The sequence below is a fragment of the Rhinichthys klamathensis genome, unplaced genomic scaffold (assembly GCF_029890125.1).
Source record: "Rhinichthys klamathensis goyatoka isolate OS25496 unplaced genomic scaffold, OSU_Roscu_1.1 h1tg000280l_1, whole genome shotgun sequence".
NCBI classification, from domain to species: domain Eukaryota; kingdom Metazoa; phylum Chordata; class Actinopteri; order Cypriniformes; family Leuciscidae; genus Rhinichthys; species Rhinichthys klamathensis.
In genome coordinates this window covers 1-71902 of record NW_026606799.1, presented here as the reverse complement: position 1 = coordinate 71902, position 71902 = coordinate 1, and the positions used below count along the sequence as shown (strand labels likewise).

At 38.4% G+C, this 71902-nt stretch overlaps 1 protein-coding gene across 3 annotated transcripts; it reads right to left on the bottom strand.

Annotated features, from left to right (window-relative positions):
- Window positions 1–45393: 45393 nt before the first annotated feature.
- fgfr3 (fibroblast growth factor receptor 3) lies at window positions 45394–71516 on the bottom strand. Of its 3 annotated transcripts, none has more exons than XM_056269033.1 (16): window positions 71275–71516; window positions 68642–68709; window positions 65601–65770; window positions 59092–59215; window positions 58819–59009; window positions 55933–56077; window positions 54253–54434; window positions 53000–53145; window positions 52775–52899; window positions 51961–52071; window positions 51682–51872; window positions 51403–51525; window positions 50263–50333; window positions 48006–48143; window positions 46774–46879; window positions 45394–46672 (listed from the first exon to the last, which is right to left on the bottom strand). In XM_056269033.1, the coding sequence occupies exons 2-16, from the start codon at window positions 68673–68675 to the stop codon at window positions 46505–46507; spliced, it is 2025 nt and encodes a 674-aa protein (XP_056125008.1). In that variant the 5' UTR covers window positions 68676–68709; window positions 71275–71516; the 3' UTR covers window positions 45394–46504. The 3 variants fall into 3 exon arrangements, with proteins under 3 accessions (XP_056125008.1, XP_056125009.1, XP_056125010.1); XM_056269034.1 differs by having other exon boundaries at window positions 52775–52896; XM_056269035.1 differs by having other exon boundaries at window positions 52775–52896; window positions 53000–53148; window positions 54259–54434.
- Between the last annotated feature and the right edge of the window lie 386 nt (window positions 71517–71902).

Sequence of the window (71902 nt, the reverse complement as noted above, 5' to 3'; positions counted from 1 at the left end):
GAATGTTTGTTCATTTGTTCTCGAAAAGGCCCCCTCTTAAAGGTGGAGTGAGTCATTTCTGCGCCACTATTGGCACAAAACAAACTGTGTTTGAGCGGACTTGTTGGGCTGGACATAATGCTATCAGCTCAACCAATAGCGTGAGTTTGGGGAGGAATTATCAGTCATTACTTTTGTGGCACAGAAATTGCACGCTTCAGCTATAAGATGCAAAAAAAAAATTTTTGCTTTAAGAGTACCATAAATTTACACCCAGTGATGTCATTTCCTGAGATCTGAGGTCATTTCCTCTCTTTTGCACAATACATCACCTGCCACCATCATTCCACTGCTCATTCAGTTTGATTTAATTGCATTATTATTTCTTTTCAGTTCACAATCTTTTTTCATGAGCTTGTTGAATGTTGCTCAGAAGACATTGATATCTCACTCATGTTTATTCAGTAACCAAAGAAGGTTTGTTGCAGATTTTATGCTTCATTTATACTTGTACATACACATTCAAGCCACCAAGCACTGCAGCTTTATGTCACACACCAAAGGTATGACATAGTATTGGGATGTATATCTTCAGCACTGGAGATTTATTCAGGGCAGAAGTTTTTAGACTGACTTGAAGACGGTAGCTGAGTTAGATTCATAGTTTTTGATGTGCGTTGTTTATTCAGCTTTTATCTTGGGGTGATTTCAGCATCACATTTACATTGTGGCCTTAGCATTCAAAAATTCCTCAAAATCAAATCAAGGGAATAAATTGAGATAATAATATTTAACAGTTCAACATTGCTAGTATTTGCATTGTATGCTAACAGTAAATATCTGTGCATTGGGCGTCTCTGTTAGCTGGCTTGGATTAATGATAGATGAAGAGTGTTTGTAAGTGTGAAAGAGTACCTTGGAACCTGAAAGGCAAAAGATGGAGGTCAGTACAGAGAGAATCAGGGTACAGCTCAGCCATCCAGTCAGTATGTGGCCTGGATGATCGCTTATTCCTTACATGGAGAGAGCGGCAGCAGTTGTTCTCATTGCAGAGCACCTACACTAACTGGAATGTGTCGATCAGCATGAGACTCACACGCTTACTAGTGGCGTGAGTCTGGAAGCATAGTTTCACAGGGCACATACGGCCGGGAATACATCATCTTAACCCTAAACATGTCATGGCGAGGGACCAGCATGTCTAACCTCAAAGCACAGTTCCTGTGCTGTGTCTCAGACAGAGTGTCTAGGTGCCTATTTCACATTGTGTCCCTTAAAGGGATAGTTCACCCAGAAATGAAAATGTGGGTGAGTTTTTTTATTCTGTAGAACACAAAATGAGATATTAAAAAAAATTCTCGCTACTCTTTTCCATAAGACAAAAAAGCTCATAAATGATGACAATTTTCATTTTTGGGTGAACTATCCCTAACTTACCCGGGGGACCCTCAATTATAGTAACGGCATTTAGGCCTTTAACTATATTTATGAATTAGTATTATACCGTACCCTAGAAAAAGTCCCATGTTTTTTGTTTTTATTGAGCGAGTATTTTATGCTAATGTATAATTGCACTATATTCAGAACTTTAATTTTCCTATTTGGCGTGCCGATCTAGACTCAGGAAGATGCACGTAATGTCTGTTTGCACATTGAGAGATATTTTGGGGAAACTTGCACACTTGAATTTTTAAAGTGGTAGATATATGATGAATTTTGTAGAAAGGTATAAAGATACCTTGCAGATTGTGTTTTGTTTTGCGATTTTTAAATTTAAGTTCTCAGATTAATTTATAAAAGATGGTGCATGTGCACATAAGTGACCACAGACTGAATGGATTAAAGATATGATGTAATTATCCGTGGAAACTAATTTACTGCTTAAGCTAATTTAAATGGATTGAATATATTATTTATTTTCCCCTTATAAGGCCTGTACTTTGTGTCTTAGTATTTTTTTTTTTTTTTTGACTATTCTGTATTTGTTAGAAGGTTCAAACCCTAAATACTGTTACGCTAGTTAATTTGAAGACTGAACAATGGGTGGAAATGAGTGATGTGCAAAAAGGTTTTTGAAAATCAGTATGACTCAAAATAAGAAATTTATTTTATTGTAAATATACTAATTACATACAAGTGGTTCCAAAGTCAAATAAAATCAAACTGATCTCTAAATTGAATGCTATTTTCCCCTTTTATTTTTGACTCATGCATTTCATGTTTCATATATTTTGTGTTATTTTTTTATTATTTAATGCTTTGCTTTGATATGCTTTGATGTGCTTTTCCCTCCCCTGCTGCATTATTCACTCGTTATCTTCTCTGCAGTAATAAAATATTAAATTTGACTTGTAAATTCAAGTATGTATATATATATATATATATATATACTCACCGGCCACTTTATTAGGTACCCCATGCTAGTAACGGGTTGGACCCCCTTTTGCCTTCAGAACTGCCTCAATTCTTCGTGGCATAGATTCAACAAGGTGCTGGAAGCATTCCTCAGGGAGTTTGGTCCAGATTGACATGATGGCATCACACAGTTGCCGCAGATTTGTCGGCTGCACATCCATGATGCGAATCTCCCGTTCCACCACATCCCAAAGATGCTCTATTGGGTTGAGATCTGGTGACTGTGGAGGCCATTTTAGTACAGTGAACTCATTGTCATGTTCAAGAAACAAATTTGAAATGATTAGAGCTTTGTGACATGGTGGAAGTAGCCATCAGAGGATGGGTACATGGTGGCCATAAAGGGATGGACATGGTCAGAAACAATGCTCAGGTAGGCCGTGGCATTTAAACGATGCCCAATTGGCACTAAGGGGCCTAAAGTGTGCCAGGAAAACATCCCCCACACCATTACACCACCACCACCAGCCTGCACAGTGGTAACAAGGCATGATGGTTCCATGTTCTCATTCTGTTTACGCCAAATTCTGACTCTAACATCTGAATGTCTCAACAGAAATCGAGACTCATCAGACCAGGCAACATTTTTCCAGTCTTCAACTGTTCAATTTTGGTGAGCTCTTGCAAATTGTAGCCTCTTTTTCCTATTTGTAGTGGAGATGAGTGGTACCCGGTGGAGTCTTCTGCTGTTGTAGCCCATCCGCCTCAAGGTTGTGCGTGTTGTGGCTTCACAAATGCTTTGCTGCATACCTCGGTTGTAACGAGTGGTTATTTCAGTCACTGTTGCCCTTCTATCAGCTCGAACCAGTCTGGCCATTCTCCTCTGACCTCTGGCATCAACAAGGCATTTCCGCCCACAGAACTGCCGCTCACTGGATGTTTTTTCTTTTTCGGACCATTCTCTGTAAACCCTAGAGATGGTTGTGCGTGAAAATCCCAGTAGATTAGCAGTTTCTGAAATACTCAGACCAGCCCTTCTGGCACCAACAATCATGCCACGTTCAAAGTCACTCAAATCAACTTTCTTCCCCATACTGATGCTCGGTTTGAACTGCAGGAGATTGTCTTGACCATGTCTACATGCCTAAATGCACTGAGTTGCCGCCATGTGATTGGCTGCTTAGAAATTAAGTGTTAACGAGCAGTTGGACAGGTGTACCTAATAAAGTGGCCGGTGAGTGTATATATATAAGCTGTCAGAAACATCTACTTGAACAACTTCTGTTAAAGTTCAAAGTTAAGCTCCCGCTTATGTGAAAATGGGATACAGGACTGTAGAGATTCACACTTAAATTGAGCTAGAATAATATCTGAGATGAAATGGCAGACTGCCCTGTGCTTTGTTAATAGCTAGTTTCCAGGAAATATTTTTATAAGAAAGGATATGTTTAAAGATAACATTTAAAATTGAATTGAATTGAATTCTAATAATTCTGCACGGTCCCTGTCTTTCTGATAAAGAAATTGAGATGCCTTTTTCCGTTTGAGGCTGCAGAAAATTATTTGGAGCACTTTACAAATTTTAATTAGATCCTGATTACAATTTAAAGCATGACTTTATCCTGATTTATTTAGCCTTGAAATGTGTCATTTTGGTCTACAATAGAAATTATTATTATGATTTTTTTATGATTATAATTATTTTTGAAAATGCTCACTCTTGACCTTCTCTTATAATGCAACAGTACTTTTGAGTTTACTTCATAACTGGACTGTCATTTATAAGATGAACCTGGTCTAAGGTTTTAATTCCACATTTTTAGATGCATATCTTGGGGTATGATAAAGCATTGGGGTGTTTAAAGTATGTTAAGACCTTTCTTATTCATATTTATTTTATGTTTGAAGAATAGCGATATTTGCTAGACCACATGGTGGTGCTATAGTCTTAAACAATGAAGGTAATCACAGCCATGTCAACATGTTCCTGTTTGCAATGTATGACATATTATTCATAAAGTCAACCCCAAATGAATGCAAATGTTATACTTGTTCTTGCACCAGTTCAGAATATTATGTGCATTCATATGAGTAGTAGATCATAGGACAACTGACAAGAGATGATCACAACTGTAACAATTAGTGTTGGACAGTAACAGTCAGCGTATCATAAGTGTCTTTAACTCAAACAGTCCGACATCCAGACTAAAAAATGACGTGAAATTATGCCTATGTCTACAATAATAACTGTGAGGACTTGAAGTGGGCTGAATAACTGAGGGAGAGTCACAGTAAATCATGTGGGCTGGTAAGAGGACATTGCTCTGTAAGAGGGCTTCTTAGTTGTAATGACACCTAAAGTTAAACAGCTCTTTTCTGGCCGGCCAAGTTTATATTTGAGGTGTTGCGGGGTGAAAGATTACATTTAATGTATATATTGTATGTTGCTTGGAGTCACTTAATAGACATAAGTGCTGAGAACAATCTAAAAACATTAAATGGTGCATGCTTTATGTCAAGTTCAATAGGCAAGGGACTCTATCTCCCTATTTTTGTACATATAAAACATGTGAGCAGACATGGAAAACATGCTTAAATTCTCTAAAGACCCTCATCTACAACACACTATTGGCTTATGTAATTATTTATTCTCAGTATAATAATCTCTGTGTTAAGCAGATTCTTATATTGTAGCACGTGTAGCTTTTTGTTGATCACATTTCGCAAAAATAAATAACAGTAATGTACTTAATTTAATGCTGCTGTAAGTGATGTCTTTTTTTAAAAACCAATGTCAACTACCTGACAGAAATCACATTTTTAAATAAGGTCTTATAAACAAAAACAATCGGACCAATCAGAACCGTTAGGAGGCGGGGTTACCATTTGAGACCCTCGGAAAAGGAAAACCTTTTTGGGTTTAGTCATTAATTTTGTCAACTCCATAAACCTTTGTCAGGTTAGACACTATATTGAATTTAACCAGTATAAAAATAAGGCTTTGAGGGATAGACTTGCAGTCTTTATGATAGCAAGCACTGTATAAAGGTCATAGATTACATAACTGGAGTTTTTGTCTATTGAAAGTGTTTGTTTTTTCTTTTCTGGAAAGATGTGTCGTCAGCTGAACAATTGGCATGTTGTTTAACAACAGTATAATTCATTGAACGCACTGTACTTCTATCCTGCACGGCCTATCAAAAATGAAATCTGGTGCTACCCTGGTTAAGGTCTGTTAGATGCCATAGTGATGCAGGGATTTCTTTAAATTGGACCTGTCTCCAGAAATTTCTCCAGAAAAATGTAGCTTGAATGCTTTTCTTTTGTTCATATATTTAGACCACAGAATGTTTGAGAGTATGTATGAAGAGTTTACATCAGTCAGAGGTCTCTCATCATGCTGTATCACTGTAGCAGCTCTGTATTACTCATATTGCACTGTATTAAATGGCAGTATAGCACTTTCACAATGCTTTCCTGATTGATGACTGATGAATGTACTTTGGGGCAATGAAATTTTGTTGAAAAGTTCTTGGGATGGGGTACAGATGAGTAGTTTTTTGCTAATAAATTGATCGATAATGAATTTTTATTGTGCGCATACATAAATGTACATGCTTCTATTATTGGAAGCCTATTTCCACGTCAGAGTAAAAAAAAAATAAAGTGTAATTGTGGCTATATCTCGAAATGTTACTTATTCACAATAACCTTTTTTATAACTCTGAGGTAGAAATGGCTTCCATATTCATTATTTTTTTTCATGTTTGTCAACTGCTTTAGAATTGTGCAAAAAGACATGGCGCGTCAATGCAAAAAACCAGTGTGTGTACGTTTAGTGTGCACTTGTGTCGACTTGAGATGGAATTACATTGAATAAATACACATTGAAATTTTGTCTTTGGAGAGACGTGTTTTGGTGGGAAAAAGTCCTGTCTTTTCGAGAATGCGGTGGAAAGAGTGCATGGAGGCTGGAGAATGCTCACGGAGCAAACATTTACACTAGACTTACGACACTGAGATGTTGCTGACGTCAGGAAAGAACACTCCACTTCATTCTCTCCAGCTCGCTTGGCTCACACTATACTATGGGGCAATGAGACTTCAGCTGGGTATGACGAGTGGAGCCGTGTTGTGTTGCGCTTCCGTTTAAACAGAATTTGACATGAGACGCTTAAGAAGCTTTCGTGTCAGTTTGGTATTAAGGGTGGTGGGTGTGTATCAAAGGCTCAAGGTTTGACTGGTTAACATGGCCCTGTTAGCACCTGCTGATAAATACCTTAACTATACACTCTGTGGGGAAAATAAAAATGAAAATCATTGATGGCCTTTTAGAAATAGCCATATTTTGTGAGTAAATAAACTAAAACATATCGTTTAGGTATTATAGACCAATGTGTAAGGTAAGATGGGGTCTATTTTATTCTCCTGACCATCTCTCATCTTAACACATTTAATGAATGGCTTTGCTCTTCTTAATTTTGTCATTTGAGTTAATCTAAATATCAACATTTGTGAGATTTAGTCAGTCGAAACTGAAAGTTTTGAGGTTAGATGATCTAGAATTGGTGTCTATTGGATAAAGAGTTTTTTTTTAGATTTGGGGAGTAAAAAAAAATATTGTTTTTATTTTCAAGTGAAAAGACAGAACTATAAAATGCACTGAGTGGCATGTTATTACTATTAATTATTTTTGGTAACACTTTATTTTACAGTGTCCTTCTGTATGTTACATTACTGCAGTAATAACAGTAAATTATCCATAATTACATGCAATCTATACCTAAACTAAACCAAACCATATTCCTAATTTTAACCCTATAGTAAGTACATGTTGTCAATTAATATTATTCAGTATTTAAATATATAATTATTCTGGGACAAAGGCACCATAAAATAAAGTGTAAAGTGTAAGTCAATAAACTTAGCTTTCAAATTAATCTCTTTTACTGGGATTCTGCTTTGTCTGTCATCATAATTGCCCAGTTATTCAACCAAATGCCAAAAATGCCATTTTAAATATATATATATTGTTGATAGACAGTAGTTGATATAAATAGAATGATATCAAAGGATGATTTCAAATATCATTTATACATTTTGTAAAAACTTCCCCGGGGGTTTCTTGCCCCAGGTATGATGGCATCTTACCCCATTAGTGTGGTATGATGGCATCTTTGAATAACTTTGTGCTGTGATGACAACTAAATCAGCAAATGTTTCTTATTTCCATTAATAACACATTGGCTGATGCATCATCATCCTGCACATGCCAAACTAATATCTATATGAATGCGTATAAGTGTTTGACCACTAGGGAGCAGTGTATGACAAGCTCGACTGCCGTTTATAGCTCTTTATGAACATAATTTGCTCCACTGGGTAATTTTTGTTCTTTTATATATTTGTCTCGGTCATATTTGTCATTTTGCTGGGCTCATGCAAAGCATGGAAGTTAAATCTGTAAGGTGAAACCTGCAGAAATCAAACTGGTATGGCAGGGGTCGTTATCATCACACAGTATGTGAGCCAGTTTATGATGGGGTAAATGTCACCAGAAGTGTGTTGCAATAAAATCATTTCTTGTTCTCTCTCTCCTAAGCCTCTTCGTTGCGACTGATGAATGTTTTTCAACTGTAGCCGGGATATTATTGGATGGCACCGTGAATTACACACTGCACTCAAGCAAACTCTTCTCTCTCCATGAGTTCCCAGTCTGCCTGTAATAATATTGTTCCTCAAACTCCTCTACAAACACATCACCTCTTTACTCCCCGTTCCCCTCAGTTAGCCTGCGTCGCCATGGCGCCAGCAGTCACCAGAACCCTGGCACGAGGCCGGGAAACGTGGTTACCATGCCAAAGATTGTGGTCAGTAAGGGGAACTCTTATAGGCCAGTAAAGATGACCTCCACAATAGTCATAAGAATCCAGAAGAATTGAAGAAAAACAAATAGCGATGGTCTGCGTAGGAAAAAGACCACATGCAGTAGTTTCGATATTCTGAGGTTTGCCCTGGCGTGAGTTTGAAATGCTGCAATAGGATCGCTTACTCACTGCAAAATGTCTGTGGGATCCGCTGTGTATATGCCAGCCCAGGGGCCTCTGCCGGATCTGCTTTACACATGCAATCCATCAGGTGTGTGTGATGCAAACTCATGCGGGTTAAACATACTCCTCACAAACACATCCCGGATCATGTGCGAGTTGATGAGGAACCGTTGACAGCCGTGTATAATTCTCTAACTGCTGGCATGCAGCGTCACTTCTGTGGTGTAGCCTATACTGTAAACTGCCACGGTGCCCTGTACAGCCTGACTAAAGTACAAAAACATCAGGCCTGTATCGCTATATGGCTGGAATAGTAAATATTGACCTTTTTCTGTTCCCTCGCCCTGATCCCTTCTCTGCTTCATTGTGATTGTTTGGTCTAATGTGCAGCTTGAGCGTTCAGTGGGTTTGGGTTTGTGGAAGTGAAGGTGTTATGAGGAAATACCGCCCTTACAAAACAACTGTGGTGGTACTTTTAGCGAAAACTTCAGCCATAGCAAGGTTATGAAATGTTATGATATTAAGAAACAAATCAGCTTTAGCTAACTAAATTAGTCATGAGTAATTATTTCAGGCTAGTTTCCATGTGATACAGGCTTGAAGTTGACATGAAGCAAAAGTGGAGATAGACTTTTCTTGCCTATATGTCCAATCAAAACGTTTTCTCAAACAAGAAAAAATGTAGGGCGGGACTTGATTTTGTCCATCAGGAACTGATTGGATTGTTGTCGAATGGTATTGATGCTGCTGTCATGTGATTGACAGGTTGTCCCGCCCTTGCACCAGTAAACTCATCATCAGAGAAGAAAAGAGATGTCTGTATATGTGTGTGTGTGTGTGTGTGTGTATAAAATGTGTAAAGATAAATCATATATAGCAAATAATACAATATTTAGAAAATAGACAAGGTGAAATTTTAATTCACATTAGTAAAAATTTTGTTACTTATGGCTACAGTGTTTGGGTGTCCTCATACATTTGGTAATATTGTACTACATACTTGATAAAATACAGTGGTAATAAAGTCCAATAAACCAAAGCCTATTTTAAAAGTGAATAGACTGTATTTGGTTCTGGAGTGACTGGGTCAGTTCATAGTGAGTGTGCTGTCCTTCAGTGTGTAGTGCTGTTAAACAACGTGTGTGTGATTGAGTGTGTTTGTGTGTCAGGGCACTGTTGAGCAGGTGTTAGTGAAGCAGCTCTTTAAGAAAGCCGAACCATTGGCACAGCTCAGAGGGATGTGAAAAAGAGAGAGAAAACGAAAAGGAGGGAAGAGAGGAGTTAAGGAAGAGGAAAGTAACTGGTGTAAAGTGGATTTCCTGGCTGGAAGACAGCTGGTCATTCCCATGGGACTCATTACAGCTCTGACAATCCAGTGTTACGCACACAGCCACATGTACATGCAAAACTAGGTCTCTGTTTGCCATGAATGTAAAGCCATGCTAATAAATTTTCTGGCCAACAGCTCCCTTCCATTCTACATACTTCCATTTTTCTGTTTTTAAAAGGATAATTCATCCCACAATTAAAATGCTGTCACTGTTTACTGATCCTCAGGCCTGTATGACTTTCTTTCTTCTGTGGAACACAAAAATACATATTTTTGTCCACGCAATGAAAGTCATTTGGGTCCAGTGTTGTTTTGGACCCCATTGACTTTCATTGTATTGACAAAAACAGTTTAAATATCCTTTAAAGTATTTTCTTGGCTTGAGAGCGGGACAACCTGTCACTCACATGAGATCCCAGCAATAGCAAACAATAATGTTTATAAAATAGGAAAGAAAAGACTATCGCAACTTCTGTTTCATGCAGACTTTGAAGGATTTTGACCTGTTATCTGTCTTATTTGGCACTTTAATGACCAGATGTGACATTCTGATACATAGTGAAAATAGTAATGATACAATTAAAAACTATAATATGGCAACGACGCATAGATCTCCAGACAGCCTCACGGCTCACTCTCACAGTCGTTATTTAGGGAACTGTGATAGACTGAACTGACGTTATCAGGGTGATTTTGCCATCTTCAGAGATCACATTGTAATAAGCGATATAAGTTCAGAGCCCAGCTGAGACATGTCATCCATTTCTGATGTCAACGGCTCGGAGGCACACTCATACGCGTGCTGTCTTGCATGTTATGTGAGAGGGAGGCTGCTTTGTACCTATAGTTTGGTCGTGAGCATAGGGACGGGATATTTTTAGAGCTTTGATACAGTGATGTATCGCATGCTTTTTCTGTATGCAGTAATTTCTTTGTGTGAGACAGAACCTTGTTGGAGGGATAAATCATAGAAAAGCCAGCGGTGATTTTTAAGCCTCCCTCCTTTCATTTTTCTAATTAACAATATTTCGATTTTTTTTTTATTATCTGAGAATGATATGTGTTTGTTTAATACAATTCAGGATGGTTCCACTGATGGAAACAGAGCTTATTTAGCTCTCTCTTCTGTAGTTTTTCTTTATTTTTGCCTTCTGCTTTAACCTTTGTCTTAATGTACATGCTGCTTCAGATGTGGCTTACTTTGCAGTGTACAGTGGTAAATCTAACTAGAATTTAATTGTCTCATAACCTCCAGCACCACAGCTCCATTCTCCAGGCATCTGTACATTTTATGGGAATACAATTTAAGGCATTTTTTGACATTTTGATGCAAAATATAATAATAATATAAGTAATAAAACATTTAAACTACACCAATACATTCTCTCAACGTATAGAGTCTCCTGGTTTCTCCAAAGGTCTTTTCTTTATTTCAATGGAGCTCTTTTTGAATCATTGAGTATTTTCCTGTTTATCCCCGTAAAGCTGATTTGAAACAATTCTGTATTGTATCAAGCGCTACATAAATAAAGGTGACTTGACTTAACATTCAGTTTGAATAGTGAAACAAAAGAAATCCTGATTCTGTTTGAGCCTTTTGATGATATTCAATATGGTTTACATAGGGTGTTTTTTGTCAATTAGCATATAAACCATTAGGAAAAAATAGTCTATAGCTGTTTTAACATTAAAAGGCTGTGCAGAATCTGAATCTGCCCTAGTAAGAAAAAAAAAAAATATATATATATATATATATATACCAAAATGTATTTAAAATATACTATACTACAAATCCATTAACTTGTATTTCAAACGTTTGGGGGTGGCTTATTTAAAATAAATTGATACTTAATAATTAATAAACAATGCATTCAAATAATCAAAAGTGACAGGCATTTATAATGTTACACAAAATTTATATTTCAAATATATGCTATTATTTCAAACTTTCTATTCATCAAAGAGCAGCACAACTGTTTTCAACACTGAAATATTTCTCGAGCAGCAAATCAGCACATTAGAATGATTTCTGAAGAATCATGTGACACTGAAGACTGTTGTAATGATGCTGAAAGTTCAGCTTTGCCATCACATGAATAAATTACATTTTAAAAACCATTACAATAGAAAAAAGTTATTTTAAATTGTAATCATATTTTACAATAGTATAAGCTTAGCTTAAGCATAATAAGCATAATAGACTTTCAATAACATAAAAAAAACTTTACTTACCCCAAATATTGAACTTTATTGTATATACCATAAAATGCTGTATTTACATCAATAAATATAAGGCCTCCGTAAGCAATGTAAGGTGTTTTTTCTATGCTATTTGTGGCATTTTTATTTTGAATTTTTAACGCTGTTTAAGGTTCTGTGGACACCCGGAGTAATTGTGCCACTGTGTCAGAGCGCTGAAAGATCAATCTGAACAGGATCTGCAATCCTTTTTTCCTGTCTCATGTTTTTTTGGCAATGCAGACCAGGAGAGAGCAGCAGCTCACACCAGTTCATGGTGCCCTCAGAGTGCCACTCTAATGTGCAGATGTCCATCGCAGACCAGATGAGCTCAAAAATCAATAGCTGCCCTTTAAAACGGTGGGCCCCACCAAAGTCCCTGTGTACCTGGTGTAGTTTACCAGCTGCCGTCAGTGCTCCTAGCTAGTCCCCGGTCCAATCACTCCCTGATTGGGACAGATGGGCATGCTGGAGTAGAGAGACCAGACTGCATGTTCATTTATTCTCATTAGTCATGAGTCTGATTTTTTTCTTTTTTTAAACCCAGTGCAGTCTAGCCGCTCATTTATTTGAAAAGAGCCCTATAGGACACGGTTGTCTTCAGGTGCACAAAGTCATACAGATTTTGATTAAAGGGTTAGTTTACCCCAAAATTAATCATTTACTCACCCTCATGTACAATCTGTTCTTTTTTTATATAGGCCTACATACTCAAAACATATTTAGGCCTAAATTTAAGATTAAAGGCACAATATGTAGGGGTTTTTTGCCACAAGAGGGCGCAGTTTCCAACAATAACAAAGGCGTAGGTTTATGACGCAGTGATGAGCTGAATGATGGGACTTGCTGTCAAGCTGATGGATATGAAAGCGTAGCGTAAGTTCCGCCAGGAAGACTCAATTGTTACGTCATGTATTACCTTCTCATCTATCCAATCGCGTCTAATACTTGCGGTATAAAAGACCGGTACTTACACGTGTTTGAGTTCGCAGATGCTGACGCTTCCATTGACCTCCATCCTCCCCACCACCTCCAAGATGGTTCCTTCCCTTCCAACCTCCCCACCACCACCAGGATGGTCCCTTCCTATACCTCCCGGGGGGTCGGCTGCGCCCCTGCCTTCGTCTTCAGGCAGGAAATGCAGAGTCCGGACCCTCGGATTGCGAGCTATGGACCTACGCCAAAGAACTTTATTGCATATACTGTATGGCTTGCTGGGCTCTTAATAAAATGCATCATTGTACAGTATCTTATCTCCCGAGTCTTTCTGGTAGAACTAATATTATGTTTATGGATGAGTGCAAACATTCATGTTTTTTAACATTACAGTGGTATGAAGCAGGTCGCGATTGCTAAAGAGACAGATATCACACGCGAGTCCCGCGAATCTAAAGGAATAAGGACATTTAATTCTACTGAACTACCCGCAAGTGCTGACACAGGTCAGTTTATTAGATGAATTAAACTTGTGAGGTAACGCAGCGCTGCTTCACTTGGTCTAGCGTTACACTATCACACTAAACGGCATTTAAATGTGTGTTGAAAGTTATAATGTTATACTACGTGTTAGTTCGTTTGCTATACGAAACAGTAAGCTAGATCAACATTAGAATAACATACTGACCATATTCTAACATTTCATCATGTTGAGCTAACGTTATATAACATTGATTTGTTTTATGTACATTTGCTCACCTGTCTAATAAAGCTGTCAAGTCGTGACTCGTGAAGCTCTGTCAAGTCCAAGTTAGTCGCGGACTTGGAGCTCTCGGCATCTCAAAAACGCCACGCTGATATTGATCCTCATTTTAGTTCTTCTTGTTTGTCCCAAAGTCTGCTTGCCAAAATTGGAATTTCTCTGAAATAAAAAATCTTTGGATACTTTTGGGATATTGTAAGTACACAACTGCAGGAAATATATCACACTGTGCAAGTGATTTTTGGAAAATTTATTACAAAATTCTTACATATTGTACCTTTTAATGTATTTTAACTGTGTAAAATTTACATCCACTTTTAACATCAAGTAAAAAATAGGATGCATATTTGTCAGCCATACAGTTAGGTCCATATATATTTGGACACAGGCACAAACTTTTTTTTTCCAGATATTTACCAAAACATATTCAAGCTATAGTTATATAATGGATATGGGCTGAAAGTGCACACTCTCAGGTTTAATTTGAGAGTATTTAAATCCAAATTGGAGGAAGGGTTTAGGAATTACAGCTCTTGAGATTAGCCACCCCCCTTTTTCAAGGGACCAAAAGTAATTGGACAATTGAATCAAAAGTGGTTTCTTGGACAGGTGTGGGCTATTCCTTCGTTATTTCTTTATCAATTAAGCAGGTAACAGGTCTGAAGTTGATTCAAAGAGTGGTATTTGCATTTGGAATCTATTGCTGTGAACCTACATCATGCGTTCAAAGGAGCTCTCCATGCAAGTCAAACAGGCCATCATTAGGCTTCAAAAACAAAATAAATCCATCCGAGAGATAGCTGGAATATTAGGAGTGGCCAAATCAACAGTTTGGTACATTCTGAGAAAAAAAGAATGCACTGGTGAGCTCAGCAACATAAAAAGGCCTGGACGTCCACGGAAGACAACAGTGGTAGATGATCGCAGGATCCTCTCCATGGTAAAGAAAAACCCATTCCCAGCATCCAGCCAAGTGAAGGACACTCTCCAGGAGGTAGGCACGTCATTGTCAAAGTCTACAATCAAGCGAAGACTTCACGAGAGCAAATACAGAGGGTTCACCACAAGGTGCAAACCATTCATAAGCATCAAGAATAGAAAGGTCAGATTAGACTATGCCAAAAAACATCTAAAAAAGCCTGACCAGTTCTGGAAAAGCATTCTTTGGACGGATGAAACTAAGATCAACCAGTACCAAAATGACGGTAAGAAAAAAGTATGGAGAAGGCTTGGAACAGCTCATGATCCAAAGCATACAACGTCATCTGTAAAACATGGTGGAGGCAGTGTGATGGCATGGGCATGCATGGCTTCCAGTGGCACTGGATCACTGGTGTGTATTAATGATGTGACAGAAGACAGAAGCAGCCGGATGAATTCTGAAGTGTATAGGAATATACTGTCTGCCCAGATTCAGCCAAATGCAGCAAAGTTGATTGGAAGGCGCTTCATGGTACAGATGGACAATGATCCAAAACACACCGCAAAAGCAACCCAGGAGTTTAAGGAAAAGAAGTGGAAAATTTTGCAATGGCCGAGTCAATCACCTGATCTCAACCCGATCGAACATGCATTTCACTTGCTGAAGGTAAAACTAAAGGCAGAAAGACCCACAAACAAACAACAACTGAAGACAGCTGCAGTTTAGGCCTGGCAAAGCATCACAAAGCAGGAAACCCAGTCTTTGGTGATGTCCATGAGTTCCAGACTTAAGGCAGTCATTGCTTGCAAAGGATTCTCAACAAAATATTTAAAAAAAAAAAACATTTTATTAATGATTATATTAATTTGTCCAATTACATTTGAGCCCCTGAAAATGGGGGGACTGTGTATAAAAATGGTTGCAGTTTCTAAAATGTTTACTTGATATTTTTGTTCAACCTCTTGAATTAAAGCTGAAAGTCTGCACTTCAAATTCATCGTGATTGTTTCATTTTAATTGTATTCTGGTGGCATACAGAGCCAAAAGTGTGAAAATTGCGCCTGTGTCCAAATATATATGGACCTAACTGTATGTAAATAACGAATGTAACGTTAAATGTAACGAATGTAATTCCATTACATGATCCATTTTTTCACACGTGTGAATTGTAACCATGGCTCTCAAGTAAGATTCTCAAAGCAAAATTTTCAATGAATAATGACTACGTTTTCAGTCTGTTCCTTATATGAATCTATCACGTGTGCTATATTCAGTTTTCTAAAGCCGGAAGTCACATGAACTGTTTTTCTGATGCTTTATTGGAGTTCTTTTGTCCTGGTCACCATTCACTTTAAATGAACGGAAAAAAGAAACTTGCACATTCTGCTAAACATCTCCTGTTGTGTTCCACAGAAGAAAGAAACTCATAAAGTTATGGAATGACGTGAATGTTAATAAATGATGACAGAATTTTCATTTTTGGCTGAACTATCCCTTTAAGTGTGAAGGTGAGTTTGCAGGAGGTAACCAAACCAAAATATTGAGAGTGAGCTAAAGAATTATGATTTTGTGTTTTCATGTGTTTAGAGGTCACAGTGTCCCTCTCAAGCTGTGACTTTAATCTTTTGAGGTGTCAGCGTGATGAGAACGTGTGCGTGAGAGAGAGCGATAGACTAACACAGCCATGGCCTCCATGCCTGCCACCTTTCACCGAGCAGAAAACACATCCTGACGTTAAAGGAATATTAAGGCCAACAGCTTCTATACTTGGGTTCACTTGCTGTGGCAGGGGGACCACGATATGTGTGTGCTCGCTTGTGTGAGAATGTGTGTCATCTCAAGAGTGACAGCTCTTGTCGACGTCTCCATCACCTTCCTGAAGGGGCGTGTCCATTCTGTCAGAGTCTTGAATGACAGGTCACCGTGTGCCATGTACTTCAGACCGGCCGTACAAACGACCCTCTTCCCCTTTCCCTCACCCCTCTCTTCTGTCCATCCTTCCATTCTTCACATCGCTTTCATAAGCAACTCTATTGTGTTGCATATGTTCTAGCCTTCAGTGTTAAACGCGTGAAGAGCACCGGTATGCCCCTCCTCGTGGGTTGCACCCGCATATCCAGACCCTTCATCAAACGCTTGACTGCGAGCTAAATAAAATCTACCCACACACACTGGTATAAAGAGGCCTATTGTCTGCAGGCTGCTTTTGTGAGTGTGGAATTAGCGCAGGGGATCCTCTAACCATCTCAGAGCGACTGACAGCTTCATAGAGAGGGAGAGAGGGGTGGAGGGGAGCTGGAGATCTGAAGCGGAGACTCCTGGGGGAGTTTAAGAGCTGCTGGCTGCAGCGAGACGGGACGGGACGGGGGTACTTCCTGCTCATCGTTAGGGTCCGGCATCTGCGTCCAGTTCCAAAGCTCCTGCGTCCCGCTGATGCCTCAGCAGATCCATCGCAATCATCCGATTAAACAGGAGCTACTAAAGAGAAAGCAACCGTCCCTCAATCCTAGTAACTAATTGTATCAAATTGTCAATTGAATGACAGATTTAACTTCGTTTTGACATTCAACTCTTGTTTCTATGACAGACAGATCCCAGTCTAGAGTAGGCATCTAAATCCATGGAAATGGTTTCTGTACCACAAGTTCAGGAATATTAAAAAATATCATGACGATGTGATGGAAATAATTTATACTTTTCTCAACTCTCAAAGTACATTACCGTTCAAAAGTTTTTAAAAGAAATGAATTATTAATAAAGGATGCGATGAAATTATCAAAAGCGACAATCAATACATTTATAATTTTACAAAAGATGCTCTATTTTAAATAAATGCTGTATCACGGTTTCACCAAAAATTAATATTAGGCAGCACAACTGTATTCAACATTAACAACAATAATAAAGTTTCTTGATCATCAAATCAGCATATTAGAATGATTTCTGAAGGATCGAGTGACTCTGAAGACTGGCTGCTGAAAATTCAGCTTTGCCACCACTGGAATAAATTACTTATTTCAAAATATATAATAAAATAGAAAATAGTTAAATTGTAATAACATTTCACTATCACTTTTTACTGTATTTTCACAAGTTCCTTTGCCCATATAATCTTTAAGCTGTAAGGTTAAGCGTTTTTGGCTTGCTGTCCGCAGTGGAGGGGCTCGAGGAAGCAGCTTCAACTCGAGCTTAGATATACCCTCCAGTGGGACTACTAATGCTTAGATTATGAGTATGGTTGAAAATTATGTTGGTGGAGTTGGGGAGGTGGAGGAATGCCAAAACAACTGATGCCAGAGCAAGGTGAGCGGCGGTTAATTGAAAGATTAGATGGGTTCACTCCTCCCGATATTACGTTGTGAACTTCACTTTATTCAAATCATTGCAGTCTCAGTGAGCATGAGAGACTTCTTTCAAAAACATTAAATCTTTTGAATTGTAGTGTAACTAAAACTTTCTCAAACATATATTTTTCTTAACCATCGTTTTTGTCTTTTTTCCTCCCCCCGGTAAAGCATATTTAAACATTATAGAGAATCAAATGTATATATTTTATTATTAAAGTCCACCTGTGGTGAAAATCAAGTTTTTAATGTTGTTTATATGTCTATGTGGTGTTTTTAATATGCTTTAAGACAAGCTATGTGCAAATTCATAAGTCGACACCATTGCTGAGTATTTTCTCTTTTAAACTGCAGTGATCTAAAGAAAGTCTCAAAAACACGGTTTGAAATCGCTGGTGTTTCTGACGTCACAAACTACCTTGTAACCAATCACGTATGTGCCGGCGGGCTTTAGGATATCATTAACTATGACGCTCTGAAGCAGGGGAATTTCAAGAGAAGGCAGTTTATCCCGGTACATTTTTTCTCTTGATATGAAAAATCGGGAAGATTTAGCAATATAGCGGGTGTATGAAGAATATTATGATGTTATGATCAACTACCTTTCTCCATTGGCGTTCTGATTTCAAAGCGTTTCTGATGATTGTTAGAAGGGAGCTGTCTGACTCTGACATGGCGAATGGAAACCTGGTCTGTGTACCATTAGGAACACATAGCTGTTTTATAGCAAAAGGATAATCATATTAATTACCGTTATTTGTCTGACATTGTAAAGAGCGATATCATTGACATTGTGCAGCGTTTACCTCAGTAAGTTGGCGGAGTGAATCTCTGAGCTGGTGATTGAGTGGAGGCGGGGCTAATTAGCATATTCATGTTTCTCAAAGCAAGGGTGTAGAGTTACATTCAAGCTATTTACAGGTAGGCTATGTAGGCTATTAAATATGTCGTCTTGGTGATCATAGATGAGTTTTAAGAAGGAAAATGATTGACTACAGGGGGACTTTAAGACTTCAGGGGAATTTATGTTCAAGTTTATTGTTCTTTATCCAAATTAGCCTAGTGGAATAAAAAAATACTAACCTAATAAAAAACATAATTCAACATTATGTTCTTTGAAAATGGTTTTTGCAGTGATTTAGCTTTGCACTCTAAAAAATAGTTTAGCAAAAAAAAACAAAAAAAAACAAGGCAACATGATTTTTTTTGTTTGGTTTTTTTTTGTTCTCTCAACAGTCAACACTAATGCTCAGTTAGCAAAACATGAAACTTGTATTCATTCTTTTGTTTATCATTCTTGTTTTAAATGACGGATAACTTGCAGTATAAAGATGTTAAATTTTCGTTTTTTTAATAAGATATAAGACACAGACCAGCATAACAATATCTGTCATAGTGTAAAGCATGTTGGAAATTCACAGGCTTATTTTGTGCACATCTTAATGTTTGTCTAAATAAATGGCTTAATCAGCATGGGTCAAAGTACCTTAATGCAAGTATATAGGTGTAATTTTACCATGTCAATGAGTGATGTGTTTTGAGTCGAGTGCAGTGCGGATGGGCTGATAGATTTATTGGAGGGTCTTCATTCTCTGCATACTGTTGAGGAGGTCCCATGATATGCCATGAAATACCACTCCATGCTGCCACTGATACATCACGACACAGCCCCCCCCCCCCCCCCCGCCCCCCGCCCCCCGCCCCCCACCCTCACACGAATCCTGCGTTATATGCAATTAGTACCAACAGTCACAAACTGAACCGTGTTGATCCATGGGTTATGGGAACGAGCATGTGTTTGTGTGTGTGTATGTGTATTTAGAGCAGCGACAGCTGATACCGGTCAGCTGTCTCATTAGTTTTATCATTAGGCTAACAGCTGAGTACAGAAGCTCTCTTTTCTCTTTCTCACTCCTTTCCCTCCTATTTGTCTTTCTACTCTGTGTCTCTCGTGGGAAATACTTGGAGCAGTGCCCCATTTCCATCTACCTCCTACCTTATTCAGATATGCCTTATATGAAATGTAAACAAAGGCCAAACCGTTCAACCCTTTCATCATGTTCTACGGTTTCAGACTCATCTCATATCCACCGTGCCCTTTCCATATACTCCACATACTGTGCCCTGTGAGTTTGTAATGGTGACTCTCACATCCAGCTGTTCTGGGGCTTGTCTAATTGTTGGCATGACAGTGTCAGTGATATGGTAAGGGGATGCCCTGGTCATATGTGCACATCGCTGGACTGTTGTGATAGACTGGCTGGATCACACTAGAGGCCTGTTGCCCAAAGCCGGTTTCAGTGGCTATACCCATTGGGACACCTTTACACCAACAGGGACTGTAATGTCATCGCATTCTAAATGCATAGAAATTAATATAGAGTCCCCCCAATGTGTGTGTTGAGTTGCTTCCAAAGGACAGCGTTTCAAATCAGTCACTTAAGTTTCATTGTGGTTATAGGATGCTGTCTAGATAGGAAGCTGCCTGTTTAGGGAATCTATAGCAAGGCAGCTTGGTGCATGTGTTTGGACAGTAGGAGTTTTTGTGAAAGCTTCTTTCGTTAAGAAGAGAGACTAGGGATGGGCAGAGGCGTAATGGTGGTCTGAAACCGCCCTCTGAACCTCCGCCGATAATCTCACAGGAAGTGTAAATATTTGTCCCTTCAACAGTTTTGACAGGGCTGTCCTATTTACCAGCTTCAGTACCTCATTCAGCACTCTCTGTTTGTTCAGATCTGCATTTGTGCATGAGTGCATGTGAGTGTTAGTATTACACATTTTAGTGCATCTGTACAAGTCTTTTTTTGGAGGAAGTCTTTCTGGAACAGTGTTATGTCCGATTAGACGATTGCTCTGCATGCGTGATCTGAACGACAGCTGGCCAGAACTTCTGCTGTCCTGCTATAGGTTTAATGTGCTCATATTGTGTTACGTAATGGATACCCTTCACTGGCAAAATCTAATTTTCTTTGCTCTTATTTCAATTTCTTCACAATTCCTCAACTCATCTGTCCTTCATAAAGACCTTTATGCTTTTTTTCTCTGAATCTGTATATGATAGTCATCTTGTCCAATGTTGTCATGTCCAAATGTTATTATTAATAGTTGTATCTTTAGCACTATTTGCGTCTTTTCATTATTCCTTTGTAAAGCACTTTGAATTACCATTGTTTATTAAATGTATACAATATATACATTACCTGTAAAGTTTGAGGATTGTAAAATTGCAATGATTTTGTAATGTTTTTGAAAGAAATCTCTTATTCTCACCATGGCTTCATTTATTTAATCAAAAATACAGTAAACACTGTAATATTATGAAATATTATTGCAATTTAAAAGAACTGCTTTACATTTTAATATATTTTAAAATGTAATTTATTCCTGTGAAGCAAAGCTGGTCCTTCAGAAATCATTCTAATATGCTGATTTGCTGCTCGAGGAACATTTCTTATTTTTGTCAATTTTGAGAACAGTTGGGCTGCTTAATATTTTTTGTGGAAACTGAGATAATTTATTTCAGGATTCTTTAATGAATAGAAAGTTAAAAAGAACAGAATTTATTTGGAAATCTTTTGTAACACATAACATGAATATCTTTACTCTAACCTTTGAATTTAATGCATTCTTGCTGAATTAAAGTAGTCATTAGCAAAAATCTTACTGACCTAAAACTTTTTAATTTGTGTATGTAATTTGCTTGCCCACACTCTCTCAGAATTGATTCACAGTTTGATGTTAGCATGTTGCTAAGCTAACAACATGAAAGGATAAACAATGCACAGCATAATCCTGGCTAAAACGGTCTATGTTCACTAGAGCTATTATTTCTGCTAATTTCTTAATAATGTTTTTTTTTTAATGAAATATGATTACTTTCTCCATTGAAGGATATCTGTGATTTTGCCTTTGAATTTGCTGCATCAACGAGGCGTCTCATCAGGTTTTGGAGCAGAGCTTGTGTGTTTAGCTAGTGTTGTTTTGTATAGCAGTGTTTGTATTTGTGTGTTTGGCTTCTGTTACTGCGTTTGGAAATATTCTGGGTTGGCTGGTATAATGAGATCAGATCAGTGGGTCAGCCAGCACCACAGAGACCCACAAAACACATCACATCACTTACACAAACCCAGAGCAGAGCACAGCGGCTAACAGGAAATGGTTTTAAGACAAAAAACATGGGCCTGAAATGTTTTCATGTTTTCAAGAGAGGGCACAGACACTCTTTTTTAAAGAACGTCATGATTTTGAACGATTGCTTTGTTTGTCTTCTATGGCCATGTGTGTGTGTGTGTGTGTGTGTGTGTGTGTGTGTGTGTGTGTGTGTTTGTGGGATGTCAGGCTCTGTTCTCTCTGATTCTCTTTGATTTCTCCACGGTCTTCTGATCTTTTTACATCCTTTCTCTTCTCTGAGCAGGTTATTGTTTCAGGGCAAGAGCTGTAAAAGAGTTCAATGCTCATAATGTAACCCCCCTCACACACACCGAACCGAGGGCCTGAGGTGAGTGCTAGATGAAAGGGTGAGTCTATAGCAGGCACTCATCCCTCGAGGATTCTTTGTTGTGTTTGTCTTCTTCCACAGGGTCTTCATCACGTTTACCTGAAAACCCAACGCACAAAAAACTCACTTATACCTTGTTATTATGAAATTATTACCGCATTGTACGTCTAGTTACTTCCAGACAAGGTCACTGAAGTTTATTTCACTGATGATAGCTAGCTCCGGTCCTTTAAAGTCTTATGCACGCATACACACAGTAATTGCACCCCCCTATTAGGCCTGTATTTTTAGTGCAGACTCTCCCAGAGGTCTTTTAGGCTGAGGATGGTATGGGCTGAGTGGGCAGATGCAATAACACTCCTCTCACCTGTCTCCACCGCTGAGACTCATCATGATTTCACGCTGACAATCTAGCCATGTGACACGTACACGCTGCGTGCAGACACACAAGCAGAGCTTTTGAAATCACGATCCTCTGTATGGAAATTTTATGATGCGTAGTGGTCTTAGTATTGGAGTGTGGAAAGATTTGTTTGTACTTGCATATTTATCAGGCCTAAATTTGCAACACACACAAGTGTTCAGACAGTGTTAAATGTCATGCAGTACTGTTATCAGATTAGTAGTGTTGTGGACAACTCTAAGTTTTTCAGTGGCCTACCTTGTGCCATTCTGTCATTACTTAACAAAATCAAATGGATCAAAGTGGTTATACTTGAAAACCTACATTTTATATAGTTAGACAATTCAGGGGACCTATTACCAAAACTTAAACGACATGATAATGTTGATCATCAACTTAATATTGTGTGTAGTTTAAACAGATTTTTTTTGCGTTAATTGTTTTAAAAAACAATAAAAATAGTTGTAGTAATTTGAATACAATAGTCTTAGTAATTGTCTTTGAAATGTGGGCTGTGTATTTTTTTGGGAAATGTCAGTGCTTGCGAACCTGCTAAAGAAAAATAATAATGCTTTAAGTTTAAGTTTCTTTGTAAATGATAAGCCGCATGTCATGACACTCAGTATGAGTTTTGTTTTCAGTTGGCCATGCAGTGTAAAGGTTAAAAGAAATGGTTAAATATATATGAAGACAAGAACAGAAAGATTATTCAGTATGTAAATATTTCCATTGCTGTACATTTTAAGAATACTAATGCAAGTCAAATAAAGCATTTAATGGTTTTATTTTATAAAAAAATAGCACACCTAAGGCTAAACTTTTAATTATCCACCAAACAAAGTTTGAATGTAGTCTGCGTTAAGTGGTTTGGGCTGAATTCATTATAGAGGTTTAAAAAAAACGTAACTTTAATGTTTTTCAGGAATATTAGAGTAATTAGTAACTCATTAGCAGGGCCTCTGTGTGTGCAAAACTCAACAGATTTAGGGTATGTTTACACTGCAATGATGTACTAAAACTTCCTTTGAGTTTTTTGTGTACTGACGACAACATTATCAAAATGATCCCCTTTTCCAGTAATCTGCACAATGACTAAAAATGCTGTATTATGCCGGGCCAGTAGTTGGCGATGTCACTTTGTAAAGAAACACTTCGTGCCTATAGACTGAATACAATACGCATGTGCATGATGTCACCGTTTTCACAAATTCGTGTTTTGGTTGTTGACGATAACGGTACAGTTTTGAAAAACGTGCACTTTGAAACCCGTTTTTAAAAGTTTGCATTTTTTTAGGCCCCCAAAACACTGTTGTCATGTAAATAACCGGCCAAAATTTTCAGTTCTTAGTTGAAAACTGTTGTGCAAATGGTCCCTAACACACTGGAAAAACTGGAAAACACATCAAGTGTCTTAACATCTCACACCCCCTTTTTATATATTTTGGCTAATTTGATTATTTTTTCAGTTACCAATAAGAGTGCAGTACTCTCAGCTATTTTTGAAGTGACGTTACTGTACAAGGGCAAATAGAGTAAACAATAGACAAAAAGCTAACTAGAGGCTTTCAGTTCAGACCCAAAAACATCCATCCGAGAACCTGCCAAGCAAGTCTGGTTGCCTGGCAACAGCTCTTTTCTCTCTCTTTTATTTTCCCTCTGATGATGCTCTACACACTTTCCACTGCAAACCTATGATAATGCTTAGCACAGGCTTTTAGATTCCAAGTGTGTGTAAAGTATGTGTGCATCACCACTTGTGTGTTTGTATTATTCAGACCTGATGGGGTGGATGAGTTGTCATAGACATGCTGTGTTAGGGTGGTTGTGGTCCAGGTTCAGTCAGTGTGGATAAAACTAAAAGCCCTAGCAGATCAGGCCTGAAATTATTCAAAGGTCATTTCAGAGCCGGTGCAGTGGAGGATGAGTTGCGCTCCTTTAAATAAGGCAAAGCAGCAGTACTTTTTTTATTGTAACAAATCCGTTCTAGAACTGGAAACAATACATCTAGCGCATCTTTTTCATCAACACTTGACCCATTAATACTAACACTTACTATTCTATATATGTGTTATAAAAAAAACACCTTGCTACTACGTGTACTGTGCTAGACTAACTGGGTCCAGTCACAACACTTACATATTGTTTCGCTATTGTGTTTGATTTCTTCTATTGTTCTCCTCATTTGTCAGTCGCTTTGGATAAAAGCATACTACGATTTGGGACACACTCATTCTAATTTCTAATACTATTTAGGATGGATAGCATGCGAATTGAGATGCAGCAAGTCACTTGCTTCATTTCTGAATGAATCAGCCTTTTGAATGAATGATTCAGTGACTCATTAAGACTGACTTGTTTAGTTTCATACTTAAACTATCATTTCATCTTTTAAATCATTTTATATTCCAATATTCCAATATGTATTTATATCTCTTGGCATTATTTATGCAACTATAATTAGTATAAATGCATTCATGCCACCTCTAAGCTGACAAAATCTTATTGCACACCCCTAATATTGAGATATAGCCTATATCAAATCATATGTCAAGATATATTGTTTCTAGTTTCTTCAGTTTTTTAAGAAATCTTGAAAATGGCTAGACTCAGCAGCTCGGGTTGAGTTAGGCAAGTCATTCCACCAGCCTGGAACAGTCAAGGTAAAGGTCCGTGAAAGTAATTTTGTGCCTCTTTGGAGAACTTGCAGAACGCAATCTTCTGGAGAAGAGCCTGATCTTCCTAATGTTGTACAAGGCAAACCGACTGGGTAGTTCTAGCAATGTGGTCTGTGAGGTTCAACTGATCATCAATCACAACTTCAAGGTTCCTGGCTGTCCTAGATGGAGTTACGGTTGACAAACCTATAACTGAAAGGAGAAGTTGGGATGAATTATTGGCTAAGACCACAAGCAGTTCTTTCTTTGCAAGGTTGAGTTGAAAGTGGTGGTACTACTTCCAGCAAGAAATGTCTGTCAGGCAGGCTGAGATGCGAGAAGCTATCTTCTCGTCGGATCTTCTGTATGGAATGAGAGGTAGAGTTGTGTGACAGACCCTAGTGATAACATGAAGATGGAGAAGAGAAGTGGTCCAAGCACTGAGATCTGAGGCACTCCAGTAGCTAGATGTTGAGACTTAGACACCTCACCCCTCCACAACACCCTGAAGGACCTACTTGAGAGGTAAGACTTGAACCATTGGAGTCCGGTTCCTGAGATGCCCTTTGTCATGAGGATTGACAGGAGGATCTGGTGGTTGCCAAAAGCAGAGGATCAAGCAAGATGACTGCTGATGATTCTTTGTAACTATTTTCGAACTGCATTCTAACAGGCTACACAATGCAGTAAAAGTGTGCACTCTCAAGGCCTGTTGTGAAATTGATTTTTTTTTTGGAAAGTGAGAGACATACTCGACAATGTTGTGTCGACAATGTGTTGCGAGCGGCACATTGTTAAAATAACAATTATGATACTATAGTAGACGATACATATCGCACACTCAATATTTATGTATTTGCTCTGTTTTTGATCTCAATTAGAAAAACAATCACTTCAACAACCGCTATAGCCGAGAACATTAAAGTCTACAGTTAAAAAGAATAAAAACACGTTTTTTACATTTTTCAAATAAATGAACATAAGGGAGATTCATTTATTATGTAACTAATATAATACTGCATAGTATATTTATTATACAGTATGTTTTAATAATATAAAAAATGTACAATTTACATTTATTCATTTAATAGACGACCTTTATCCAAAGCGACTTACAAATGAGGAATACAACAAGCAATGTATCTTAAGGAGGCAATTACTCTAGTTTCTAACATTGTTCAGAGCTAGAACAGGGAGGGATAATCAATAGTTAAAAAATAGTTTTAGGCTATTTTTACGAAAACATTTTAAAATACATGAAACGTGTGAATATTTTTAAATGCTTAATTTAAAAAATAAATTGTAAAATAAAAAATAATTCACATCATTATCAAAACCATCGTAACTATATTTTTAATATTCAGTATATCGTCTAGCCCTAGTCCACACATATATTCTCTTTTACTCGTCTTCAAATGATTTCAATTAGATATTGTTCTTAGCGAGCGCCTCAGAGAAATATCTGCTGAAAACATCCTGCAGTGAGATTTCATATGAGAGAGATTAGGTTTGATATTGTAAATCTTTCTTATATTCTCTTGGTTATTACCTCCTCGGTGAGTGTAGGATGCATGTAAGGTATTTAAAACTGCGAGAAAGCCGTTTTGAAGCTGCGGAGAACAGCAGCTCTGTCCAGCATTGTGTGATATTGGCTGTGCTGCAGCCTCAGACGCTTACACGCGCTCACACACACCTGCTTGGATCTAATTTGATAGTTTGGAGCGAGGGAATGGGCTTATACTATAGGACATATTTTTTCTGCATCCTTTTCGCTGTATCCTGCCCTTGTCTCCTCGGTTGGGTATGAACACTTGGCTTGAGCTGCAGAAACAGACAGGAAGGCTCAGTAGTGCAAATTACATGCATTCACAATGAGCATGTTGGGTGTCCAGATTTCTTTGTCTGCAGGTGGTGTGTGTGTTCCAGATGTGCCGATTGATCACGGTTGGGCCTGCTTGGCAGAAGGGAAATGGATAAAAAGAGAGAGGCTAGTGCATTGTGTGGTGCGGTGGATTTTTAAGGACAGCTGGCAACGACAGCGCAGGAAGAAGATGCCAGCGCAAAACTTTACTGTTTCCTCTCTCTCTCATTCTTTTGCCCTCTCTTCTCTCCCTCCCTCGTTCTGTTGTTCAGGAAGTACGGACTGAATGAAATCCATTGACTGCCACTGGTCTGATCTCCACTGCCTCGGCAACAGTTGTCAGGGTGAGGGGCTCTAGGACACCCCTGCTGGGATCCAAAGTGTATTAAACACAATCCAGAACAAATCATGTGTAAACGGAAAACGACTCCAAAATAAACGCAGACCAGAGCTGTGTGGTGTGGACGAATGGGTGCATTTAAACGGTCCAGCTGCACAAGTTTATTTTGTTTTTGAAGCTGATGTGCATCTAGGAAAGGCCTGATCGAACTTCAGATTTTGCTAAAGATTTCGTAATCATATGATCTCAGTGACACTGAGAGGATTGTGACTGTATTGGATATACTTGGATTATCAAGAGGATTCTGAAATATAGTTTTTTTTTCTTGTTTTCCATGAAATTATATATTTTTTGCTCTTGATCTCGACATAATAAAAGTTGTGTTGAGTTATATGCTTGAGTGCTCTGGGTGGTTGCTAGGTGGATACTTGCTGACCCAAGTCAAATGAGCCCAGCCAAGTCCATGACTGCAACTTTTTGATGCCAAGGACCCACAGATATGATGATCCCCATATGCCATATATATTTACATATGTGGTTTTAACAACCAGATGCATTTACACTTGTCCAGTTTCGTCTGGAATGCGCTTCAGACCACTTCCTGAAGTGGTTTGAGTGACTGGATTTGAATCCATCTTGAATTCGTATTTACACCTGGTCTTTTCACGATCGGATAGCTATCCGATCAGAGAAAACACATGAAGGGATCAGGTGTAAATAGGCTCATAAAGACATCATATTTTTTTGTGAGTTAAAAAAAAGTGCTTTTACTGTATATTGTTACACTGAAATGGAAGCAATTCAATTATCTGTGCAAATATTGACTTAGTATGTAGTGTTTTTTCTGCCCACCAGAGTAATGTTAAATATTAAACTGAAAAAATAAAAATAAAAAATCAATTAAAATATATTTGTATAGCTCTTTTCACAATAAATCTTGTTGCAGGGCAGTTTTACAGTTTAACTTTGACATCCATAAAAGTTAATTTTATCAAAAGAAATTCTCTCAATTTTTTCACGGGCTCCCTTGAACCCTTTTGCATTTTTCCCCTGTGGTTTGAAAACTTATTCTCTACTGATTATTTTCAACATCACTGATAATGCATGTCCTCTGTAGGCTTCTGCATATGTGAAAGCGGTCAAATATCAGTCAAGTATTTATATGTTATGTGTGCAAGTTAACAGCACAGTGCCATTTTTTGAAGATGAATTCCATCTTCAGAGTTCATCCTATTTGCACATCAGCATGTTTTCCTCTGATGCATGAGAAACTTTGCTCACACACATTTATTTTTCTATCGTGGTGGGGACTTTCCATTTGACTTCTATTATTTTTATACTGAGCTAGTGTTATTTTTTATTCCATAACCCCAAACTAACCCTTCACACAAACTTTTTCAGATTTTCAAGAAATGTAGTTTTAGCCGGAAGGTTTTACTATCATTCACTATCCACACACATAACTCTACATACACAGGCATCTTTTCTCACTGATGCACACAACTCTCTCTGTAAACTCACTCTTCTTTGCGAGTGTTTACTTCCACAGGACGGAGAGGCAGGTTTAGCATGTGGAAGCGTTCTGCTCAGCATAATGACTTCTAATTTCACAGCAAATAAGTCAACAGGGATTCCTTTGAATCACACATCATTTCACAGAGAGCATTCCTCTGAGTGGAGCTAAAGCTGGAACTGTCCTCTTATCTATTAAACTGCCACTGAACTGTAGAGTCAAAGTCTTTACCTCTAAACTGAACAGTGTGTTTCTATCTCACACACATGTAACACTGCCTTACTTTCTTCTCAACTAATGAGACTTACCGGTCCTCTCTGAGTGCACATAAACACTCCTACACGTAGAATAACAGCAGGTCTAAACTTCATTCGACCTTTAACGTTTTCTCAGTTATAAAATGGACATCACGGTGTGCACAACTGTTGTCCTTGCATTTACTGAAAAATGTAAATGACTGCAGTATTCACAGTCAAAACAAATGTTAAGCAAGTAAACCAATCCTAAATATGTGATTACAGATTTGTAAAATAACAACAGTTGCTGTTTTTATCCCTGTTCATGTTTATTGCTGTTCATCGTGTTTTTGTTTTTTTTTACAAAACAGAAAAAAATATATTGTGCTTTAACGCTATGAATATAGATACTCAATATTTGTATGATGTCATTCCTTCAGATATGATGTCAGAAAGCTCAAACCATTATTTTTAAATAGGGGAAATGTCACAGATTAACGGCTTAACAAAAAGCGCGAAATAAAGACAAATGCCAGATATTGTTGAGAAAAAACCTGATGCAGTGTTACTCAGACAGTGATACATGATATTTTAATTTCAATAAATGTAAATGTAAAATAAAAAATATTAATTCTCTCTAGATTAATTCGATTTTTTATTATAGAGCCAAAAACGTTTAAAAATGAAATGAATGGTTTCGTTTAACACTTCTTTTGCATTGCACATCAAACCAACAGAGTTAAATCTGTTACATAATGTCTGTTCAGTGTCCCGTTAATTGTATAAATGGTAAATCATAGGGACAAAAATGAGAAATAAATGACTCCGTTTCCTTAGAACGAGCCCGATGCAATTCAAATTACAGATATAAATAATAAATCCGTGGTAGTGCACTCGTACATTTCCTCCCTTTCATCTCTGACCTCTGTAAGGGGCTCTGCGGCTCTGTGGATGTGATAGAGTTTATCACTTGCTCTCGTCTGGAAGTGAAATGGATCACAGACACACTGCTGCACACATTCCCCATTAGATAGTCGCAGACCTAAACAGATAGATCATTCCTTCACGCTCGCATGCGTTTGGCTGCTGAATAAAGAACATAGTCGCTAGATCAGCATTATCTTGGAGAGCGTGTTAAATGTCAGTTTGGAATATAGCACTGAATTTTAGAAGCAGTGATGAAACACTTGAAATGGCTGATTGGAACCCCCTGCGTACTGATGGTTATCCTACATTTGTTGTGCTTTGAGTTATGGATATGTCCAAAATGTGGGGACATGATTCTGGATAACGCTTCTCACCGATCAACTCGAGAGATAACAAAGGTTGAAGCTCTTTTTCTCTTAATTTCTCTCTCTTTCTCCCTTCTTCTTATAAGGCTTTACAGTGAAAATGTGCTCAGCTGGGGCAAACATGTCCTTATATTTCATTCCTCATTTTCTAACATTTGGTATATTTTAGTCATTTTGGTATTCTGTATCTAGGGTTTAGCAGCTCTGCAGACACTGACCTGTTGCTGTCTCATACATGAAAATGGCCAGAAGGAAGGAGCTGTCCTCTGCAACCAAGGAAGGTATTGTTAAAATGACTAAATCTGGTCAATCAGTTTTGGATATTGCTCATGTACTGGATATGCTGGCCAAGGAAAACTAGTAAGCAGTTTTGACATGAGGATGAAAATCACCTGAATGTGGGACCACCTCTTCTAAAGCTTCTAAAGACCTGATGAGACCTCCAACCTATAATTTCATCTCGAACTGTAAGCTAACAGCTATAAGAGGCTGGATTGACAGGTTGTGTACCAGTAAAGAAACCATATCAGTTCTATCTACTGTAAAAAACACCTTGCATTTGCCAAAAAACATAAGGATTGGAATTTGGAGTTCCACATATATGTATTCTGATGATAAACTCGCTCACTAGCTATGAACAAAATGAAATGAACAACCAAAGTTGCCAGATTCACATTAATCTGTTTCGAATAAAACTAAACGTGACACTCGCCGGACATCACACTTTGAAAGTGTCGCGAAATGGGCAAGAAGCATTATAATATAATTTTGCAGAAATGTCCTTGTTTGCGTCACAGAATAAAACATTTTAAAAGATAACTGCGACTTGATTTCTAAGAATTGCCAGATATAAAGTCAGAATTGCGTGATATAAATTCGCAATTGCGTGTTATAAAGTCAGAATTGCATGATATAAACTCACAATTGTGTGTTATAAAGTCAGAATTGCGAGATATAAACTAGAATCAAATGGCTTCTATTATGAATAAAACATATAGTCCTATATAATCAAAGACACTGAATAAGATCAGGGAATCAGGCAATTACATCATGATGACGTCATCTTCGTCATCATCAATAAACAGCCAACATCACCTGATCACATTTTCTCTTGGCTTTTTTTTTTCTACAACACAAATGTGCTTTATAAACACATACTTACAACAGCCAGAGAAAATCTCATATTAAAGAGTCAATGGTCAAGAGCCCAACTAAAGCAAACACTGGCCACCATCATGGTGACTTAAAATACAACTATTGAGTTCATTAAAATGGAAATTAAATAAAGTAAATCTGGTTAGAAATAAATGAAGCTGGTAATGCTGCTTGAGTTGTTTAATCGTCCTCTGCTGAGATCTTGAGAGATTTAATGTCTTCTTTTATCTTCAGTTGATTTCATCTAAGGCTGTGGCTGAAGTCAATTGTAGTTCTTGCATTTCTCTTTTCTTCAATGATTCTGCTTGTTAACAGCAGGTGTTCATAAACTTCAACACTACTTCAATGGTACTTTTAACTCTGTAGAGTGCACACATATGAACACTGAGCAGTGTTAATTTAACATGGGCGTGTTCCTGTGTACTATTACATAAATCTTATCTGTTTCATTTATATATGTCTGAAAACTATGAACCACATTCAGATTATTAATTGGTTTATGTTAAAACTATGTAATCCAAATGGATGGAAATTTTATATGCAATTCAAAACATAAATCTTATGTTTAGACTTTTTTTTTTTGAGTAACAGCCATGATAGAGAATCTATTTATTTATTTATATTATTATTAATTATTAGGGATGTCCCGATCCGATCACACGATCGGAAATCGGGCCCGATCACGTGGTTTCAGACTCGATCGGAATCGGACGTTACCTCCCGATCAGGACTCGGATATATGTAAATTAGGGGTGTAACGGTACATATATTCGTAATTCGAGGCTTCCGGTTCGGTACGCATACAAACCGAACGATTCCTAGGACCATTTTTCCTGCAGACAAAATCCGCGCTTGCGCGATCACCACAACATCAAATGGCAAACGTAATGAAAGCGGAATGAAACTGCGCTACTCATTATATTGTGCTTAACGGACCCTTTATCAGTTCGGACCAGCAACATCTGTGCAGCGCGAGGTGAAGCATTCAAATGCATAGTTCAAATGGACCACTTGCACTGAACCTCGTGACGCACTTCCATTTGGAAACAATACATATCACTTATTTCCGGTTATGTTTACTTTCAATGTACTGTGGTGAATGAGTTGAACAAACGCCAACTAAAAAAAGTGTCTATAATAATATTTTAACCGTAGATCTCTATTAGATCAAACAGCGCTGACGTGGGAACCAGGAGTTCATGTGCCGTGAATAAACATGGATTTAATGTTGCACTTCAAAACTCAAATATTATATAAATATATATTTAAATGTTATTTTTAATGTGATTACCAAAACATTATTTGTTCATCCTTCAAAGATTAACCCCATTTATAAACCTGAAAGTTTCAAGATGTAGGAAAACTCAAACTTATTTAAAAATAGTTTTTCTTTTAATAAATAGGAAATTTCTCTGGCATTTCTTTCTTTTTGGTGTATCGTATCGAACCGAACCGCAAATTTTGTGAACTGTTACACCCCTAATGTAGGCTATATATATATTCTCATTATTTTTTTATACACTTTTAAAACATTTTTTTTTTGTTTACATGCCTGCCGGGTATTTTAAGTTGCGGTGCTATTTGTTTTTATATTAGACTTTTTCTATATTTACTGTTGCACTAAAGTCCAAAAGTGAAGATTTTATGTTATTTATTACTTGATTGTTCAAGCTACCTCACAGAAGTGCTCTGTTTGTTAACAGAGTTGTTGAATGTTAAAATAAGGTGAATTAAATAAAAAATAAGGAACATCCTGGATCTGTTTTTTCTCTCTTCTTTATTCTTTTTTTATGTATTATATAAGTATCGGATCGGGACTCGGTATCGGTAGATACTCAAAATCAAATGACTCGGACTCGAGGGCAAAAAAACCCGATCGGGACATCCCTATTAATTATTTATATTTGAATCTTTGGCAGAGATGGCATGCAGTGTTTTTATGTGGTTAGAAACAAATATGCCCACATAAAGGTAAAAAAAAAAAAATGCCCCAGAAAATCAGTAACATTAATGAAAAAGTAAATTTCTGACACAGTTGGAGGCTGACATTAAAATCATGGTGAAATAATAGCTTTAGTGCGTGATTAGACTAGCATGTGACAGGACTCTCTGCTACTGCACATAACTGAGATACCCACCAAAAGGCAAACCGCACTGTCCCACAATACGCAACAGATGAAGAGCCAGAGATGTGTGTGTGTTTGAGGACACCTGTCCCCAAAGCTCACTCCTCTCTACGGCTGTCTCTCACACATCCTCACTAATCGCTGATTTGGCAGCGTTACTCTGACAACATTCCAAGGTCCAGTTTCAGGAGAAGTCTCTCACACACCAGCTTACACACAATTAAACACAGACGTACACTCACACGTCATTACGGGGCTTTATGTCCCTTTTTCTGAACATAGTCTCTGTTTTGAACTTTTATCGTTGTGTTACAGCTGTGAACTCACTTGCGAAATTATGTTTATACGTAATACTTACTTAATATTTTAAGAAAAGTTATCATATCTTACAGGGGGATCTGACGAATGAAAGCCAAGATACTGATAATGCAATAGTCCATAATTGATCTCTTGGACTCAAGCAACTGATTTTATTTAATATCATGTTTCACAACATGGGAATATTGTAATTTGAAAAGAACTTTTCAAAGTTCAAACTGTTTAAAAGTGCGCAAGAAAGGAAAATAAGATTTTAACCTTAAAAAGAGCATTTTGATATCCTAATTACAAGGAGTATGCTGGGTTAAAAACTATTTAAATACAACTTCATGACTCAAGAAAAATCATTTTGACATTCATCAGGATGTGTGTTCTTACTGCATTTAAAGTGGAAATCTATAGAGAAAATGTACAGCACCACAAATAAGCATTAACAATATGCAACTATATATGGTCCTTGTCCTTTTTATTATATACGGTCCTTGTCCATTGTTTAAGCATGAGAATGGTGCGATTATGTGCAAAGATTGAATCCAGTCATTCAACTCATGTTATAATCATGTAAATAAACTACATAAGTCATACATTTTTTTTTTTTTAAACTTCACTCATAGAAATACGTCCACTTAAAAATGAATCCTAGATGAACTAATAAACTTTTTTTGACTAAATAATTTGTGTAAGTGATTAAAGAGAAAAAAAACGTTTTCACATCTCTGCTTTTAAACCCTTAGATTTCCATTGTAAGTGGATTACTGTACATGGGTTTTTAAAAGACCGAGGGACGAGTCAGAATAATTTTCTGGAGTAATCAGCAGCATGCCACGGATGCTGGCGTTACAGCTTGAGCTGTATTTAAGCCAGAACATTCTTCTGACGACAAGCATAAAGAGGTACATTTGAGCAGCTCTTTGAGTGTGTCCGCAGTGCCTGCTTTCCTGAAACATTCTGCCGTTGTGTTGCAGAGCCAAAAGCTTACACACAGAATGCGTCTCTCTGTGGAAACATCTGGAATTTGAAGGAATTAAGGGTGCCAAATATGCTGCCACAAAACCTCCATAGCCAGAGAGCAGAAATAAGAATTATAATTATGAATCTGACTTTTACTCCTGTATTCATAACCTCGTACCATCTAACAGAAGCATCATGGAGCTTATCATGCAGTCAATGTTCACTTGGTGATCAATGGAACTACTATTTTAATTAGTTATTTAAGCAATAGCTCACCTAAACATGAAAGTCATCATCCTTCTGTCATCATTTACTCGCCCTCATGTTGTTCCAAACTTGTATGACTTTCTACTGTGAAACACAAAATAAGGTATTTTGAGAAATGTCGCAGTGTGTTTTTGGTCCAATGAAAACGAATGGTCTTTAATATTGTTGATTGGAAAGTTATACAGGTTTGGAATAACATGAGGCCGAGTAGCTAAATGATGACAGAATTTTCATTTTCAGGTAAACTATAGGCTAAGTCTAATCAGTGAATTTGTGTTTAGTTTAAATCCTGAACAAACATGTAGTTTTTCATTTAATAAACCAAATTTCTGCTGAACTTGACAGCCAGTGACCATACATTTTCAACTTTTTACATCATTTTATTAAATTTGTTGGCAGTCGCATTCACATCCACTTGGTTCAGTTCATGATGCTTCTGCCATCTCTCTCATCAGCCAAAGGTAATGAGCTTGTGGAACAGTCCTCATGAGTGTCTGTCAGTAGGCTAACTTCTCACCCCGGCCAGCTTCAGTCTGGACTTGTCAGAGGAGTCTTCAAACTGACGCGACGCTTGAGACGTCTCTCCTCTCTCAACCTCTCCTTCTCACTTTCTTGTCATTTTTACCTTCCGCCTGCCCTTGCTGCTCTCCCCATTCTCCCGTTTTCGCTCTGTGCGTCATAAGCGTTGGTGTCTGCAGTGGCTTTTTAATAGGGGCTGAAAAATGTTGCCGCTCCGCCGTCCAACGCCACAGACTAACGGTAAACATCTTGTCTGGTCACAACGCAGTGCCAGTCGGGCACACACATGCACATGAAAACATGTTTTTACTTTATTAAATTTAGCAAAAAATAGTCAGTGACTCTGCCCTTTCTGTAACCACATCGAAGGTATTAATTATGCTCAGGCCTCCCAAACTCTGCCTGTTATTGCATACTTCAGACCACCGATGAGTGTGTGTGTGCTTTAGTGTGCACTACACAGTTAACCAGAAACAATTACAGAAAGGTCTGGCACGACATGAGTCCAGCAAACACACACATATATATATATATATACAAATCAAATGAATTAAGTGCAGGCGGGAGGAGATTTCCTGCATCCTTTCTTTTTAGGTCTTTTTTGGATTTTTTCTTTGGTCAGAAAGAAAATTCTGCGTTGACTGAGAGGATACAAACCAGCATTGGGTACAGAGAGCAATAATCATCCCTACACAACTCACAAGTCATAGTTACAGGGATGCTATGGCTTTTAAGGTCATTTTTATTTTTAAAACTTATTAGAGGCATTATTTAAACTCATCATATTCTCTGTAGTTCAAATATAATTTTAGTCAATGGTCAATTCAGTTTATAACCATTTTCCAACCCCATTCTGACCATGTTAATTAAATGGCTCGTTTGTTGCTGCTTTACCTTTAAGCATTTTCCTGTGCCACTGGTTTGCATTTAATGCATTTGGGTATATTTTACCGGCCATGAAACTGTATTTGCATTATTTCATTTAAAGATGGCTCGAAACAGAAGTCTTTTATTCCTTATTGTGACGTATATCTGAAATGGCTTCTCAAAAAAGAAAAAAAATGTAAGATCTTGATTTATTGGATGGTTGGATCATTGTGGTTACTTAGCCTGGGAAAACCCAGACAACTTCCGACAAATTTAGATTTGCTCTGAAAGTTAGTCTGGCAAAGAGCTAATTGTGATTTGAATGCAATTGCTATTGAGTCCAATATATTCTGCATCACTCCATCTTATTGCAAAGCCTCTGTGATGTCATTTCATAACAAACAGGTTATTGCAGCTAAAGATAATTATTGCAGCTAAAGCTAAAGATAGTCTTTTGAAAGTTTTGAGCTTTGAAAGTTACAGTATATTCTCATGATATGACCCCTTTAATTCAGAAACCTACATATTATGGTCTGCTTATTATAAGGACCCTAAGGTGGACTCGTATACCCTGCAAGGCATGTGAGTAATCTGGTATTTATTGTATGTTTATACCATATATACCACATATAAAGCACTGAGGTCACAGTGAGAGCTGCAGTGGAGTACCAGGTGCCCACAGTTATCTTGTGGCCTATCATCAGCTCTAACAAACACAAAGCTTTTGCATTAGTAGAATTAGTAGAAGGCCTTAGCTGTCCACCATCCTGGGTTTTTGAACACCATCGTTATATGAGCAGTTGTGAAATGGATATTTTTCCAAATCAGATGCTCATAAGGGCCGTGACACATCAAGCCGACGGTCGGCCGTCGGTCGGTAAACGTCTGGGGCTAGTTTTTGCAGTGTGTTCCACACATTGGCTCTAGTTGGGCTCACATTAGTCTCGCGTAGCCAGACCTTCGGACTGACGGTAGAAGGTCTGGACTCCATAGCTGCTTTCATCGGCCAAGGACCGCCCAGGGGCCGTCTGACTGACATGTAAAGCAACCAATCACAGTTTGTTTTGTTCTGCTTTATGTTTAGGGGCGTGGAAATGTAATGTAGATGTCGCTACAATAACAGACCGGTGTGTAAAACTCTTGGACGGATTTTAAAGAGTCTATGCCGTGAACTTTACATACTTTTTTGGAAATCCAGTGTTTAGTTTTTGTGCTTGATTGATTGACTGGAGGCATAAAAAGCAGTCAGATTCAATGTGAAATGGTTGGGCATTTTGTGAGTTTTTGCTGGCCATGAAATTTGCATTATTTCATTTAAAAACAGGCAGTTATTACCAGAGATGGGACCAAGTCACACATGTGCAAGTCTCAAGTAAGTCTCAAGTCTTAACCTTCAAGTCTCAAGTAAGTCCCAAGTATTTTTTTCCTGGGCAAGTCAAGTCAAGTCAAGTCACAGGCTATGTCAAGTCAATTCAAGTCAAGTCTTGTAGTAGGTCAAGTCAAGTCCAAGTCAAGTCACCTTATTATTGTAATTTTACCTGCAGAATTTGATCTATGGGCGTCAGTTTGGTTTGAAATAGACAGAGGCGCATTCGGAAGTGCATTTAGGAACAATGACGTATTCATTCACTTTTCTCTTTCGCGCAGGTCATGTTTTGAAAGACGGTGTCCTGCAGCTTACTAATTTAAAGAAATAAAAATGTATACAAAAATGTGATGATGTCCGACTTCTTTTATGAAGAAGAAAGCCTTAAGTTTTCAAAAAGCATTAGACATGACCCACTATTCTGCTTTGTGTATATATCAATGAATTCAAACGTGTTGTCGCGCGTTGGCTGGCGCTGAGCCAGAGACAGACGCTCTCAGTGCTGTCATATATCACAACTGTTCAGTGTTTTCAACCACATAATTTTTATTTTAGGTTTCAGACATTTAAATACACATAAGTACTAGCAAAATAATAAAAAATATTTGTAGTTTGTAAAATACACACTGATGTCTATGGAAGCGTGAAGCGTCAATAATAATCCTTTCCATTATAATAAGACAACACGTTTTATTCATATCAGAAAAACATTGTGTAAGTAGCTTTACATTTTACCCTATTCTTCTCCCAGTAACACTTACTTTCATGTATTTCGTGAGAAGTTGAGAAATTGACGTGTTGTAAACTAACATGGCGCCGCCCATTCGCACATACAGCTCAACTAACGCGATCATTATAAAGGTGTTTAAACAACAAAACAAATCCACTTGCACATATTTGACAATCGGAAATATCAGTGTTTCATGTTATAGCTAATACATTTGTGAACATTTTAAATAAAACAGGAAAAATGACATAAAAGCAGATCATCATTCATTCAGCGCTGTGTTGTGGTTGTGCTGTGTCACGTGACAAGCAATGACACGTCACCATGGAAACATTAAAGTGAGTGACAGGTTCTAAATAACGGTCGCCTTGAAAAACTCACGCTGGGGGATCAGTTAGAATAGTTTACACTTACGTGTGAAAGGGTTAATGGCTACTTTAGCTATTATTACATTAGCTAACAACCAGTGGCGTAGGTTTGATTTTGAAATTGGTGGGGACGGGGAAATCAATATTTAATATATTTAAAGTTTTGATCGAAAATATTGCTAGGGATATATCAGTGTCACTGGATATTGGTGGACACGTCCTTAGCGTCCCTACTAAATTCTACGCCCCTGCTAACAACTAACCAGATAACATTAACAAATTGACAACCACTTACTGGGCAGATCGGCTCTTCAAATGACGGACGAAATTGGAGGTTGTCGTCTGGCTGTCCGCAATGTTAATGTTGCATTTCTTGCAAAGCGCTGTTCGTCTTTTGCCATCTTGTGAATAATTCTTGAAGCCGAAAGCGATGACCCCTCCGGCTGACATTTTGATGTGATATCTAAGTGGGCGTGGTGTGCGTAAGGTACGAGAGGGCATGACTGATGATAGTGTCGTGATCCAGTCATGACAACGCTATTCTCAGCCTGCGCTCCAGCTGGATCAACTTTTCTTTTTTTTTTAAAATAATTTATATATTTTATATTCAAACTGAAAACATGATGTGATTAACACTCATTAAGTCATTCAAGTCATCTGTCTCAAGTCAAGTCAAGTCCCGAGTCTTTAACTTCCAAGTCCGAGTCAAGTCTCAAGTATTTCATTTTATGTCAAGTCAAGTCACAAGTCATAAAAATAGCGACTCGAGTCGACTCGAGTCCAAGTCACCAAGTCACAAGTCCCCATGTCTGGTTATTACTACTACCGTAAACCCGAATAAGTTGGCACAACTCAAAAAATTTAAGGCAATCAGTTGCCTCAAATTTTTTAAGTTAAGAAATTCAAAGTTTAAGTAAGCAGAACTGACATATTTTTATTTTGTATTTGTACATTTGAATAGTTCTTAACTTGAAATGTTTGAGTAACCTGATTCATACATTTAACTTAAAATTTCATGTAATCTCAATGTGAACACTTTTATTAGTATAAACTTAGCTAGCTTTAACAAGCTAGTTTGCTAACATACTATTTTGTTAACATCTTAACAATAGTATGCAATACAGTAACACTTGCAGCAATATAAAGGTTTTATTTGCTCTCAAATCAAGCTCATGCACCACTTGTCACCATGATGGTAACTATCCTAAAACCAACATTAACAGAAATTCTTCTAAATTAGCATAACGAAACATTAATCATTACTAAATCACCCGCTTAACATTAATCTTGCACAAAAAAACATTGTATTACACTTAATTTTAGCATTTACTCTCCCTTTCGAGTGCCATCGGCAAAGCATGCTGGGAAATATACATCCCAGCCGTTTCAGTTAAACTTAAGTTCGTCTAAATTAAAAGAAATAATTTCATAAAACTCAAAACAATGAAACAGTTCAGTTTACTTAAAATATATCCATTCTGTGAACTTGAAAGAAAAAGAAAGTGCTAAATACTCACAAAAGTTCATTTGACTGAACAAATTAGTTTAATTTAAGTTTTTCCTACTCAAACCAATTAAGTATTTTGAGCGTTAGGGTTTACAGTGTGTCTGAACGATTTGCTTATTTCGGTCTCAATAATATACCAAGCTTTACTTTTTGGTTACATTGTATGTGGATTTCTGTAGGTGCATTTTTAGTCTAATTGATTTTCTGTGATCATTAAGAGCATGCCACCGATGCTGTCGGCAGCAATGCACAGCTCATTCCTTCAGTGCTCTTTAGGATGACTTCAGCATCACTAGTGCCACTGCGTGACCAAACATATTACGCAACTGTACATAAACAGATGTCCTCATTGAAGTTGCCTTCAGCAAAACTAATTATGCAGAAATATAACCAAAAGTTTGTAAAGCGCTTTGTAACATATGGCTATGGAAAGATTACAAATCTGACAAAGCCCATAGAGCGTCTGGTTTTGAAGAGTCTGACTGGTATGTTGACTGATTTTCAGTGAACCTTAAGCAATTACATTAAAAGTACTGCACAGTGGGACAACCTGGTAATATGGTGAGAGCAGTGAAAGATGACATGTGGGGAGGGAAAATGAGAGAAATCGAGGCTTGTGGGAGTCAGAGAACCATGCAAGAATAAAAAAAAATAAAAAAGGTGTAAAGGAATGAGGGATGCAAAGCCTCCCTCTGAGCAAACACAGCTCTGAATCAGACACCAATTTAGACCTGGCTCTCTCAAACACATTTGTGAAAGGAGCTCTTCAGCTGTAAAGTCCACGCACACGAGCACACACACACACTAAACGGACTGAATGAGTCTCTTCAGAGCTCTGGGGAAGCAGGATGTTCCCCTTCAGGACATATTTGAGTCTTTCAGCTCTGGAGAGCCGGCAGGACTCCAGCAAACAAACATTCACTGTCACAAATGCAATTTGTGTGACAGTTTGTCCTAGTCTAAAACTTTTTGTTTTATTCAGAACTCTATTCCATTAGCAACTTGTGCTCGTTTGACAGCGTTTGTCGTTGCTTCGGTAAGGCTAGTAATGCTGTCAATAGACTTGCTAATGCCACCACTGAGATACTAACTTGCATTAGTTTAAAGAGAGAGAGAGCACATTAAAATAGTTAATTGGTGTCATCTTATGACTCAAATTGACCATTGGCTGTAATGAACTGTCCTTGGAGGAGTTCAGTACTAAATTACTAGGCAAGGGAGCAAGGAAACCAAATTGTTGTATCTATAGTCTTGTGGCTATGGGTGATAATTTTATTTGTGAAAGACTGTTTCTTTTTAAACTAAGCCATATTTCATGTCCATGTTATTTTATTTATTAAGTACAGAGCCATATGGTAAATGGGATTATGTATGTGCAGCTCATAATTATCACAAAATTAATTCAGACAGGGTGATAAAAGATCATGTGACCATGATCACCCTGTCAGGGTTAATTTTGTGGTAATGACAAAATGGCTAAATTTAGTAATTCAGTTTGGGTAATTGTGTAACTGAACTCTTAAAGGGTTATACTAGTCCATAGGCTTCTTCAGGGATTGAACTTGCCGGCCTCGAAAAGTTATTAAAGACATCGTTAAAATAGTCCAAGTGACTACAGTGGCTCAATCTTAAGTTTATCAAGCGACGAGAATACTTTTTGTGCGCAAAAAATAAAATAAAATAACGACTTTATTTCAACTATTCATTTCCTTCTCTGTGGGCCTCGAGTCAGTTCACTAGTGTAATAGCGTAAGCTTCTGTTGTTGTACGTCACACGCATCACGCACATGACCAGCGTCGGCCAATAGTGAGCCTACGTGTGACGTAGCTCTACGGAATCGCACTACGTTAACTGACTAGAGGCCCAAAGAGAAGGAAATAAATAGTTGAAATAAAGTTGTTATTTTTGTTTGTTTTTGCGCACAAAAAGTATTCTCGTCGCTTGATAAACTTAAGATTGAGCCACTGTAGTCACTTTGACTATTTTAACGATGTCTTTAATAACTTTTCGAGGCTGGCAAGTTCAATCCCTGAAGAAGCCTATGGACTAGTATGGAGGAGTGATCCAGCTCTCAGATTTCATCAAAAATATCTTAATTCGTGTTCCGAAGATGAACGAAGGTCTTACGGGGTTGGAACAACATGAGGGTGAGTAAATACTGACAGAATTTTCATTTTTAGGTGAACTAACCCTTTGCTGTTTTGCTAATGCTGTTCAGTGTGTCGTAGTAAAGTTCTTAGTCAACAAGCTACCTCTTGATATTTCAGCCATACAATTTGATACATTGTTACTGCAGCACAATTTTTGGTTACAGTGAAGTGCGTCCACACCGTTGACTTGTTGTGTGCATGAAATAGACACTGAAACAGTCAAAATGAGAAGCGCTAATTAAACAATCACTGTTTCTGTTGATTTCATCCCTCCAAAAGCACTTAGGCCAACAAATCTTTTTTTTTTTTGGTTTAACGTTTCATATATTTTGGGTTGCCCAAATTTCGGTGCATCACTAGTATTCCTCATGAGTTATGACTGAGGATTATGTCATAATATGCTTATTAAATTCCCTCCCACTATTGCTGCCTAAATAAAACATGAAATAGTGAACGTGGCATGTATAGATTTAAAAAGTAAGTGACAAGCGAACACTCGTTTTGTTGTGTTTATTGAAAAGGTTTTGATTGACAGCATAATTCCGTCAGGCACAGACTGATAGAGTGTAAAGAGGTTTAACAGCTCGTAAGGGGCACAACTGAAACAGAACGGAATGTTCCACATATACAGAGATATGGAAAAATAACAAAACACTGTTAGTCAACTATTCCAATCTTTTGTTAAACAGAGAGGGATGCAGATGCTGAATGACTTTAAATTCTGCAAACATGTTACCTCACCGCGTGAAGACAGAAATCTACCTGGAATGCAATGCAATTCTTCTGAAAGAAAATACTGTAAAGAAGTTTTCATCCCTATTAAAACAAAACAAAACAAAAACACACCTATATAAAATCTACTCGACATACAACAATCATTTGCAAATTCAAATCTATAACTTAATTTATTATCTTAATTCTAATAAGAGCTGAATGGCACTATCAAATAGAGCTTAAGAGGAAAAGAACAAATGCGTAAAATGAAAGAGTGTTGACATCAGTCAGACCAGTATTGCTCATCATCCAGCCGCTTTAAAAGTGCTGGGGAAACACATTGTCCTTTGACACTGTCTGGATGTTCGTTGTAAACATTGTAAAGAAAACGTTCTTCAACCCCTAAATGCATCCCGGCTCTACCTCCATCCTAAAACACAAAAGCATGAAGGAATGCTGGCCTTTTGAACAAGAAAAGGTCATGAAAGGAAACGGATCAAATAAAACATAAATACAAGGAAATAAATAATGTCGATCTGTGTCAAGGAGGGAAAAGGACCAGCAACATTGTTTGATATGTTTGAAACAATGCAAGAGGGCTGTCAGTAGTAGAGCGGAGGATGTGAGCCAGAGGTTACAGGTTGTACAAAAAAGGAAGCTGAGAGCGATCGCTTGCCCTGCCATCCCACACCAAACAGTAAACGAAGAACTCCACACGTAATGGACAAACACTCAAAAACACTGTCTCCAACAGAACATGATGTCCCACAGCTGGAAGAAGAAATTACAGAACGACGTCATCCATATCTTTGAGAACCCAATCTGAGAATCAAGGTAACAAAGTGCCGTACAAAGATTTACTTTTTCGTTTTAAGAAACACCCTGCTTATATCTTTTGTTGATGCGGCTGTACATTCAAAGCGTACGTCGCAATATTCAGCCACTCAACTCCCTCCCAGGCACTTAACAAGTACAAAAATGCTATGTTTTGCAGGAGGAGGGAGCTGTACAGTCATCTCGTATCAAATCTACAGTTTTCGTAGTTTAGCAGCAAGCGAATCATCCTCTTTTTCTCCCCATTATATATTATTGCCGGCTTTCTGCTTGAATGCAATTGTCTGAGGACACCCTGAGACACGACCAAGCTATCCCATAATGCTTCGCTTAGATTCGCAGGGCCAGAGACACTCATCTGACAACCATGCACGCTGGAGTTGAATAGCAATAACGGTTCTGTACTCATTAACATAAAACTCAGAGCAGAGAGAAAGATTTTGGCACTTTGCAAACACACCGACCCGGAGGATTACCTCAAAAATGTTATTATACATATTCATTAGCAAAAGAGCAAATAAGAGCAACAAACTCATAGTATGGTTTCACCATATTTCTATATGCCATGTTAGGTTTAACCCACATAGCACTCCTTCATATCAAAGAGCTAGATGAAAGGATCACAGCGCCCATCTTCAGGGAAAACCAACACTGTTTTTTTTTTTGTTTTTATAAACACTATGGTGAACAGATCTGCTTATGTCACATGCATGGAAGCCCAAATATGAAGTTTTTTTTTATACACTATACAAAAACGATGAAAAGTGCTTTAAAAGTGAGTCAAAAAATCAGTGAGGTTTCCTCGCTTGTGGTCCTTTTATCGCGAAATTCAATACTGAGATACGGGCAAAGCAACTTCTGGTATACTTATTTCTTGCTTTAGAATTCATAATTTCATCCTCTTACTCTGCTGATATCACCAATTAGTTTCTCATACATTCTTGTCAATGTAAACTAAGAAATGGAAGAAAAAGAAAAAAAAAGAAGCAAAAATAAATCTCGCACTTCTGTGGTAAATAACTTACAAAATGTAAAAGAAGAAAAAACCCTTTGTTTACAGTACCAAAACCCGACTATAATTGTAGACCCCCTTAAAAACCTTATGTCTATAAATAGCTTTACAAATATACATGTTAAATCAAATAAAACTTTTGTTTTGCTTTTTTTTTTAGATTAAATGTTTACATGATCTCAACAGTGTATGCTCGCTTGCTCTTTTAAAATGTCATTATTTCGTTTTTTTTTTTGTTTGTTTTTTTAAGTACACTGCTACTGACTGCAATATGATACATATTTATATCTATATATTTACAATAAAAACTTTAAGATACATACAAAGCACACAGTTATATATCTTCTAATTAAATCTCACATCTAGGAGACCTTTCTCTCTTTTCTTATTAAAAAAGGATGAAAAACGTTCTTTGTGAGGAGTGGAGAGAAAGAGACTGGCCATGGGTTTGATTCTCACTCCAGTCAGATATTGCAGTAAAAAACCCTTCCTGTCCACGCGTGACAGGACGAGAGTACTCTGTCTGCCGCTTCAGAACTGTGCTGTTACACAGTGTTGATCCGTTCTTTTTGTTTCCTGTCCAGCAATTTGTCAGTCTGTTTGTTTTTTGGTAGGCACGGAATGGTTTGACCCTTCTGACTGCGTCGCGCAAAGGAAAAACAAAACTGGCCGAATACAAAAATAGGAATTCTCTTTTCGAAGACAAAAAGCTGAGTAATGATTTGGAAGAAAAGGAGGAGCTGAAGGACAGGGGCGTAATCTGTCCTTCAGACCTGTGAACAGTTGGAAGTCTGAAGCTTCTCGTTGAGCGATTCATGAGATCCACACTGTGCCAGGAACCCCGTCTGCACCCCGCTACATGCTGGTCCAGTGCAGCAAACCGAAAGATCCCCACCAACCACCATTCCTTATGTTCTTATGACCCCATTGCTGTGGTGGTGATGTTTAGGGAGGCAGGGCTCGTCAGGTAAGGAGTCGTGAGCAAACACGGAGTCGTCGCCGGAAGAACAGGTGCTGTTGGAGTCCGGACAGGTAGGAGAGTACTGCTCGAACGGTACCGACAGGTCCAGATACTCCTAAACGATCAAATGCACACAAACACACACACATCAGAATTGGCTTTAACAGTTAGGTGTTGAGAGTTAAGGTGTTTGGTTTGATGCACGAGAGCTCTTACGTCAGTGGAGGTCATGGAAAGAACCCTGTCGTGATCCTCCACCAGTTGTCTGAACGTGGGTCTTTGTGAAGGTACGGCGTGCCAACACTCCCGCATAATCATGTACCTGCATAAATCACACGATCCAAAACAATATATGCATTTACTGATCAGCACCAGAAATGAACTTGATCGATGGACAATTGGTGCATCCACACCTTGTCAGAATTACTATTACGAGCACTTGCGATCTCGTAGGAATAGAAATTATAATTTAGAATTTTCTGACTGCTGCAACGTCATGCGGAAACACCCAAAATGGTTGCGGCTTCAGCAGTAAAATGAAGTTAAGCATTTATCTTGTAATATTTCTATTTAATAATTCCTTTAATTGACTGTTAATGTCATAATGATGAAATAATAATCTAAAAGTTGAATACAGTTTAATGTAGCTAGAATTAACAAAGATCCTGCAAAATAAATGATAAGTTGATTAATAATCCATTTGCATAACAACTGTTGTTATTACTGTTTGTTGTATTGTGGTTTTGTCTATTGCCTAGTCAATTTAAACAGATTAATGTTGGAATCAACAGTGTTGGCATTGAAACATATCATTTCGAGTTGTGAGTAGAACTTCTGGGTTGTCATCTAGTAATGACGGTATTTACGACATGGCCTGCAAATATTCACCCCCTTGGAATTGTTTCTATACAGGTCAAATACTTCAATTGAATCGAATCTGAACCATTACAGCTGTTACTTATTAAATCAAAACAATATAAAATTCAAGAGTATCAGTAAATAATACACAAGATATAACAATGAAATTACGAGATTCACACCAAGAACGATAACTATAAAGATAACTAAAACGATAACTATATAGAAGTCCACACCAACGCACGGTAACGTAGGATGAGCTGTTTAAAGCAGGATGGATTTTGATTGGCTGTCAAAGTTTTTATCGTTCATCAGTTGAAAAAAAATTCCAACAATATCATTCCTCTGTGCCATTATCATTATAGTTGTGGTGTGGACACTGCTATTCTTTCAGATTTAGAATGACTTTAAAACTATATCTTTATTGTTATCGTCCTTGTTGTAAATGGGCCTTTAGATTATACAGCTATTTGTTCTACCATACATGGGTGTCATATGCCATTATAGACTCAGCAACATTATTTTAAGAGATGAATAAGAAGGTCTTAAGAGTTTTTCTAGATTAAAATGAGAAGAAATCGTAATCGTACAGTTCATGAGTGCAGTTGGCAGGTTTGTCCATTCGATGTCCCTCCTTCAGCAGTTTAAAGAGCTCCTCCACTGGGATACCTGGGTAGGGTGAGCCGCCCAGTGTGAAAATCTCCCATAATAAAACCCCATAAGACCACCTGAGATGCAAGAGAGGTCACAGTTCAGAGCAAATATGGGACAAAAATCACACATTTACATTATAGTACAAAATATAATCCAATTCAGTGAGAAAATGTCTAAACACTTGTTAGCCCACTATTATGCTGGTTGTGCTTGAAATAGTGGCGTAACAATACTCTCACTATCTCTATCGGTCCGTCTCTCTCTGGGGTGTAGATACTTGGCAGATGTGAGAGAGGGGTTTTGTTGGTTCTCACTGAGGCTTATAATGTATGTCCGTGATATGAGACGCGAGTCTATTAAACTAGAGCGAGTGTGTGTGCGCGCGCATATGTGTATGTGGGTGTGTGTTATCACAAGCTGCTCTGTTAACTCAGGGCTCTTTTGTTTTGGCCCCATTCCTCCCACGCCACCACTGAGCAGCTAATCAAATTAGCCACGCTAAGAGACAACAGGAGCTATGAGCCAGCTAATGCTACCCGGCCAAATACATACACACATATAACACACAGTCAGTTAGAAGCCTTATGGGGGCTGAATAATTGGCTCATCATTATATCACTATTCGTTCATTAGCTTTATGTCAGAGTCAAATCTCATTTACGCCCATCAGCGTGGTGCTCTCTCTTACACACACACACGCGCGCGCAGTGAATGAAAGGCTCACTGCTCATATATCATAGCATAAGTAGAGCCTATAGGCAGAGGGAGATGATATTATTTTATTACTGCTGTCTCAGGCCAGCTGTGATTAAAGTGTATTTAGACATATTGGGAAAGTGCAGTTCTATGTACCAGTCTGAGTGTGATGAATGTGTGTTCGGTCTACTGAGAGACAGTGTGCAATATACTAACATACTAATCAAAACCTGCTGCGCAAGTACACACACTAGTCTGCTAACATACACACATGTAAAACCACTCAAAAAGTTTTGGGTCAGTATGATTTTTATCTTAAAAAAAAGAAATAAATACTTTTATTCAGAAAAATGCCTTAAATTGATCAAAATTGTTAGTTTATTTGAAATAGAAATCTTTTGCAACATTATTAATTATTTATATTTTTGGTCAAATAAATGCAGGATTGGTGAGCATAAGAGAATTCTTTCAGAAACATTTAAGAAATCTTACTGACCTTTTACTAAACTAAATCTTACTAAACTTTTAAAAAGGAGTGAAGATGCACACAGAATGTTTGCTACAGAATTCAGTTTTTTTCATTTAAATATAATTTATTGCTAAAATAAATGCTAAATTATCACAAAAAAAAATACAGTCCTGTAAAGCTTACCTTAGATGCAACGTTAACAGTCTTGGTTTATTTCAAGTCGGACATGATGACTTGTCACTCAATGTGTGTTTACACAACAACAATGTACTAAAAACGTAAAAGTTTTTCCTTCGTGCTATTCGTGTAGACGTGTACAGATGACATAATCCCCGTTCATACAGATTTGTAAGAACGATTAAAAATGTTGAATTATGAATGCTAGGCCAGTAGTTGGCGATGTAACTTTGTAAAGAAACACTACGTGCCTTTAGACTGAACACATAATACGCGTGCATATGACGTCACCGTTTTCGCAAATTCACGTTTTTGTAGTTTTACACAGTGATGATAACTTGCACTTTGAAACCCATTTTCAAAAGTTAGGATTTTTAAGGCCCCCAAAAACTCTGTTGTCGGGTAAACGAACGCCCAAAATGCATAATTGTTTTCAGTTTTTAGTTGAAAACGGTGTTGTGTAAAAGGACCCTCAGTCAGTAAGTTATTAATGCAGTAACCGCTCTGATGAATTAAGTGATTAAATGGATCATTACAATCATTATCTGCTTCAAACTGATTACTTGCGAGTTAGTCAATCTTTTTGATGGATTCATTAAAAGAACTCCTTTTGAATTGGACTATGTAATAACATGTACTGTAATAACATGTTAAAAAAATTGTTTTCATGTCTCCGGTGAATTCCGGTGCAAGAAACACTGGCACACTCTCTCGGATGGCTTTGATGCTGTTTTTGCAGGGTTATGGTGTTCACTTGCATTCCTTTACCGCTTGATGAACTTTATGAACAGATGGCATGAAGTGATGGAGAGGAAAAAAAAGAAGAGGCATGCATGGCAATGCAAACTCACACATCACTCTGGTGCGTGTAGACACGGTCGAACAGTGCTTCTGGTGCCATCCATTTGACGGGGAGACGACCCTGAAAGGACACAGATCAGTCAGAACAACAGCGGTGCTGACCCAGCAAGACATACAGACGCCCATCGAACATCAACAGGCCTGCAGCTTAATCTCCTACTGTCCTATCTAATATAAATACACTTCAGCAGTTCACATCAACATCTTCCCTCTCCCCAATGTGCTCTAATCTCCAACTGTCCCATCGAATATCCAAATACCCACCAAACCCACCCCACATCTAAAACCCGCCATCACAACACGTAACAGTTCCATCCAACATCATCTATTCTACCAGTTTTAGGAACCTTGTTTGATCTTGCTACAAGCTACTATAAATTAATTTAAGGTAGTTTAACTACTTACATACTATATAGAGGGCGGAAATCAGTATGTGAGCCGAGTACTATATCTGAATTCATACTATTCATAAAACAGTATGCAAAAACTGATGACCTACTACTTGTGGCGAGATTCTAAAGTACGCATCCGATGGACACTTTACTATCCCATGAGGCCACAGGAGAGGATTTGTGAATGGCAGTGAAGCAACGCAACTGACGCCGTAGGTCGCATGATAATGACAACATGGCAGATGTAGTACGGCTGAATTGAATTCATACTACACATTCATAATACAGAATGTACTTGTTTAACGGACGTGAAGTAAGTTTCAAAGCAGATGTAGAACGTACTATATACAGCATACAATTTCGGATCCAGCTCAAGTGTTTTTACCATAGCTAAGCTAATGCCATGCTACTGAATTTTTTTTGTTAGCTACACCCCAATACTGCATTTTACAATGCATAGTGGGCCAGGTAAACCACAATGTGTTCAATACCGTCCAGTCCTCGCCAATACCCACACATTCTTAGTACCAACTCCAGACCTCATTCAACACTTAATTGATTTATAACAAGCTGCTCATAAATGCCCCTTCAAAAGTTCCTGAACTTGCACACACTCATTCGACTTCTACAGGCTTGACGTTTCTAAATACAGTGCGCAACCACATCTCTGTGCTTCAATCCAATGCCACCCAAGAGCCCTTCAAGCATTCTGAGACTGATAATCAGTTGTCGACTTACGTTGGTGGTCTTCTTGTAGTAGTCAATGTTGTGCACGTCTCTAGCCAGGCCGAAGTCTGCAATCTTCATCACGTTGTCCTCGGTAACCAGAACATTCCGGGCTGCGAGGTCCCTATGGATACACTGGCAACACAAACAGAAAGAGGGCCATCCTTTATAGACAAGTCTGATAAATACACACTAGGAAAATAATATCTGGCAGCATTTATAAACATTACAAGCCTCTTAAATTACTTCTATTCAAATAAGTTTACAAACTAAGATAAGTAGATGTGTTACCTTCTTTGAGGCCAGGTACTCCATACCCCTGGCGACCTGATAGGCGCAGGACACCAGTTCTTTAAATGTCAGAGTTTCGTTTGGGATCTTACAGGTGTCAAATGAGTAGTCCATCCCAGGAGGCCTTCTTGCCCGCAAATATTCCCTAAGATTCCCTTTAGAGGCATATTCCACCAGTACATACAGAGGACCTGTATGAACACAGTCAGAAACAATTCAGTCAGAGAAAATCAAAGCCGAACATCAAAGCTGTGATCTTATGTGTGTGCGTGCACTGACCATCTTGTGTGCACGCTCCCAGCAAGTTGATGATGTTCTTATGTTTTCCAATCATCTTCATCATCTCCATTTCAGACACAAGGTCCGACAGGTCCTTATCTGTGCCATCATCTAAGAAAACAGTTACAAACAGCAATATTGTGAAGTATTATTACAATTTAAAATTTATTTTAAAAATGAATCTATTACTGTGATGTCAAAAGCTGAATTTTCAGCATCATCACTCCAGTCTTCAGTGCCACATGATCCTTCAGAAATCGTTACAATATGCAGATTTGCTGCTCAGGAAACAATTCTTATTATTATAAATGCTGAAAACAGATGTGCTGCCTAATATTTTTATGATGCATTTTTTCAGGATTCTTTGATGAACAGAAAGTTCTAACTAGAACAGCAATTATAATATATTTACAAACATAAAATTATAAATAGAAATCTTTTGTAAATATTATAAACGTCTTTACTGTCACCTTTGATAAATTTAATGCATCCTTGCTGAACAAAAGTATTAATTTCTGTAAAGTCTTGCTGACCCCAAACTTTTGAATGGTAGTGCATATATTATTAATGATGGCAGTTAAACACATCTACAGTGTTAGAGTAATGAGATTTGATGAAATTGAAAAATGAATTTTCTTTGGACCATTATGATAAGATTTTTTTTTTGCATTACAGGAATTAAGATTCGGAAAGTAAATGTGTCCTGGGAATGATGTTTTGAGACATTCAACCATAATTCAAGTCAACTAATTGACTATGTTATACATAAAACATAAATGTAATGTAATGATTTACAGCATCTGAACACACTAACCTTTGAGCATCTTGACAGCAACAGTGAGAGGTTTGTTGGGTTTCTCTTTGTCAATCCCAATGGCTTCAGCCATCACAACCTGTCCAAAGCAGCCCTCTCCCAACGGTTTTCCCAGCGTCAGTCTGCTACAAAATCATCATTCACAGTGAGCAAGGAACTAACTATTTGCTTTAGAATTAGTCTGATTATTGTGGTCATTTGATGTTCACTTCAGCTTTAACTTACTTTGTACGTGGAAATTCCCACTTGGGGTCAGAGGGCAGTTCAAGCTCAGAAACATTGGGCAGCATCGGCCCATCGCTGGATGACAGGCGGGCGATCCGGACCAATGGGGTGTTTGAATTCATGGAAGAGTTCGACTCCAAGGACACCTGCTTGGGTAAAGAATAAAAACAGCATGTTATTGTCTCTGAAAGTGAAGAAGACAGCGAGTGTAAGAGCGAGAAAGAGAGAGAGAAGAAGAATCAAGATGTCTATTTTAAGAAGATCATCAACTCAAGTGTTGTGCTGCAGACAGAAACATGGTGTCTGTTCCTCAGAGGACTGGTCCTGAGAGAGAAAGGTTTGTAGCTGTCAGATCTCCACGTAATGGACCACAGAAGTGTGTGTGTGAAGCAACATTTCCCTGCTGCCACGAACACACAGGTATAATCTGTAGATTCGCTGAAAGGATGCCACTACCTCATCTGCCCCCCTTTCTTCCGATGCACAGAGATAAAGTTAAACATTCAAACGCAGCCATGGCATTATCATAATAAAAATGTGCATATCGAATTGTGATTGGTCTTCTTTCTTGCATCGGTCTGCATCTCTTTTAGCCATCCATAACTGACTTTGCATAAGAATTAATGTGATGAATGTCATGAGAACGACAAGTGCGTAAGTTTGCTTGTAACTGGAGGACAGTTCCTTGCAAGCACTGCGATTTCCTTTAGGAAATGCAAATCTGTGTAGACTTTCATGAAACACTGCGAAAGTATGTCAGCAGCAGGAAGATCAAACTGTCTTGACAATGATATCTCAATATTTTCTAAAATCAGAACTAGCTCAAAACACACCTACACAGACACTATTTGAAGAAAAAAAAAAGAAAAAAAACTGCAACATGATTATGTAGCTTGATTCCAGCGTGACATTTTCAGGCTTTGATTGCTGGAAATAACTTGAGGGAAAAAGAAGAAGAGATCCAGAGAGTGACAGAGGTTAGAGAGACAGTGTTTCAGCTGCTGCTGCTGCGATTTAAACTGTTTAAAACAACAGGCGAGAAACATGATCTAAACACTGGCAGTCACCGGGAGAGCATGAATATTTTCAACTGCCACATTGCATATATGACATCCATAGAACGTCTTCATACACACAAATAGCCCAAACACTACACACTACAAAAGGGTGAAAAAGATGCATTCAGGGCGATTCAGAGAGGAGATAAAGAGAAAGGAAGATAAATGGGCTGATCAAATCTTGTATCTACTTTCTGTTACCTGTCTCTTGAGGGGGAATTTGGACAGTTTTTGAACGGGCGGTGTGGGGAGCGTCTTCTGCGTGTTCATCCGCATACGGCAGAGGATAATGATGACCATGGTGAGGATGAAGAGCACGCAGCCCGTCACGTAGATGAGAATGTCCGCGTAGTCATCCTCTCTCTCCATCTCCACCGCTGACACAGAGCACAAGAGCACAGTTTAGACGAGTGTGATGACATTATGAGACAAATGTACCAATGTGTTGACCTATAGGTTAAACTAGTGTTTTAGCGACTGACGCTGTAGGTCACATGACAATGACAATCGTGATGGATGTAGTACATATGGACATATTCATTCACTATATATAATGTACTTCAATTTGAATGGTTGCAAAGTAAGTACTTATTCAAAATAAGTACCTACTGAGAGAGTATGCGATTTCTGACAGCCTTTTTTGATTGAGACGTATTAAAATGGTTTTTCATTAGGGTCCAAAATGAGCACTTATCCTATGCCAAATGCAAGCAAAAGCAAACTTGTAGAGTTTTGCTTTGATAAGAAAATAATTGAAGTTTTATTAGGGACTGCAACATAATTTGTCCCTGAAATTAAATTATGATAGTCTGACCCTCACTGATGTAAGCAATGCAAGATTCAAACATACCAACATTTCCCCAGTGGAAAATTTGCCATCAGAGGTTTATCTAGGATGCCTTTTTTTCTAGAGCTAAACGTGGTGACACATATATGGAGTATAAAATCAGAGGAACAAAATCATAATGTGAACAGCTGAAGGCTAAATAGAAATATTTATACATTTTCTCAATTCATCCACCTGTGTTCATGTTGGACCCTGTTTATTTCTAATACACATAACCACAAAATTCAGTTTATCAACTTGAATAGAACACGAAACCAAAAATAAATTGGCCACTAACTACAGTCTCAAGACTTTAATTGAAAAACTAACAGTAATTTAAGAAACAAGCCCTACTAATGGTTAGATTAGAGATCATCTTAAGTCAATCATTAGTTTGTTTGTTTGTTTGAAGTTATAAAGCAGAAGGCCTGCAGTTAATTTACAGCAACCTTACAAACTAATTAACATGCTATCGCGCCCCCATGCAGGTACAAACATCCCATAATGCCCCTCTCTCCGGGAGGCTTATTTGGCACTTGTGTGATGAGCCCCACAGATAGAGTTCAGTGGCTCTGCACGAGACGAGCGATTTTAATTACAGCAGCAGAACGGAGAACTGGATAACAGGATGAGAATTAATGAATCGGGCCTCCCAGATACAAGAACTGTGTGCCATCAGTAAATACTCCAGTAAACACGACAAGCACTTCCATCATGAGCGCATGTGTTATCGAGTGAAAACAGTCCATGAGCAAAACCCATCATCCGTTGTTTTTTCCCTGCATATGTCATGTTTAAATCTAAAAACAATTACAAACTACCAGGTTGTTCTTCAGAGTACTTTAGTCTAGTTGGCATATTTAATTGACATTATTAAAAACTAGGCTGCCGGGATTAAGGTCCATAGAGAATATCACTGAAAACATTTCAAAAATATTTTAACTGCAAAACTATGAATAAAGCATGCAAGGACAATAGGGAAAACGGGAAGTATAGAGACTTGGGAAGAAAGGAGTGAAAAGAAACCCCAGAGAGTCAGACTAGTATACCTGGTAACACTGTAAGCCAAGCAGAGTGATGGTTATAGCCAATCGAGTTCCCTGCCAGACAAGTGTATTGCCCCGCATCCTCAAAAGACACATTGGTCAGGTAGAGAATCTCCAGCTCTTTATCCGTAGTATTTATGCCCGCAGTCTGGAAAAGTAGGGAGAGACGGAGAGAGAGAAAGACAGATGCTTAGAGCACAACCCGGGAGAAAGGACCATCACCCAGCACCGGGAGGAAGATCTGAACGATAGAAGATCAGTTAACCCATCACCAGTATCACAGAGATCCCACAGTACTGCTTATGAGATGACCTAGAAGCAAAGTAAAAACCCAAACCATGGCGGAAAATGTAACGCCCCATCAGCAGCAGCGGGTCACGTTAGTTCTCATCCATAACGTGTTTGAGGTGCAAAGAAAACATAAAAAGAGCCGGGAAGAATATTACCAACTTTAAGCTTAATTTAACCTCTCACTAGATAAAACTGACACCTATTTATTTAGAAGTGTGTGTCCCAATTCTCAAGAGAGCCGTGTGTAGGGTATGAGGAAATCAATAAGAATGTGATGTGGCACAGTCTCGGCTCTTATTCAACATGCCCTTGTTGCATTGATTGGGGAGGAAGAAGAAGAAGCGAACATTTAAATGAAGCAGACATACACTCGCCTTACATAACAAGTCCTTGAATCAGGTCACCTTATTTATTGTGTGAGAAAGGGGCGAGAAGAGCAGTGCGAAATAGAGAGAGATTACGGGAGTTTGACTCTACGCCACCAAGGTCTTGACAGACAGCGGCTGTTTGGAGAGAGATTTACCTGGCTGGGACACTGTGAGCCAGAACGTATTCTCTGAAATGCCTAAAAAGTTGTTGGCTCTGCACCAGTACTGGCCTGCATCTTTTCCTGACACATTATACAGAGTCAGCGTATCGTGGGCCTCTTTTACCTTACTGACAAAACTCTGCAGAGAAACACACATACTTAGTCAGAGGCGAGCACGTTCACACATGAACACACACTTAATGATTTAAAATACTCAATCAGCTTGTTGTAGCACTTCTTTAAGACACCGATACACTTTCAAATACACAAAACAGTTACACCACTTGTTATTTCAGTACACAAACTTGCATCTTATTCACTAACCACCCACAATCCAGTTGAAACTGTCAAAAAATAAAGGTTCTAAAAGGGTTTTTTTCCACAGCAGTGGTATAGAAGAACTATTTGGGGTTCCCCAAAGAACCTTTCAGTGAACAGTATTTAAAAGAACCCTTTTTTCTCTACATTTTAAAAATCTAAACAACTTTTTCCACCTTGTTTGTAATGGAAAGGTTCTTAATGGAACCATCGATGCCAGTAAAGAATCTTTATTTTCAAAAGAGTATCGTAAATGAATTGAAGTTGAATTGTAATTTGAACATGAACTGCAGGAAATCAGATTTACTGAATAAACGTTTTTATTTAAATTGTGTAATTTTCAAATAAAAAAATTTTCTTGTTAAAAATCATAAAAATCATTTTGAATTACATTACATTTCTTTGACTTGAAGTTACATTCAAATTTCAATTACACTTTCTGTTTGGGAATTGCGAACTGGAATTAAATTCTCATGAGTATTTAAATGAACTCATTGTCAGTCTTTTCAGCACAAAACATCCCCTTTCATATTAGGCTTTTTATAGATTGTGGCTTATTTACAAAACTTAAACATAATGAACTGCTATTATCACAGAAGGAAAGCAACGAGATGTTGCCCTGTTTTGCGTAATTCCTTGTAATCAGGAACTAAACCAACACAGACCGTGCATGTAAATACACTAACAATACAATCAGCTCTTGAAAAATGCAGCCCATGAAGATGCAGTCACCAAATTTTTATGGCTCTTTATTTAAAACAAAAAATTACATGATGAGAGAGGCGGAACAAGCTCAGGAAATGTTGCGAGCTGGATTCAAACTCGTTTCACCTGCGTTGGCGCCACAGCTCAACACGCTAACTGCTAGGCAACTGACGTCTCTGTATGTTATAATTAAACGCTCAAATATTGTCTTTAGCCCCTTAGTCCACACATATCTGTTTCTGTATTTCTTTCAGATGCTTCATTTGCTTTATTCTCTGTTTCCGTTCTTTCCCTTGATCGTAGGCGTTGCGCCACACATGATCTGTCGCTCAGCACTCTCAGTCTGGGAGGGCTGGGGAAGGCTTTAGAGGGTGCGCAGATGAGACTGCGGGGAAGGGAAAAGCCGCCGCGCGGCTCCCAGTAAAATACTGTTTCAATTATGTGGGAGTCTAAAATAGCGTGGCGGTCTGGCCAGCCGACGCACTCCCCTCCTCTGCCTGCTGACTCGGCCCTTCCCTCGCTTCCCGCACTCATTTTTTCCATGGCTTTTTCGGGAGCCTCTTCCCTCGTTCCCTCCCTCCTTCTCTAAAGAGAGAGTGGGGCAGCACAGCTAATGGCTGTCTCCCTGCGCGACGCCACCGCGGCGGTTAGCTTAGCCCAAAACAGATGTCTGCCTCCTCTCTCACTCCTCTGAGAGGAAAAAGAGAGCGAGAGCCCCCTAATTCTCCAGTTGCACAGCCTATAGTGAGATGCTAACATGGGTGGGATTAGGAGTTGGAGGGAGGTGCTCTAAGAGTCACTCACAGCTCACATGAGACTTAATATGTGGTTTAATTTAAGCTGCAACAATGTTTTATTCTAACAAGCTAACAATGTTTTCATAATTAAATCGTTTTGTCCTCTGGGAAAAGAGAAACTACAAAAGTTTTTGAAAAAGAAAGTTATTCATAATGAAAGTATTTGACGTAAAAAAACAAAGTTGAATCATTCTCTTAAAAGTGGTTCATTCATGAATTCTTCTGATGTACCAGTATAGATGACTGTACCTTAAGGATGTTGACGTAGGGGGCGCCATTGGGCCCATACTGGCTTCCGTTCACCTCGATGTGTTTGAGCCACTGGATGTGTGGCTGAGCATCACTGTACACCTTACAGTGAAACTCCACGTCACTGCCAACCACCACTGTCTGATTGGCCGGGAGTCCCGCCTGTAGGATTGGCCGGTGAGGAGAGCGTTCTGATTGGACAAGAGATGGGTGCAGTCAGAGATGAAGTTAAGTTTAAGTTAAAGGTTGAATGTGTGTGTTGCGTGTTCATACCCAGCACGTCGAGTTGGTAAGTGTGTTTGATTGTCCCGTATTTGTTCTGCACCACACACGTGTAGTTCCCTCGGTCAGATGGAACGGCGCTCTCCATGACCAAACTCCACTGCTGATGCCTCAACTAGAGAGAGAGAGGATGACAGAGACAGAGAGAGAGTTTTGACGTTACATAAGAGGTCCACTTGAATCCTTCCTCGGGTTTTTCTGTTAGCTGAAGAAAAGCAGGTGCTAAATTATCTGTCTGTATAACGTTATGAGTAAGATCCACTGTGATGATAAATCTGAATTGAATTAGAATTAAAGAACCAAACAGAATGCAGAATTGAAATTCAATGTAAGGAAGTATAATTAAAAATAATGGAAATTAATAAACCAGTTTTTTTTTTTTTTTTTACTAGAAACATATCAAGCCTCTCAGATTAGATAGATAGATAGATAATCACAGACTTGTTTTATTTATTTATTTTTAGGTTTATTTTGGAATTCCTTTATCATCATCAGATGTGGAAAATATGCAGATGGGTCCTTCACCTCATACACACACACACACACACATACATATACATCCATTCATTCATTCATAGAGCACACTCTAATTGCATATGGCTCTCTCTCTTTCTCTCTCTCTCTCTTCTCTTGCGCACTGTCTCTTTCTCATTCCTTTTCTAGTACTTTGAAGGTCTGAGTGGAAAAAAATGTAACTGTGTAAATATTATGGGCTGTGTTTTTGAACAGTTGCATGGTAACACCAACTGAGAGGGCAACACGCACATAGACAAACACACATGCCTAAGAAAGTTGGCAAGGGCGCCCGTACCCCCTGCACTCCTCCTCCCCCGTGTCTTCTGGATCCTCACCTCCTCTCGGCTCGTTCTCGCTGGCTCACTCTCACACAGTGAGCCTTTGGTGTTTGCTGATTGACACACTGCACGGTATGAGAAATGTGTGCGAGCGACGTATGCAGGCCAGCTGACAGTCTTGCCTGGGCCCGGGACAAGATAATCTTAGATGGGGCCCCCCCAAGATTTTTTTTATTTTTATAAAACACCATATACTTTTACCCAAAATGAATAATAAAAACACGTTTAAATGGGTACATTTTCTATAAATGTCTTCATTTTCTTTTCTGACATAGCCTACTGCAGTTCTTGTTAAAACACACTAGACATGCATAATCTGTTCATTTTGGGCACTTTTTGTGTGAAATCATATTTATTTTTGTCCATCAAAAGTGTGCTTTCACTTTTAAGCATGAGCAGCACAGCAAAAATAGACTCGGATCTGACCCATTATCTGTTCACCGATGATGACGATGCATTTCAGCCGGCTTTTTATTTCTCATCTCCATAAATAGTAGTAAAGCTAATCCAAGGGCTAGAAATCAATGAATTCTTTGCTAATACTTCCTCGTCATCATGGAGAGCGCAGTTCGCACCGCTTTCTCCTTTCCACAAGCGTTTGCTCTCCCGTGGCGTCTGTCGTTGCTATGCAACAATGAACTTAGGCGCGCCTGTAAAAACGAGCACGCCGCGTCGCTATTATGAGCTAATATCCAACATATTTCCATATGTGGCTCTTTCCTCCTTTCTTATCAACAAGTGGATTTACAGCCACCACAGCAGCAGCACCGCTTCTTGACCACTATTTCAAGGACAATTAGGAAGAAAACGAATAAAAAGCTTTTATGTAACTCAAATATTAGAAATTTTTTCAACAAATATGCCTATTTTATTGATTTTTTTTAACAATTATTCCATAATTTAATGAGGGCCCAGTTCTGGGCCCCCCTCCCTACCCTGGGCCCGGGACAACAGACCCGTTTGTCCCCCCCTGTCGGCGGGCCTGAGCCTATGTATGTATGGGAGTAGTTGGCATATGTGTCCATTGACTTTTTTAAATCAAGATTTTAGGTTCAAATTAGTAAATGTATAAGGGAAAATATAGTATATTGAGTGTCCTGTAACTAGTGAACACCATTCTGTTAACTAGTTCATTTTAACCTCTCCTGCATTGAGACAAATTCATTTTTAAAATATTTAATTTAGTCTCTCAACCATTAAAAGGTCATAAAGACTACTGCTACATAAAAATAAAAAAACAAGCAAAATGCTGTTCAAATAGTTTTAAATGAAATAAACTTTCATAATAGTTGCTAAATGGTATTTAGAAGGGCTTTAGCCCCCCCAAAAATAATCTGAAATTAACAATAAATTAACTCTTAAAATCAGTGATTATATTATATTATGTTTTTTTATTTATTTTTTATTAAATTGTTGGTTTACCAAGAATTAAACCTTGGACTAAAGGCAAGAAATATTCTTTTGAGCTACATCAGCTCATGCTCAGGTTGGAAGCTGAGCCCCCTTGGACTGAAATCCTGGTTAACTTCCCAAAAGTTTTTAATGTCAGCTACTCATGTCCAGTGAGAGTATGAGAGGGCAAGAGTTTTAATTTAGGACCCTATCTTACTTGACATTGACATTTTGTGTGTGTGTAAGACATTTATCTCAATGTGTCTGCTGAAAAGAAATGCTGTGAGGAATTCTCAGCTGTTCCTCAATCTACCCAAGCTCTTTATCCAGAGGGAACGGGAAGAGAGGGTTAGTGCATTTATCCCATCCTTCATCAAAAGATAAGAGCTGAAAAGTGTTGTGATGTCGTGCTGTACCCAGCTGATTCAGAAACAGAAAAAAAAGAAAAGAAAGAAAAACAGCACGAGAATGACCCAAGCCAAGGTTCGATAATCAGTCAAAAAGCACTGGTCAAATTCCTCCCGGCATTATGCTGTTAACATATTAAGCCTCTTTAACTCTGATGTCAGACTGAGGTTAGGAGGTAAAACTAGTGCGGTGGATATTCATTTAGTTCAACTGAATTGTGACAGAACTACAGAGAAAATTGGGAGTAAAGGGACTCATGAGGTGGCAAGAAGCTCAGGTCTCTCTTGAGTATGTGTGTGTTTGTGTGTATGTGTATGTTCAGGATTTATGACTGTGTCAAAACGGTGCGGGCTCGTTCCGACAGCGGTTCTGTTTAATTTGACCCACAGAGACGGGAAGCAAAAACAACTGACCCCGGGGCTAGTCATTAAAACGACAAAACTGTTTCTCTATCTCTCTCTCTCAATGGAAAGTGGTACAGTAGTCTTACTGGAAACAACATGTTTCACCATTAAAAGAAGCCATCGATATTGTACAGACGGCCGGGGTCACTGTGATTTTTCCAAGTACAACATGTTCCTGGATCAACATATTTTGTTGATCCTGGAACAACATTCTTCTCCTCGAAAATATAGTGCTAACCCTATCCCTACTCCTAAACCTAATTTTACCCTGCTGAAAAATCCAGCATAAACCAGCATGCTGGTCATGGCTGGTTTATGCTGGTATAGTGCTGGTTTAGATGGTGGACTAGAATAGGCATGCTGTTCTCAAGCAAAACGGAGCTGTCAGTCACTGATTCCAAAAAGTGTATAGTAAAAGGTGTCATTGCAGTAAGGAGCATGAAATCTTGTAGAAGGCAATAGTGATAGCACGCACTTTCATCAATTGCTGAAAGATAATTAATTCAACCAAACTCAAGGCCCAACTAAAGAGAACACTATCATCATAATGGTGACTTCAAACAGACTTCAACAACTTACATACATGTACCATATCAAAGAAATAAAGCAAAAATAGTTTATAATAAATGAACATGGTCATGATGTTTTTGGAGTTGTTTAATCATCTCCTGGTGAGATCAGTGATTTTATATGCAGTTGATTTCATCTAAGGGTGTGTGGCTTTGAGTCCGTCGTAGTTGTGCTATCTGCTTGTCTCTTCTCTTTTTCCCTGTTCTTATTGTTCCTCTTATCTTCAGTGATTCTGCTTGGTAACCGCAGGTGTCATCTCTAATGGTTAATCATCACTTGTAGAGTGAATCTATTTTTATTACACTAACTGCTACACTGCTTCAGTGTTACTTTCACTCTTTAGATTGGGACCATATTGGGACCATATGACTAAATTTTCTTTTGGGGATAAATAAAGCTTTATCTTATCTCATCTTATCTTATGAAAACTGATTTTGCTCTGCCAATAAAAATGTAACCTACATTGTTTTTTTTCTTAATTAAACAATTTATTCCAATTAATTGAATAGTTGTCTTGGTCTTTATTTAACTATGAACACATACTAAGAAACGTGATATGTAACACATACATGAGTTTTGTGGTGGCCTTGCTGGGATCAATTCAGCCAGCACACAGAAGATAACATTTGCTGGTCCACCAGCACACCCGCTTCCCATGCAGGGGACCAGCAAACCATCAACCAGCATCCCATTCTGGGAGCCAGCAGAACAGCATGCAAAACATACCTTATGCTGGTCACCAGCATTGCTGGATTTTTCAGCAGGGATACCCACAACTTATCCGAACATTCAAGTGGGATAGAACATCGCTAAATAACACACTTTACTTTTAAACATATTTTTTACACATTAATGAATAACTAATTGCACCCAAGCACTTAATAAAGACATACATATACTGCTGTGGCTTACAGACAAAAGAGACATTTGTCGGTGGATTAGAGATTCAGCATTTCATTACTGATGCTCCAAGCATGGTGGTCCCACAGAGAACTGCGACTGAAATTGAGTCATCTCTCGCAGGACGTAACAGTCTTTCTCCACTCGCTCGTCAATTGAGCTGTTGAATATGTTGCGAGCTGCACACGCTCTCAAATGCAGCGTTTTCACAAAACATCAGTGTGTATGTGTTCGTGAGGTGTGACTAACCCACAGTGCCACAGATTAGCATTCTAACAATGCGACTTCGGCTGCCATATGTGAGCATGACAAAAGCCACGCCTCCCGCTGTCAATCAAGATCTCTAAATCGCCACGGTAACACCCTCTCAGAACCTCCCCCTTCTGATGACTCAATAGAGAGGTGACCTCTGACCTTAGAACCCTGCCAGTCAGGGACAGAAAGTGTCTGAGGTGTGTGTGTCTGTTTGTAAGTGTGTGTTTGTGTTAATGTGTGTGTGGCTCTTTGAAGGGGAAAGCTGTGGGAAAGTCAACTGTCTAAACAAAGCCATGGATCGTTTCAAACAATGAGAGTACGGCATGTGACTCATTTTCTTGCATTTAAAACTCATTCTGCAATCTTAACGCATTTAGTCAGCAATTAACGTCGCCAGAGAGGTAGTCAAACTTGCAACCAGCTCCAGCGCCAATAGTCACCATTATTGTTCCCCTTGCCATGCAGAAAAGAGCTTTAAGATGGTGATTTCCAAGAGAACTCCTCATGTTTAATTTAGCATGACGCTCTGCATTTTAACACATCGTTGAGTGTGTTGTCAAGCCATCAGGCCTGTCATATCCACACACACACACAAGGGAAGCACAAATACTTACACATATATATATAAGAGCCGTGACTTTTAGCCTTGGTCTTAATAGAGACAGAAGACACTTAGGGTGAGCTGTCAAGCACCTGTGTATGTGTGTGTTAAATAAAGCTATTATGATGCTGTCAGAGATCTCTATGCCAACAGCGACTGTGCTGATGCGGAGGGCAGGTCTAGTATAAAGGATGACCCTGGGTCAGTGCGGACCCCTGGTGTGTGTATACGTGTGTGTTTTTGTAAGGGTGGGATGGTCACTCTATGGCTATGGAGAGGTGAAGAGGTCAATGTTTTGTTTCTAAATGTCTCTCTTAGGAGACACTGGTTATATTCTATGCGTACAGGTCAATGCAAAGCAAGGCTGTGTTAAAGAATCTAATTGTGTGAATGCGTGTGTGTGTGCAAAAGTCACTCAGAAGGTCCCAGTTGTTGACAGGGTTTTCTCTTAAAATTCTGTTAATTTAGAAGCAAATGAGGCAATTGTTGAAATACAGTTGTAGTATTCCGCTATGAAACAAATGTGGATAGCATCAGAAGAACTTGATGAGAAATACTTCATATTGAGACTTTCATATCTTGGCAAAGCTACTAAAAACTACCAGAGTTTGAGATCTCATCTGAAACTTCATAGGACATGTGTGAAATTACTGGTGTCTTTTTCTCAAGAGAAAATTCTTTAAATGTGTTTAGTAAAAGTCTCAATTTGGGGTTATTGAGTGCTAAGGAGCAACGGCCCTGAGATATGAAAGATTGGTAATAAAAAATAAAAATAATCTAAAGAATCAGTGGACGCCCTCCAATACACGTCACAAACAACACCCGCACACAAACGTATCGACACATAAATAACAAGACCACACAGAACTTTGTGTTGTTCCTCTGCTCTTTCACAGAGGAACAGCAACAGGTGGACGTATCCTCTAGGGGCGACAAGCAAATAAACTCCAGAGAGAGAGAGAAAGAGAGAGAGAGAGCTCTTGAAGGAGCAGATGTTGGGGATCTGCGCAAATTATTACTAATTGCTGACTCTTATTATCTCTAATCCTAAACACACAATCACATATTTGCACATACACACGGACATGTTCTTAATCAATATTCCTATTGCCTTACTTTAATCCCGCCCATTCTCTGCTCTCCTTTGAATTCCTTGCCATTTTTCAGCCAATGGATGGTGGGCGTGGGGTTGCCAGCAGCGGGACAGCGGAACTTCACCGTATTGGCGGCAGGAACGGCCAACAATTTCTTCTCCATCCGGTCGGAACGGGTCCAGTATGGAGCTTCTGTTGGACAGAAATATAAATATGAGAATCAAATCACATGCTGCTGAAAATGTAAACTATAACTTATGTTATGAAGGTTTCTCAAAACATTTCAATGTACAGTCTATGAATCCATAGGTGCAAATGGAGCTCTATATAAGTGTATGTTGACGTGCAGTGCTATTTTTCAGGGGGTAGGGTGTTCCCTCTCCGGGAGTCTTCGTGTGGGTGAATGTTTATGGAAAGATTTTTCTTGAGCGCTTTGTGGCAGCGTCAGACTGGCTGCCTAATTCCCAGACTGAATTAAAATTTGTTTGGAAAAGCAAACACACTTACATACACTCTTACGTGAGTGTTAGGAGTGTGCTCTTGCAGACAGAACTCTAAAAGATTCCCAGTGTTAAATCCTTCACAGAGCCATGATCACACAATGTGGATTCCTAATAATAACAGCCTATTATAATAACGGACCAATTTTCCTTCATTTAATCTTCCCACAAATTGAGTATATAATGTTGACTGTCATGTGGTCGGGTCTGTGTTTATGCTTCCTAGTAGCTAATGCCAAAATATCAGAGCATAAATACTTACAGTAACATTCTTTAGCTAAAATAATAATAGTCATTATTTTCATTTTCAGGAAAGTCTTGCACTTTGTAAGTGTGTGTGTGTGTCTTTAAGAGATTGAGTAAACATACTTTCATCCCTCCTCAAACAATTAACTCCAGATCCGATCAACCCACGAACTTGGCGATTAAACCCACAGACGCCACATTTCGCTCCAGACATACATGCAAGCTCACAAACACACATCTGTGAGCGCGCACACACACATACACACAATAAACCCATTAACTAGACTGAATATAATTCTCTTGTGCATTATTTGCTCACACTATCAGATTGTGAATGTGAAGGGTGATTGGCAGGCTGGCATTTCCTTTGGCATAACTGACACACTGATGCCTACATACAACACAACACACACACACACACACTCTCTCTCTCTCTCTCTCTCTCTCTCTCTCTCTCTATCTCTCTCTCTCTCTCTCTCTCTCTCTCTCTCATCTCTCTCTCTCTCTCTCTCTCTCATCTCTCTCTCTCTTCATCTCTCTCTCTCTCTCTCTGTCTCTCTCTCTCTCTCTCTCTCTCTCTCTCTCTCTCTCTCTCTCTCTCTCTCTCTCTCTCTCCCAGTTTGTGCTGCATTCTCAAATGGTCAGTGGAACTGTCAGGAGAACTCAGCATGGGTCTGTACCCAACAGTGGACCTGGCCCCTACGTGTGTTTGTTTTGTGTGTGTGTGTGTGTGTGTGTGTGTGTGTGTGGTTTGCTATTTTATAGAGTTCAATACAGACAATTTGAGCTTTGAAGTGGGAACCGCGAATCTACAGTGACCCAACTTTTTTTTTTTTTCATTTCTTTTATTCTACAGCCAAAAAAAAAGCCATCAAAGTGCAGTTCAACTCCACACAGCTGATATTACGCACAGCTTGGTTCAGTCAGCCAAACTGAGAGCAGTAACCAGCACTGCATCATTAAGATATTACAGAATGATGTCATCAGATGTCACACGACCTCAACTCTTCTCAAATGTTCCAGAGAGCCCAGACCTCACAGCTCTCAGCTCCAGTGTGCTCTCATCTCTCTCTCTTTCTTAATTAGAGCTGGATTACTGGTCATTAAACTCTAAAGGGGTTTTGGTTTTTCGCTTAATCCCTCGTTTCATGCCCTCCCCTCAACCCTGAGACCCTCCCCCAACCCCGATACCACCACAAGACAGATGTGTTAGCTTTCCCTTCCCTCTCTCTTTCTTTAAAAAAATCACAAATGAGATCTCTCTTTCAAATCTCAGTTGTTTCTCCTACAAAGCAATGATATTAAATAAAGATCAAATGGAGAATGTCTCCTGCATCTCAAATTGTTCCCTCAGAGAAAGACTCACAGCAATCTTGTATGTCTGTCATCTAGAGTTTCAGAGATTATTTACATACTATTACAATATTTTTTAATGTTTTTAAATTAGCTTTAATTTCTATATTTTCATACTTTTTATTTTAATTTTTGTTTAGGTTTGAGTAATTTTAATATGTGCTTTTGTCAGTTAGTATTAGTTAAATAAAAAAAAAGTAAGTTAGTTTTAGTTCTAATACTTCAGCTTATTAAACTTATTTATTTCAGTAAGTTCCCAAGGCAACATTTTCAAATTTTTTGTTTTAGTTTTGCAAGTTTAAGATTTCCATCTTATATTTATTATTTATTTCTTCATTTTAGCTTTATTTCAATTACCAAACAAAATATTTTTTAATAGTTTCAGTTAACAATAACAACACTGAAGAGAGATATTAATGTGCTCATTTTTTCCAAGATATCAAAGTCTGCGAGAGTTTCAATATTTACTGAGAATTATATATATTTATATGAATAAAATCAGATATTCTGATTCTCTTGCTACAGTATATTGACATGTTTGCCTATAATAGACATTTATCAGAATGTGTAATTTTTTTTTTTTTTTTAAATATCAGTTGGGTCACTGAAATGAACACTAAAACACAGAAATATAAAATCTTCCTCTAGTTTCTTTCTTTAGTTGTTATACACATAGTTGAAGATATTGTGGCTTTTTTTTTCTGAGATTTTTAGTCACATTTCAGTTGATGCTATTAGACTTTTAAACTATTTCTCTTCTTTTTCCTTTCTTCTCTCTCCATCTCTCGTGAGAATTTGCATTTTTTGTATCAAGTGGGGGGAAAGTAGCTGATGAAATGAAATGCAACCTATCCCCAGCTAAGAAAGACAGCAATCACATGCATTTATTACAAAACAGAGATCACCACATGAAATCTCAATCAAAAAAGAGGAATGAAATGAGAAATAAGAGGGTGAAACACACCATTTCCATTACCTGCATCGTCCCTCTTCTTCATCGTAGTCCCTCATCATCACCAGAGGACAGCGAATCTAAGAGAGACAGGGAGATGGATGAGAGCGATCTTATTGACTACACCGCACAGTGGCCTTTCTGTATGAACAATGAACCTATTCATATGATCTGCAAAATGAGGAAAATAAACTGATAACACAAATCAAAACCAATTACTGCACACACACACACACACACCCTCAAACACTCACACACACAGAGCGGTTAATGGATGGCAGATGTTAGCCGAGATTCAGTGAGATTTCTGACAACAGCTGTATTTTTACACACATGTCTTGAAATACACACACACACACACATCACACTACCGTATCCTGCTTCTAAATGAACTTATTCAGAGGGAGAAAAAAAACCACTATGACCCTGAAAAAGAGATTATTCTGTCTTCAGCTCCTCCTCTGTGAACATTAACACAGGTAAAACTGTACACCACACACTCCCTAAAATACCAGTGGAGCGTGAAATCCAACACTAGGCCTATTTAGTACTAAAGATATGCTGTTACCGGGACACTGAAGCTTTTTGTGTGTGTCTGTGTGTGTGTGTGTGTTAGTTTTCACCAAACCATCAGATTTATGCTATATTTTTCACATTTTTGTGGCTTCACAGTCTTCATTGGCAACTGGGGGTTTATGTTATATTTTTTGAGTTATGATGGGTTGTGTTGTTGTTCTGTGGTGTTTCATGTTTTTAAAGGATTCATACACCCCAATGTCAAAAAATTGCCACAACGTCACTGACAAAACCCATGCAAACCAATGTTTCATGTCATTGATGTCAAACCTGGCGTGAAGCATCTTAAGACATGTGCTTCATGCATACCACTTTATTTACAAAATATTAATTCTTCAACGGGCGTTCACAAGAGCACCACGAAGCATGAGTATCGTTTTGACGTGAGAGCAGACGTTGTTGCGTATTTTGTAAATAAAGTGGTATGTTTTTTTTGTGTGCAAACAAAGCAACTAGCGTCATTTCATTAAATTGAGGTTAAACTGGAGTCACATGGATTACTTTCATGATGTCTTAACTACTTTTCTGGGTCTTGGAAGTGGTAGTTGCGTAGGCTGTCAATGGAGCGGCATAAAGCCCTCAAATTTCATTAAATAGATCTTCATTTGGGTTCCGAAGATGAACGAATGTCTTACGGGTTTGGAACGACATGAGAGTGAGTAATTTTATATGAACTATCGATGTAAAGATATGTTGTGTGTTGCATGTTGCTGTCTGTCAGTGTGTCTGGTAGCTGTGTCTAGTGTTAAAGTGTGCAGAACAGGATATTGCTGTCTTGTGGACATCTTTATCGGCATGCAATAATTGGTGCAGGTTGTGTGGCCCGTTTCACTTTTTTTTCCTCTGTCTTTCCCCATACGCTGCGAGAAGGAGAGCCGGTTTTGCCCTGGCCTAACGCCAAACACATGTTGGTAAAAAAAAAAAACTCTCCCTGTGCTCTTACTTTTTCCATCTGCTCTAAGTGATAAAGAGATTCCAGATAATTACATTCTAATTAGTTATCAATGAGCAGCTCAGCTTGTGTCCTCGAGTTTACAGAACCAAAGATCACTTCACACGACCATTTAAACACAGACACATTACAAAACAAACGCACGCGCCCCACAAGAAATCTGCATTCAATCATGTAATGTCTGTTTGAGTTTAATGATATCTTTTGTTACAGTATGAACCTGCAGTATTTAGTATGTAAACTGTGCAAATTCAACAGCAACAGCATTTTTTAAACATGTTTAACACTCCTTATTTGATTGGACAGCCAAAACGTTAAATTATTTTTTTACATATTTAAAAAGATTTTTTTTTTCAATTGTTAATTTAATTATAATAAACAAATGTTCTTTTTTTTTTTTTTAAATTAAATAACACCAATTCATTATTATATATTAATTATTAATGAACTAAAATTTATAAACTAACACTAGGGCTATACTAAAAAGCACTTGCTGAATTAAGATCCTGTGTCAGTAATGTAGCATGCCAGCACTGAAACGTGTAGCACTGCATAATGCAAACTATTTTTATATAATAACAGACATTATACAGTATATTGCGCAGTAAGCAGTGTTCAGATTCCATTCTTTAAGGTTTTGTACTAGTAAAAGATAATAATACCTGACAGGCCAGTTCAATGGGCCGTGTGTGATGCACAGACAAACAACAACTCTAGTGTCTATTCTAAAACTTTTCACACTGAATTTAATTTGTAGTGACCAAAATATGCTATTTTCCACCCTACTTCCCCAAAGAGGCCCCTTTTTTATAACACCCTTATTTTTATTCTGGTAAAAACCATACACAGTTTAATAACAGCCCAGTTACTTTGGAATATTAAGCAATATGCAGCGTTTGAGTGAGTGTTATTGTGCTTGATGATAAATGTCAAGTCAGCCTGTAGGTGTGTGCTGGGAGTATGTCTCAAGACCTATTTACCTGTTGAAAACAAGTCTGACTGGTGAGTTTCCAATTAATGTTTTGCGTGCCTGGGCTTGTGCACCAAAGTCTACTGCAGGAAGGAACAACAAGACTGCTACTTAAGTATTATTAGGAGAGAGAAGGAGAGGACTGACCGGTGACTCTGACGGTGTAGTTGCTTAGGCAGCATGCTGCTGAGGGGATGTTTACAGGAGTACACCCCCGAGTCTTCATAGGAGACGTTGATGATGTGAAGCACTTTTTTGCCCCACCCGCGTACGGTTGCTAGGAGACACGGTGTTGCCATCTTTCTGCCACACGATGGGGAGCAGGAAGTCATGCGGTGTGCAGGACAGATCCACCGTGTCCCCGACTCCTGCCACGTAGTCATCCAGAAACACTTCCACTTCCACCTCACTCGAAACCCAGTCTAACAGAGAGAAAAAAGAGAGAGACTTGTTAATAAAGTAAATTCAAATTCAGCAGTTAACGGAATTACCGAAAAACAAAATATACAAAGTTATGTCACGAAACTCTAGATGGCACAGGCTGATATGTCCTTAACTCAATCCGCTTGCAAACAGATCATGTCTTTATAGGGCGCAGCTGATTGGTTCCTGCTGTATCAGTAGACAATGAGCTTGCTGCTAAAACCTTAAAATACTTGGTCAGGATTTGCTATAGCAGTTGCAGTGCGCTTTTCAGAAACCCTCCACCTACCCCAGCTCCACCTGTATAGATCTGATTCGGGTAATTCATGTATGCTATAATTGTACATGCCAA

What these genes read in the sequence shown, in the direction of transcription:
- fgfr3 (XM_056269033.1), bottom strand. Translation starts at nt 68,675, where the DNA reads ATGAAGAAGAGGGACGATGCAGGTAATGGAAATG. An exon ending in TTACCAACTCGACGTGCTGG is followed by an intron (nt 59,010 to 59,091) that starts GTATGAACACGC and finishes TTGTCCAATCAG; the next exon opens with AACGCTCTCCTCACCGGCCA. An exon ending in TTTCCATGACCTCCACTGAC is followed by an intron (nt 46,673 to 46,773) that starts GTAAGAGCTCTC and finishes TTGATCGTTTAG; the next exon opens with GAGTATCTGGACCTGTCGGT.